The sequence below is a fragment of the Scyliorhinus canicula genome, chromosome 7, assembly GCF_902713615.1.
Source record: "Scyliorhinus canicula chromosome 7, sScyCan1.1, whole genome shotgun sequence".
In the NCBI taxonomy this organism is placed as follows: Eukaryota; Metazoa; Chordata; class Chondrichthyes; order Carcharhiniformes; family Scyliorhinidae; genus Scyliorhinus; species Scyliorhinus canicula.
In genome coordinates, this window is record NC_052152.1 from 2,089,193 (window position 1) to 2,161,281 (window position 72,089).

Sequence of the window (72,089 nt, forward strand, 5' to 3'; positions counted from 1 at the left end):
CTCTACTCCCTGTACACACACAACTGCGTGGCTAAACTTGGTTCCAACTCCATCTATAAGTTTGCTGACGATACGACCATAGTGGGCCGGATCTCGAATAACGATGAGTCCGAATACAGGAGGGAGATAGAGAACCTGGTGGAGTGGTGTAACTACAACAATCTCTCCCTCAATGCCAGCAAAACTGAAGGGCTGGTCATCGACTCCAGGAAGCAAAGTACTGTACACACCCCTGTCAGCATCAACGGGCCCGAGGCGGAGATGGTTAGCAGTTTCAAATTCCTAGGGGTGCACATCACCAAAAATCTGTCCTGGTCCACTCACGTCGACGCTATCACCAAGAAAGCACAACAGCGCCTATACTTCCTCAGGAAACTAAGGAAATTTGGCATGTCCACATTAACCCTTACCAACTTTTACAGATGCACTATAGAAAGCATCCTATTGGGCTGCATCACAGCCTGGTATGGCAAACTGCTCGGCCCAGGACCGCAAGGAACTTCAGAGTTGTGGAACATCGCCCAGTCCATCACACGAACCTGCCTCCCATCCATTGACTCCATCTACACCTTCCGCTGCCTGGGGAGAAGCAGGCAGCATAATCAAGGATCCCTCCCACCCCGGCTTACTCACTCTTCCAACTTCCTCCATCGGGCAGGAGATACAAAAGCCTGAGAACACGGACTGAACCAAACTCAAAAACAGCTTCTTCCCCACTGTCACCAGACTCTTAACGACCCTCTTATGGACTGCCTCATTAACACTACACCCCTGTATGCTTCACCCGATGCCGTGTTTATGTAGTTACATTGTGGTACCTTGTGTTGTCCACTATTTATTTATTTTCTCTTCTTTTCTTTACGTGATCTGTTGAGCTGCTCGCAGAAAAATACTTTTTTGCTGTACCATTGGTACATCGAACATAGAACAGTAAAGCACAGAACACGTGACAATGAACAAAACCTAATCCAATCCACCTAACCTGCACATCTTTGGACTGTGAGAGGAAACCGGAGCACCCGGAAGAAACCCACACAGACACGGGGAGAACGTGCAGCCTCCACACAGACAGTGACCCAAGCCGGGAATCTAACCACGGTCTCTGGAGCTGTGAAGCAACAGTGCTAACCACTGTGCTATCGTGCTGCTCACTCGAACCAGTTTCCATCATTTTGAGCTGACCTGTGCCTCTGTTTAATTTTCATTTGTCCCCACCCTAACCTGCTTTTTGGGAGATTCCCACTCCCTTTTATTCTTCCACAGGATGTGGGCATCATTGGTTAGGCCAGCATTTATTGCCCGTCCACAATTCCCCTTGAGAAAGTTGGTGGTAAGTGGCCTTCTTGAAACCACTACAGTCCCATGGGCAGGCACGGTAGCACAAGTGGCTAGCTCGTGGCTTCACAGCTCCAGGGTCCCAGGTTCGATTCCGGCTGGGTCACTGTCTGTGTGGAGTCTGCACGTTCTCCCCGTGTCTGCGTGGGTTTCCTCCGGGTGCTCCGTTGCCCCCGGGCCTGGCCGTGCCCCCGGGCCTGGCCGTTGCCCCCGGGCCTGGCCGTTGCCCCCGGGCCTGGCCGTTGCCCCCGGGCCTGGCCGTTGCCCACGGCCTGGCCGTTGGGCCCTGGCCGTTGCCCTGGGCCTGGCCATTGGATCTGACCGTTTCCCCTGGCCCTGGCCGTTGCCCCCGGGCCTGGCCGTTGCCCTGGGCCTGGCCATTGGATCTGGCCATTGCCCTGGGCCTGGCCGTTGCCCCCGGGCCTGGCCGTGGATCTGGCCGTTGCCCCCGGGCCTGGCCGTTGCCCACGGGGCCTGGCCGTTGCCCCCGGGCCTGGCCGTGCCCCCGGGCCTGGCCGTTGCCCCAGGGCCTGGCCGTTGCCCCCGGGTCCTGGCCGTGCCCCCGGGCCTGGCCGTTGCACCCGGGCCTGGCCGTTGCCCCCAGGCCTGGCCGTTGGCCTGGCGTTGCCCCCGGGCCTGGCCATTGGATCTGGCCGTTTGCCCCCGGGCCTGGCCGTTGCCCCCGGGCCTGGCCGTTGCCCCCGGGCCTGGCCGTTGCCCCCGGGGCCTGGCCGTTGCCACCGGGCCTGGCCGTTGCCCCCGGGCCTGGCCGTTGCCCCCGGGCCTGGCCGTTGGGCCTGGCCTGGCCGTTGCCCCCAGACCTGGCCGTTGCCCTGGGCCTGGCCATTGGATCTGGCCGTTTCCCCGGGCCTGGCCGTTGCCCCCGGGCCTGGCCGTTGCCCCCGGGCCTGGCCGTTGCCCCCGGAGCCTGGCCGTTGGGCCCGGGCCTGGCCGTTGCCCCCGGGCCTGGCCGTTGCCCCCGGGCCTGGCCGTTGCCCCCGGGCCTGGCCGTTGCCCCCGGGCCTGGCCGTTGCCCCGGGCCTGGCCGTTGCCCCGGGCCTGGCCGTTGCCCCGGGCCTGGCCGTTGCCCCAGGGCCTGGCCGTTGCCCCCGGGCCTGGCCGTTGCCCGGGCCTGGCCGTTTGCCCCCGGGCCTGGCCGTTGCCCTGGGCCTGGCCGTTGGATCTGGCAGTTGGGCCTGGCTGTTGCCCCGGGCCTGGCCGTTGCCCCGGGCCTGGTGTCCTTTGTGTGAAGCAAGTTTTTTGACCTTATTCCTCAATATCTCTAATTTTAAGGTCTGCCCCTTGGACTCCTTCATCAGGTAAATAGTTTCTCTCTAACTACGCTCCATCTCCTTTAATCATCTTAACCTATGTATTAGATTATCCATTAATCTTTTAAACTCGAGGGAAGGTACACCTGTTTATGCAACCGTCTTCATAAATCTTGCCTCGCATTTGGCCCCTGGTTAGCTTCCGTGGGATGCTGTGGTTGGGATTTTCTGTCAGTTTCACTAAAGGTAGTTTTTGGTTATATATAACCAGAGTTAACAACTTAGTCTGTCTATTAATCTATTGCTGTTTCCTCTCCACAAAAGAAGGTTGTGGACTAACCCAAGATCTTTAAAATGAAGGAAAGGTTTGAGAGATGATGTTTCTTCTTGTGGGGATAGCAAAACTCAGTCTTAATGTATGATATTTGATGAATCCAGTTAGGAATATGCAGAGGTAGCTGGTGTTTGACACTCCAAACCACAAGGAGTAATTGAGGTAAATAACTTGGATATTTTTACGGTGAAGTTCGATCAATATGAAAGGCATAAAGAATATGTTGATCGAGTTGAGGGTGGGAGGAGCCTCACCTGGAGCATAAACACTGGCACAGACGGGTTTCTGTGCTGTAACTTCAGAGTCATTTGATCTTTGGTGCCCCAGTATCTTCGAAATGAGATTGGCAATGTTGGGAGAACTGTGTGTGATGGTGGACTTTACAGAGAATGAAACGGCCACTCAGTCCGATTGGTTTGTTTATTCTCCCAAAGGACCTCTCTCACCCTAGCAGCAGAAGCTTCAATTCCTTTCTCCCTCAGTACTTCTCCAGCTTCCAGTGCACTGTTCCTCAATCAGGGGCCAGTTCCACATTCTCCCCACTCCCTGGGTAAAGACATTTCTCCCGAATTCCCTATTGGATTTATTAGTCTTTTATTTATGTCCCCTATTTTTGGACTCCACACAGTGGAAGTATTTCTCTACATATAACCGCGAATATCTCGAACACACTGTAAAACATTCCAGTGCCTCTTGCTAGTTTATTTAGAGCCGTTCAGATCTCCCATGATTACTATTCCATGTCTTTAACCTGTCACAGTGAGTGGGCCTGCAGATTCCTCATTGTTATTGTGATCAATCTCTACTTAACCTTGTCTCATCCCATCTAGATTCTGTTTCTATATAAATGTCCCCTTTTCAAAACTTCTGTCTAGTTGGGTGAGCTGTGGGACCTTTGCACTCTGTAACAAATAATCTATTAGAACTGTAAATGGAATCAGTGGCTTGTTTCCTGCCTCTTCTGATCTTGGCTGGACTGGACTCGGTATTAAACAGCACTGTAATACAATGCTTATGGTTTATGTAAAGGAGTCAGTTACATCAGTATGAATATGGGGCGGCACGGTAGCACAGTGGTTAGCACTGTTGCTTCACAGCGCCAGGGACCCAGTTTCGATTCCCGGCTTGGGTCACTGCCTGTGCAGGGTCTGCACGTTCTACCCGTGTCTTCGTGGGTTTCCTCCAGGTCCAATTCCTCCCACAAGTCCCAAAAAAGACGTGCTTCTTCAGTGAATTGGACATTCTGAATTCTCCTTGTGTTCCCGAACAGGCGCCACAATGTGGCCACGAGAGGATTTTCACAGTAACTTCATTCAAGTGTAATGCAAGCCTGCTTGAGACACTAATAAAGATTATTAAATACCTGCTGCCCAGATCCCTTTCACAGCACTCCACAAATAGCAGCATCCTTTGCAGAATTAACAATTATGGAAAGTATCACTGGCCCTGGGCACAGACACACGCCTGCATTCCTATTTGTACAGTGAGAATTGACTGACTGTGAACTTCAGGACTCTGCTTGATGACTCCCATCATCAACTGGGTATGTGGAGATAGATATGTGACCTGCCTGCTCTGGCGGTGGTTTGTTGTCAGCGGAATGGTTGTAAGAATTAGGAGCAGGAGTCATCCATTCGGCCCCTCGAGCCTGCTCAGCCATTCAATTAGATCATGGCTGATCTGATTGTAACCTCGACTTCCCCTTCCTCCAGGGGCCCCCAGATCTCTTGTAGAGCAAAACTGTGCCTAACTCAGCCTTGCGTATATTCAATGCCCAGCCTCCACTGCTCTCCCGGGAAGAGAATTGCAAAGATTAATATTCCTCCTCATCTTCATAAATGGGGATGCCTTATTTTAAACTGTCTCCCGGGTTCCAGTCTCTCCCACAAGGAGAATCATCCTGTCCGCGTCCACCCTGTCAAATCCCCCGAGGATCTTTCAATAAGATCACCTCTCATTCTTCTAAACTCCAGTAGATACAGGCCCAGCCTGTTCAACCTTTCCTCATCGGAAAACCCCTTCACCCCCGGAATAAATCGAGTGAATAATAAACCACCTCCTTCCACACTGACGTAGACCGTTAAACACTTTCAACTCCACACCAGCCTCTCTCCTTCCCTTTCTCTTCAGCCCCCCTGCCTCCTCCACCCTACCATGCCACCTTTCCTTTTCACCTCTCCTCAACTGAGTGTTCCCAGTGGCAGGAGGGATGATATCAGAGGATACAATTTTAAGATCGTTGGCAAAATACCTTGTGCTATGAGAATAGAGGATGGACTCAGTACCCCCACCTTCCTGTGAAATGATGTTACTACGTGCTGTCACGCAAGGGTTAAATTGATGGTTTGTTCTCTGTCTATTCCAGGACGGTTATTCTGAGCGAGGGGCCTTGTAAACGTTTCTGATTAAAACATGAGTATGATCGCCTACCTGAAGACTCAGTTCATCGTTCATCTTTTACTTGGATTTGTGTTTGTTGTGAGTGGCTTCTCATCAACTTCATCCAACTGTGCACCCTCCCCCATCTGGCCCCGTCAAACAAGAGGTTATATCGGCATCTCAACTGTCGGCTGGCTTTCTCTCTCTGGAGCCGTGAGTATTTTGCGTCTGCTCCCCTTCCTGCCCCAACTGCGCTCAACATACATTTAGAATTTATTGGGATTGGGCGATGCAGTCGTGTTCCAAGGTGTAAATCCATTCCTGTAAAAAAAAACCTGTTCATAGTTTGTTCAATTCCTGCCATGTTTCAATACCCGCCTAGGGGCAGCACGGTGGCACAGTGGTTAGCATTGCTGCCTAGGGCGCTGAGGTCCCAGGTTCGATCCCGGCCCTGGGTCACTGTCCGTGTGGAGTTTGCACATTCTCCCCGTGTCTGCGTGGGTTTCGCCCCCACAACCCAAAAGATGTGCAGGTTAGGTGAATTGGCCATGCTAAAATTGCCCCTTAATTGGAAAAAAAATAATTGGGTAATCTAAATTTATAAAAAAAAATGTTTCAATACCCTCGACAACCACCGCCAGCTTATCCATAATACAACACAAAATTGGTCTGCTTTGCGAAAAGGAAGCTACTCCTGAGTGGGCATGGTTATCACATGAAAACATTGCAAAGAGTTTGACTTTGTATCTAGCCTGATGCTAACCTTGAAGCTGTCCTGGGAGTGTTTGATGGGGACAGTGTAGAGGGAGCTTTACTCTGTATCTCACCCCGTGCTGTACCTGTCCTGGGAGTGTTTGATGGGGACAGTGTAGAGGGAGCTTTACTCTGTATCTAACCCCTTGCTGCACCTGTCCTGGGAGTGTTTGATGGGGGCAGTGTAGAGGGAGCTTTACTCTGTATCTAACCCAGTGCTGTACCTGCCTGGGAGTGTTTGATGGGGGCAGTGTAGAGGGAGCTTTACTCTGTATCTAACCCCGTGCTGTATCTGTCCTGGGAGTGTTGATGGGGACAGTGTAGAGGGAGCTTTACTCTGTATCTAACCCCGTGCTGTACCTGTTCTGGGAGTGTTTGATGGGGACAGTGTGAAGGGAGCTTTACTCTTGTATCTAACCCCTTGCTGTACCTGTCCTGGGAGTGTTTGATGTGGACAGGTCGAGGGAGCTTTACCTCTGTATCTAACCCCGTGCTGTACCTGTCCTGGGAGTGTTTGATGGGGACAGTGTAGAGGGAGCTTTACTCTGTATCTAACCCCGTGCTGTACCTGTCCTGGGAGTGTTTGATGGGGACAGTGTAATCGGAGCTCTACTCTGTATCTAACCCCGTGCTGAACCTGTCCTGGGAGTGTTTGATGGGACAGTGTAGAGGGAGATTTGTTTGGCCAGCTAGGTAGAATTCTACAGTATAGAAGAGGCCCTTCGACCCATCAAGCTGCAGCAATTTAAAAAAAGAACGACCCTAATCTACCTTCCACCTTCAGGGATCTGTGGACAAGCACCCCAAGACACCTCTTTCCTCTGAGCTTCCTAGTACCTGCCATTCATTGACGTCAATGTGGGTTTCGTCTGTTTGTGATACTGATTTGCTTGTTAATCTGGGGCCTCTTCCATCTCTGTCTCTCTAGAGCTGGTATTGCTGCTGGAGTGGTGGTCCGGCACAGAATGTACACTTTTCACTGACCAGGCCACGGTGGACAAGTTTGGCAAAGAGCATGTTATTGTTATTTTAAACCACAATTTTGAGATTGACTTCCTCTGCGGTTGGACCATGTGTGAGAGATACGGCATCCTGGGGGTCAGTAACACTCACCTTTTTTACCTCTTTCGCTTTCTTGCAAGCCCTGTAGCGTCTGTGTGTGTGTCTATGCGTGCGCCTGTGTGTGTATATTGTGTGTCTCGTGCGCGTCTTGTGTGTGTGTGTGTGTACACGCTCGTACCCTTGCGTGTTGTTTCACTTTAAGCATAATTAACTTCTTATTATTAACAGTGTTGTTAGTTTTTAAACAGTTATTAACAGTTTGTAATTAACAGGTGACAAGTACAACTGGTTAACGATCTAATCTCTAACTCTTACCCTATTTATCTTTGAAAGAAGAGAGACAGCTTCTTCCTTCAGGGGTTAGAAGTTTCTGCCTTCAGACAGTGGGCAGCACAGCAGAGAGAGAGAGCTGTTTCCCTCTGGGTTAGAAGTTCTTCTGCCTTCAGACAGTGGGCAGCGCAGCAGAGAGAGAGCTGTTTCTCTCTGGGGTTAGAAGTTTCTGCCTTCAGACAGTGGGCAGCACAGCAGAGAGAGAGCTGTTTCCCTCTGGGGTTAGAAGTTTCTGCCTTCAGACAGTGGGCAGCACAGCAGAGAGAGAGCTGTTTCCCTCTGGAGGCTTCTCCTGGGTTCTAACCGAAAAATCCCAGCTCACAGGAACCAATCACTGTCTGTTGCTGCGCAGAATACTGTCCCTGGTCAGTCCATTGGCCACCAGCCAACCAATCGAAACAAACCCCTCCAATCTCTCGGGTGCCATAAAATCTGGATTTTTTCTGCCCAAAATACCAAAACTTTATAGCAGTGTATATTTTAACACTAACCTTAAATTCGAGCAGAGGAAGTAAGGAGTTATGTCTCCATTAACGATCCATGGCCCAAAAACATTAAAGACGAAATAAAAGAAGTAGCAACTAAGGGAATCACAGGAAGGGCCCTTACAGTGTCTGTACACGCACGTGCCGATGTCTGTGTGTGTGCCTGTGTACAGTGCTGTTAGGGAGGGAGTTCCAGGATGTTGTCCCAACGACAGTGAAGGAGCGGCGATATATTCCAAGTCAGGGTGGTGAGTGACTTGGAGGGGAACCTCCAGGTGGTGGAGTTTCCATGTATCTCCTGCCCTTCTAGAAGGTAGTGATGATGGGTTTGGAAGGTATTGTCTGCGGAGCCTTGGTGAGTTCCTGCAGTGTATCTTGTGTAGTGTGGTGCCAATCAAGCGGGTGGCTTTGCTTCGGATGGTGTCGAGCTTCTTGAGTGTTGTTGGAGCTTAGCCTATTCAGGCAAGTGGAGAGTATTCCATCACATCCCTGACTTGTGCCTTGATGGTGGGCAGACTTTGGGGAGTCTGGAGGTGAGTTACTCACCGCAGGATTTCTAGCCTCTGACCCGCTCTTCTAGCCACAGTATTTATAGCTGGTCTTGCTGCATTTGGACATGGACGGCTTCACTATCTGAGGAGTCGCGAATGGTGCTGAACATTGTGCAGTCATCAGCAAACATCCCCACTTCTCGCTATATAATGGAGGAAGGTGATTGATGAAGCAGCTGAAGATTGGTTGGGCCTAGGACAACTCCCATGGTGTCGAAGGCACATTTGAAACCCTCTGTTTCCAGAGGGTACTGCAGAGACTGAGTGCGTTGTTAGCACCAGGAATGACATTTTAATTTGGATATGTTTCCTTTAAACTTTTGTCCTTGTTGCAGTGACCATGGGGGCTGTCAGTTTGTTAATTAATTTATTTTATTGGTTTGTTGCATACCACTAGGGGATAGCTGGGATATGGAATGTGGGTGAGGACTGTTACACTAGACTAAGTCAATATACTTTCAGTCATTTTGACTTCAACCGCCAGCTACAATCCTGTTGGGCGGAGGGGAGGGGCAGATTTCCCAGTGTCCCGGCTGTCGGTATTGCCTGGCTGTATCGATGCATTATTCACTTCCCTGCTGTTTACAGAGCTCCAAAGTGTTGGCAAAGAAGGAACTGCTGTACGTGCCTCTGATTGGGTGGACGTGGTATTTCCTGGAGATTGTCTTTTGTAAACGACGTTGGGATGTGGACAGAGACACGGTTGTGAATGGACTGAAGGCACTGCGAGACTACCCAGAGTACATGTGGGTGAGTACACAACTTGGAACAATGCCCAATGGGGAACTGCTTTGACCTGACAAACACCAGTACAGAGGATAATCTGAGACAGCATGGAACCAACTAGTCACAGAGTCCTCATTGCATTGGGAGCAGCAGTGTAGAGGGAGCTTTTACTCTGTATCTAACCCCGTGCTGTATCTGTCCTGGGAGTGTTTTATGGGGACAGTGTAGAGGGAGCTTTGCTCTGTATCTAACCCTGTGCTGTACCTGTCCTGGGAGTGTTTGATGGGGTCAGTGTAGAGGGAGCTTTACTCTGTATCTAACCCCGTGCTGTATCTGCCCTGGGAGTGTGTGATGGGAAGAGTGTAGAGGGAGCTTTACTCTGTATCTAACCCTGTGCTGTATCTGTCCTGGGAGTGTTTGATGGGGACAGTGTAGAGGGAGCTTTACTCTATCTAACCCCGTGCTGCACCTGTCCTGGGAGTGTTTGATGGGGACAGTGTAGAGGGAGCTTTACTCTGTATCTAACCCCTTGCTGTACCTGTCCTGGGGAGTGTTTGATGGGGACAGTGTACAGGGAGCTTTACTCTGTATCTAACCCCGTGCTGTACCTGTCCTGGGAGTGTTTGATGGGGACAGTGTAGAGGGAGCTTTACTCTGTATCTAACCCCGTGCTGTACCTGTCCTGGGAGTGTTTGATGGGGACAGTGTACAGGGAGCTTTACTCTGTATCTAACCCCGTTCTGTACCTGTCCTGGGAGGGTTTGATGGGGAGAGGGTAGAGGGAGATTTGTTGTGACCAGCGAGGTAGAATTCTACAGTATAGAAGAGGCCCCTTCGACCCATCAAGCTTGCAGCAATTTAAAAAAAGAACGACCCTAATCTACCTTCCACCTTCAGTGATCTGTGGACAAGCACCCCCAAGACACCTCTTTCCTCTGAGCTTCCTAGTACCTGCCATTCATTGAGGTCAATGTGGGTTTAGGTCTGTTTGTGCTGCAGATGTGCTTGTTAATCTGGGCCTCTTCCCTCTCTGTCTCTCTAGAGCTGGTATTGCTGCTGGAGTGGTGGTCCGGCACAGAATGTGCACTTTTCACTGTTTGATGGGGACAGTGCAGTTGGAGCTTTACTTTGTATCTAACACCTCTTTGTTGAGCCATCTAGTCGGTCTCCTCCTTCCCCCACTTAGGTTCTTTACTTCAAGTGCCCAACCAGTTTCCTGAAATTGTTAATTGTCTCCGCTTCCACTGCCCCTGTTTTTTTTGTTCTCCATGCCTTTATTTATGAAGCCAAGAACCCACATACTTTGTGAACCACTCTCTCGACATCTGCTGCCTTGTGTACAGAAACATAATTTTCCCAACACTGTGGGATACGGTGAAGCAGCCTTGTTTTTTTGGGGGGGGGGGGGGTGGGGCGCTGTTTGTGTCTTGCTAAATCAAATTCAAGACAGTCAGACTGCAACGTTTAAATCACCCAAAGAGAGTGGTGTAAAAGCAGGCATTTGAAGGGATGAGCAAAGCTAAGATGGGATACACGTAAATACAACATGGATGGAAATTTGCATTAGGAGATCAAGCAGGTTTTGTATTTATTTTTGGCATTTTAAAGAAAAATAAAAGGAAGGTTAAAACTAGCAAAGCTATTCAGTTTATTTTAACTGAAAGTAATAGCCATAAAAAACAACATGAAAGATTTTTATATTCTAGGAAAGGTAACTTACAAAGCAGATTGAGAAGAAAGTTGTATTAGAATCTTTACCTCTGACCCTTGTAATAAATTGCAAATTGTTTTGACAGCTTGCCCAGGTTTCCCTTTGGGATTTGGGTCAGCCCAGAAATTCCCACCTGTCATATCGTATCACTGGGCACATGCACGCCCAGGTCTCTCTGTCCCTCCACACTATTCGGACTTTTGCCCTGAAGTCCATATTGCCCTCTGATCATCCTTCTGCCAAAATTCGCCACCTCACACTTCCCGATATTAATTTCCATTTTTTATTTGTCTGCGCAATCTGTCGACATATCCATGTCCTGTTTCAGCTGATTTCTATCTTCCCCACTATTTGACCACTTGCCCCAAATTTGCTTTTATTGGCAAAAGCAAACCCACGTGCGCGGGCAGACAAATACAAGGCAGAACAACATAATGTCTGTAATAAATGGGAACAAAATCCAAAACCAAAGATCTAATAAGTTAGACCACATTAGGAGTGGAGTGTACAATGTCAGGTTCACTGTTCAGGAAGGACATGAAACCCATAGACTGAGATGCTGACATTGTGATCGTGTCGCAATTGGCAATACAAAGACCCAGGCCCTGGCACATAGATTCAGATTGTACCACAGCAACTGGGCTCATTTAAATGTAATAAATCTGGAATTGAAAGCCATAAATGTATCATCAATTGTCATAACAATCCACGTCAGTGAGACCCTACCCCAGTGAGAGGTCAGTGTGTGTGGGACCCGTACCCCAGTGAGAGTCAGTGTGTGTGGGACCCGTACCCCAGTGAGAGTCAGTGTGTGTGGGACCCGTATTCCTGTGAGAGTCGGTGTGTGTGGGACCCGTATTCCTGTGAGAGTCAGTGTGTGTGGGACCCGTATTCCTGTGAGAGTCGGTATGTGTGGGAACCCGTACCCCAGTGAGAGTCAGTGTGTGTGGGACCCGTACCCCAGTGAGAGTCAGTGTGTGTGGGACCCGTACCCCAGTGAGAGTCAGTGTGTGTGGGGCCCGTACCCCAGTGAGAGTCAGTGTGTGTGGGACCAGCACCCCAGTGAGAGCCAGTGTGTGTGGGACCCGTACCCCAGTGAGAGTCAGTGTGTGTGGGACCCGTACCCCAGTGAGAGTCAGTGTGTGTGGGACCCGTACCCCAGTGAGAGTCAGTTGTGTGTGGGACCCTTACCCCAGTGAGAGTCAGTGTGTGTGGAACCCGTACCCAGTGAGAGTCAGTGGTGTGGGAACCGTACCCACAGTGAGAGTCAGTGTGTGTGTGGGACCCGTACCCCAGTGAGAGTCAGTGTGTGTGGGACCCGTACCCCAGTGAGAGTCAGTGTGTGTGGACCCGTACCCCAGTGAGAGTCAGTGTGTGTGGGACCTGTACCCCAGTGAGAGTCTGTGTGTGTGTGTGTGGGACCCATACCCCAGTGAGAGTCCGTGTGTGTGTGTGTGTGTGGGACCCGTACCCCAGTGAGAGTCAGTGTGTGTGGGACCCGTACCCCAGTGAGAGTCGTGTGTGTGGGACCCATACCCCAGTGAGAGTCAGTGTGTGTGTGTGGGACCCGTACCCCAGTGAGAGTCAGTGTGTGTGGGACCCGTACCCCAATGAGAGTCCGTGTGTGTGTGTGGGGACCCGTACCACAGCGAGAGTCCGTGTGTGTGTGGGGACCCGTACCCCAGTGAGAGTCCGTGTGTGTGGGACCCGTACCCCAGTGAGAGTCAGCGTGAGTGGGACCCGTACCCCAGTGAGAGTGTGTGTGTGTGGGACCCGTACCCCAGTGAGAGTCGGTTGTGAACAGACCCTTTATCTGTGACACTTTCTATTTTAGTTCCTGTTGTACTGTGAAGGCACACGGTTTACGGAGAAGAAGCACCGTATTAGCATGGAAGTTGCTGAATCAAAGGGTTTACCGAAGTTAAAACATCACCTGTTACCGAGGACCAAAGGATTTACCACCACAATTGAATACCTCCGGGGAAACAGGTGAGCTGGGCCACACAGCGATGCAACTTGTTAGCCCGCATTAGATTATTTATTTGTATTGCTGATTTTGCGTGTTGTGGGGTCTAAACCATCCTAGCCCCTGATGCCATGGCCCAACATGCTTACCCCCATCCTCAGTCCCACCACCTTTAGTCAGATGAACCACCTGCCTTTATTGAGCCTCCTTCAAGCTTGGAAACACACACGAGTCTACTGATTCCACACACCTTCATCCAGCAGATTAAAATGCTGAGGTCCATGAGCAGTTCCCTGCGGAATCGCTTGTTGCAGCCCATCAGTCAGGGAATATTGCTTTTGTTACATTCTCGGATTCCCAGTTCCGGACGCTGGTCATAATGATGTCTCGAGACAGATGTTAACTGACAAATGGGAAAAGTCACACTACTTTTGGTTTAAAGTAGAACTGGGGTTTTTAACTTGGGCTCATTGAGAAGTTTGGCATTGGGCCTTGCACATACCCAGCGGGCACCTTGCTTACGTCCCCAGAGACTCTGCTACCCCAAAGCAGACCTGAACCGCAGCAGCCAAACTTGCCTTTCACTTCAACTCTCAGTCCAACAAATGCTATCAGCATCCTGGACCAGAAACTGAACCAGCCAAGTCCTATTAATACTGTGGCTACCAGAGCAGGTCAGAGGCTGGGAATCCTGTGGGGAGTAACTCAGCTCCTGATTTCCCAAAGCCTGTCCACCATCTACAAGGCACAATTCTTTGAAGATGTAACCAGTACAGTTGACAAGGGGGATCCAGCCAATGTGGTATATTTGGACTTTCAGAAGGCGTTTGGCAAAGTCCCGCAGTTTATTGTGCAAAATTAAAAGCGCATGGGATTGGGGGAAATGTATTGAGGTGGATAGAAAAACTGGTTGGCAGAGAGGAAACAAAGAGAAGGGATTAATGGGTCCTTTTCAAATTGGCAGGCAGTAACTAGTGGGGTACCACAGGGATCCGGTGCTGGGACCCCAGCTATTCACAATATATATTAATGATTGGATGAGGGAACAAAATGTAACATCTCAAGTTTGCAGATGATACCAAATTAGGTGGGAGGGTGACTGTGACGAGGATGCAGGGATCCTACAGCAAGATCTGGGCAGGTTGGGCAAGTGGGCAAACCAATGGCAGATGCAGTATAATTTGGATAAGTGTGAGGTTATTCACTTTGGAAGCAAAAACAGGAAGGCAGATTACTACCTGAATGGTTGTAAATTGGGAGAGGGGAGTGTGCAGCGGGACCTGGGTGTCCTTGTACACCAGTCGCTGAAGGTAAGCATGCAGGTACAGCAGGCGGTAAAGAAGGCTAATGGGATGTTGGCCTTCATTGCGAGAGGTTTCAAGTATAGAAGCAGGGATGTGTTGCTGCAATTGTACAGGGCCTTGGTGAGGCCACACCTGGAGTACTGTGTGCAGTTTTGGTCTCCTTCTCTGAGGAAGGATGTTCTTGCTCTCGAGGGAGTACAGCGAAGGTTTACCAGACTGATTCCAGGGATGGCGGAACTGTCATATGAGGAGAGATTGACTAGGTTGGGATTATTGAAATGAAAATGAAATTAGAGTATAGAGAAATACAGCATAGAACAGGCCCTTCGGCCCACTATGTTGTGCCTAACTTTTGTCCTAGGTTAATCATAGATTATCATAGAATTTTGGACACTAAAGGCAATTTATCATGGCCAATCCACCCAACCTGCACATCTTTGGACTGTGGGAGGAAACCGGAGCACCCGGAGGAAACCCACGCACACACGGGGAGGATGTACGGACTCCGCACAGACAGTGACCCAAGCGGGAATCGAACCTGGGACCCTGGAGCTGTGAAGCGATTGTGCTAACCACAATGCTACCGTGCTGCCCTTAAGAACAATTAATTTACACTCCATTATTCTACCCTAATCCATGTACCTATCCAATAGCTGCTTGAAGGTCCCCTAACGTTTCCGACTCAACTACTTGCACAGGCAGTGCATTCCATGCCCCACTACTCTCTGGGTAAAGAACCTACCTCTGACATCCCCTCTATATCTTCCACCATTCACCTTAAATTTATGCCCCCTTGTAATGGTTTTTTCCACCCGGGGAAAAAGTCTCTGACTGTCTACTTTATCTATTCCCCTGATCATCTTATAAACCTCTATCAAGTCGCCCCTCATCCTTCTGCTTGACTATCCCTTATCAAGCAGTGTCTATCCAGATGCTCAGAAATCCTACCCCTCAATACCCTTTCCATTACTTTGCCTACCACCAAAGTAAGACTAACTGGCCTGTAATTCCCAGGGTTATCCGTATTCCCATTTTGAACTGGGGCACGATATTCACCACTCTCCAATCCCCTGGTACCACCCCTGTTGACAGTGAGGACGAAAAGATCATTGCCAACGGCTCTGCAATTTCATTTCTTGCTTCCCATAGAATCCTTGGATATATCCCGTCAGGCCCGGGGGGCTTGTCTATCCTCAAGTTTTTCAAACGCCCAACACATCTTCCTTCTTAACAAGTATCTCCTCGAGCTTACCAGTCTGTTTCACACTGTCCTCTCAAACAATATGGCCCTCTCATTTGTAAATACTGAAGAAAAGTACTCGTTCAAGACCTCTCCTATCTCTTCAGACTCATACACAATCTCCCGCTACTGTCCTTGATCAGACCTACCCTCGCTCTAGTCATTCTCATATTTCTCACATAATGAAATGAAATGAAAATTGCTTATTGTCACAAGTAGGCTTCAATGAGGTTACTGTGAAAAGCCCCAAGTTGCCACATCCCCAGGTTACTGTTCGGGGAGGCTGGTACGGGAATCGAACCGTGCTGCTGGCCTGCTTTGAAAGCCAGCTATTTAGCCTTGTGCTAAACCAGTCCCTGGATTGTTCTCGTGGAGTTCAGAAGAATGAGGGGGGATCTCATGGAGACTTATAAAATTCTAACAGGACTAGACAGGGTAGATGCAGGGAAGATGTTACCAATGATCGGTGTGTCCAGAACCAGGAGTCAATGAGGACTCGGAGTAAACCATTTCGGACAGAGATAAGGAGACATTCTTCAGCCAAAGAGTGGGAGTCTGTGGAATTCATTACCACAGGAAGTAGTTGATGCTCAAACTTTGAATATATTCAAGAGGCGGCTGGATATAGCACTTGGGGAGAATGTGGATCAAAGGCTATGGGGAGAACAGGAGGGGTAGGGTATTGAGTTGGATGATCAGCCATGATCGTGATGAATGGCGGAGCAGGCTCGAAGGGCCAAAAGGCCTCCGGCTCCTATCTTCCAAGTATATATCGATGTAAGTCAGCAGTATGATGAAATAATGTCCACTTGCCTGATGAGGCAACTCTAATAACACTCAAGAAGCTCAACACTATCCAGACAAAGCAAGCCCGCTTGATTGCTCCCCCTTCCACAAACATTCAAACCTGCACCACCGACACATAGTGGCAGCCGTGTGTACCATCTACAAGTTGGCAGGACACCGCCAAGGCTCCTTCCAGCCCATTACCATTTGGAAGGACAGGAGCAGCAGATACCTGGGAACCCCACCCCCTGGAGGTTCCCCTCCAAGTCACTCACCACCCTGACTTGGAAATATATCGCCGCTCCTTCACTGTCACTGGGTCAAAATCCTGGAACTTTGTTCCTAACAGCACTGTGGGTGTACCTACAGCTCGGGGACTGCAGCAGTTCAAGAAGGAAGCTCACCACCACCACCTGGTGGCACAGCGGTTTGCACTGCTGCCGGACAGCTCCAGGGTCCAGGGTTCGATTCCCGGCTTGAGTCACTGTCTGCGCGGAGTACGCACATTCCCCCCGTGTCTGTGCGGGTTTCCTCCGGGTGCACCGGTTTTCTCCCACGGTCAAAAGATGTGCAGGTTAGGAGGATTGGCTTCCTTGTGGAGTTTGCACATTCTCCCCGTGTTTGCGTGGGTTTCGCCCCCACAACCCAAAGATGTGCAGGTTAGGTGGGTTGGCCACGCTAAATTGGCCCTTTGTTGGAAAAAAATAATTGGGTACTTTAAAAATTTTTTTAAAAGGTTAGGAGGATTGGCCATGATAAATTGCCCTTAGTGTCCAAAAGGTTGGGCTGGGTTACGGGGGTAGGGTGAAGGTGTGCTCTTGAGTAGAGTGCTCTTTCCAAGGGCCAGTGCAGACTCAATGGGCCGAATGGCCTCCTTCTGCACTTATCACCACCTCAATTATGTGGGTAATAAATGCAGGCCCAGCCAGCGAAGCCAACATCCCCTGATGAAATTGTGAAAACATTTCCTCGGCCATCAGCGTCCGAAGGCCAGGGACCCGGGACGGAGCTGTCCTGCCGAGTGCTGTAACGTTTTGTTGCCCCATGAAACCCATTCTCACATCATTGCTTTGTATTCCAGTTACTGCTGTGTATGACGTGACGTTAAACTTCCGAGACAACAAGAACCCAACGCTACTGGGTATACTGCACGGCAAGCGGTACCACGCAGATATGTGTGTCAGGTGAGAAACCAGGCGGTGAGTGACCACACACATCATTCCGCCAAAACCTCGCTCACTGACATTCCTTAACACAGTCCTGCACGTGATTGGCCAGAGGGAGTGGGGAGTTCTTTGCTACCCAGTTAAATGTTTGTTCAGGAAGTCGCTGGCTGAAGGTGCAGTGGAGGCACATTCAATAATAATAAGGGGAATTGGGAAAATACTTGAAGCAACAAAAATGTGCAGGGAGTTGTGGGAAAGAGCTGTCTGATAAAGAGTCATATTGGAGACAACAGTGTACATGCATGTATCGTTAAGGGGAGGGGGGGGGGGGCAGTTTGTGTCCCAGAGTGTGCGTCTCAGTGTGGGGGGGAGGGTGAACCAGAGTGTGTGTCTCTGTAAGGGGGGGGGGGGTGTGGTACCAGAGTGTGTGTCTCTGTAGGGGGGGGGGGGGGGTGTACCAGAGTGTGTGCCTCTGTAGGGGGGGGGGTGTACCAGAGTGTGTGCCTCTGTAGGGGGGGGGGGGGGGTACCAGAATGTGTGTCTCTGTCGGAAGGAGAGAGTGGGGAGGGTACCAGATTTGTCGGTATGATTCTCTGATAATTGGGGTTCTGATTCTCTGATAATGGGGCTATGATTCTCCGATAATGGGGCTCTGATTCTCTGATAATGGGGCTCTGATTCTCTGATAATGGGGCTATGATTCTCTGATAATGGGGCTCTGATTCTCTGATAACGAGGCTCTGATTCTCTGATAATGGGGCTATGATTCACTGATAATGGGGCTATGATTCTCTGATAATGGGGCTATGTCCCCACGCCCGCCAGAAATTGGGCGGCAATCACCGACCTCCGTGGAGATATTCCGGTGATTCTCCGTTTTGATGGGCCTTCAGGGCCCCGGATTAGTCCTCGCAGCGTAATTCAGCGTGAAGGCTCAGTGAATCTTGCCCTGTGTCTCTGCAAGGGGGGGGGGGAAGGCTCGGTGAATCTGCCCTGTGTCTCTGCAGGGGGGGGGGGGAAGGCTCAGTGAATCTTGCCCTGTGTCTCTGCAAAGGGGGGGGGGGGGGGGGGGGGGAAGGCTCGGTGAATCTTGCCCTGTGTCTCTGCAAGGGAGGGGGGGGGGGGAGGCTCGGTGAATCTTGCCCTGTGTCTCTGCAAAGGGGGGGGGGGGGGGGGGGGGGGAGGCTCGGTGAATCTTGCCCTGTGTCTCTGCAAGGGGGGGGGGGGGGGGGGAAGGCTCGGTGAATCTTGCCCTGTGTCTCTGCAAGGGAGGGGGGGGGGGAGGCTCGGTGAATCTTGCCCTGTGTCTCTGCAGGGGGGGGGGGGGGGAAGGCTCGGTGAATCTTGCCCTGTGTCTCTGCAAGGGGGGTGGGGGGGGGAGAAGGCTCGGTGAATCTTGCCCTGTGTCTCTGCAAGGGGGGGGGGGGGGGGGGGGGGAGGCTCGGTGAATCTTGCCCTGTGTCTCTGCAGGGGGGGGGGGGAAGGCTCCGGTGAATCTTGCCCTGTGTCTCTGCAGGGGGGGGGGGGGGGGGGGGGGGGAGGCTCGGTTGAATCTTGCCCTGTGTCTCTGCAGGGGGGGGGGGGAAGGTCGGGAATCTTGCCCTGTGTCTCTGCAAGGGGGGGGGGGGGGGGAGGCTCGGTGAATTCTGCCTGTGTCTCTGCAAGGGGGGGGTTGTACTGTTGTGTGTGTTTCTGTAGGGGGGGGGGGGTGGTGTACCTGTGTGTGTTTCTGTAGGGGGGGGTGTACCTGTGTGTGTGTTTCTGTAGTGGGTCTTTGACCGTGTTTGTAGAGGGGAGTGAGGGAGTGTGTGACCACCTGGTGGACCACAGTTCAAATGCACAATGAATTACTTTCAACCTTGAGAAGGTCGGTCAGACCAAATTCTGGGCAGCTTACAGATATTGTGGTTTCTTTGCAGGAGGTTCCCTGTGGAGATATCCTGAAGATTTGAGAAGGAATGTTCAGCTTGGCTTCATAGACTGTACCAAGAAAAGGTAATGACAGATTTTGGGCTTGTTTTCCCCTGGTCCACGGTGCTCAGACGAGGTGAAGGTCATGCTGGGATGTGACCGAGGCATTAGTGAGGATGGATTTTTATCATCTCCGTTCCTCTCACTGGCTCTATGGGGTTCACTCACACTAATCTCACGCTGTCTATGTTCACTGCTTCTTGGTTTATGTTGGATAATTTTTTTTGAAATTCATTTATGGGATGTGGGCATCGTTGGTTAGGCCAGCATTTGTTGCCCATCCTAATTACCCTTGAGAAGATGGTGGTGAGCGCCTCTTGAACCGCTGCAGTCCCTTGGGTGTAGGTACACCCACTGTGCTGTTAGGGAGGGCGTTCCAGGATTATGACCCAGTGACATTGAAGGAATGGCCGATATATTTCCAAGTCAGGGTGGTGAGTGACTTGGAGGGGAACCTCCAGGTGGTGGGGTTCCCAGGTATCTGCTCTTGTCTTCAGATGGTAGTGGTTGCGGATTGAAAGTGGCTGCCTCAGAACCTTGGTGAGGTTATGGCAGTGCATCTTGTAGATGGTACACACGGCTGTTACTGTTCTCAGTGGTGGAGGGATTGAATGTTTGTGGAAGAGGGAGCAATCAAGCGGGCTGCTTTCATCTGGATGGTGTTTGAGCTTGAGCCAGTCTCCGTTCAACCTGAGTTCAGCCCTCGCCCTGTCTCCCAGTCCCCCCTTCACCTCTTGACCGGCCCGACCTGTACCACTAGTGTTCATGCCTCTATAATCCTCAGTCCCCTTTTCAATGCCGAATCATAGAATCCTGCTGTGCAGAAGGAGACTGTTCAGCCCACGAGTTTGCTCCGACCCTTTGAAAGAGCACCGTACCTAGGCCCACTCCCTCACCCTATCCCCATAACCCTGCAATCGTACCTATGATTTGGGCACCCAGGGGCAGTTTACCATGGCCAATCCACCTGACCTGTACATCTTTGGGTTATTGTGTTTGAATCAGTGTGTATGGGGTGAAGGGGTCTGAGCTGACATTGTTTCCACCTGGGACCTCCTAGACACTGAGGATGTTGTTGTTCTGGTGCTTTTCCCCATCTCCCACACAGAAACTTTGCCTCAACGTTGTTGTTTTAGTTCCCATTTTCACTGTTGTTTGTTGATTTGAGACAGTCACATGATATTCTTTCCTAAATTATTGTCTGCTTTACATCTCTTGGAGATGTGATTTCCCTGCACCGTATAAAATCGGATTAGTACTGGGAGGGGTCTTGCTCTGATTACCTTTTACACAACGAGTGGTTGGGTCTGGACTGCACGGCCTGGAAGTGTGGTGGAGGCAGGTTCAATCGAGGCATTAAAGAGGGCATTAGATAATTATCTGAATAGAATCAATGTGCAGGGGTATAGAGAAAAGGCAGGGGACTGGCACTGAGTGACGATGCTGGTTTAGAGTGTCGGTACAGACACGATGGGCCGCAAGGCCTCCTGTGCACTGTAACAAGTCTGTGATAGTGTGACATCCAGAGCTGTACACAACACTCCAACTGAGATCTAACTAGTGTCTTGTATAGTTTCAGTACAATCTTATTGCTCTTAATAAAGCCCTGGATACTATCTCCTGTGCTGCTCTCACCACCTTCAATGATCTATCTAGCCCCCTCTGCTCTTTCACCCTTTTTTAAATTTTCATTTTGTTTTATATTGTCTGTATGCTTTTCCTACCAGAATGCATCACCTCACACTTCTCCCCTGAACTTCATCTGCCACCTGCCTGCCCACTCCACCAACTTGTCTCTGTCCTTTTGAAGTTCTACACTCTCCTCTTCACAGTTTACAATAATTCCAAATTTTGAATCTTCTGTAAATTCTGAAATTCTCCGCTGCACACCAAGATCTAGATTATTAATATATATCCGGAATAGCAAGGGTCCCAATACTGACCCTTGGGAACATCACTACAAACTTTCCTCCAGCCTGAAAACTATCCATTGATCCTTACTCTGCTTCCTATTATTTGGCCAATTTTGTAGCCATGTTGCTGTTGTCCCTTTTATTCCAGGAGCTGTAATGTTTCTCACAAGTCTGTGTGTGGCACTGTATCAAATGCCTTCTGAAGTCCATGTACCCCACATTCCAACACAGTGGCTTGCACTGTTGCTTATAGCAACAGGGACCCAGGTTCAATTCTTGGCCTGGGTCACTGAATGTGCGGAGTCTGCACGTCTGCATGTGCTTCATCCGGTTGCTCCGGTTTCCTCCCACAAGTCCTGAAAGACGTGCTTGTTAGGTGAATGGGACATTCTGAATTCTCCCTCCCTGTACCCGAACAGGCGACAGAGTGTGGTGACTAGGGGATTTTCACAGTGACTTCCGTGACCCAAGCGGGAATCGAACCTGGGACCCTGGTGCTGTGAAACAACCGTGTGAATCACTGTGCTGCTGTCTATCGCCACAATATCTTATTTCCACAACACAATCTGCACTTGTAACTCCCCCATCTTATTTACTTTGCTTTGTGCATTCATTTACATGCACAGTAACCTGATTTGGATGTCGTTACTTTCTCCCTTACTCTGGCTTCACCTATTAACCTATTCTGTATACTAATTTGGCCGGTCCAGTATTTAGTGCATCTTGCTATTCCTCTCTAATATTTCCTCTCCGTTCCCACCCCCTGCCGAGTTAGCTTAAAGGCCCCCCTGACCGAACTAACAGAGCCCCAAGGTATTCCGTCACACCCCTGTTTGGGTGCAACCTGTCCGGTTTGAACGAGTTTCATCTCTCCCCAGAGCCAGCCCTGTGTCCCAGGATTCTGCCCTCCCCCTTCACCATCTTTCCAGCCACACATTATCCTTATCCCCTATTTCTGTCCACACTTTCCCGTTACACTGGGAGCAACCCGCAGACAATTACAGGTGAGGTCCTTCTTGCTAATTTTCTGCCTTACTCCCTAAATTCTATTTGCAGGACATCTTCCCCCTCCCTATCTATGTAAATGTGGACCACGACCTCTGGCTGTCCACCCCCTCCCAGAAGAATGTCATGTTGCTCTGTGACATCCTTGACCCTGGCACCAGGGAGGCAACATACCATCTGGTGTCGTCTCTATGGCCATGGAAATGCCCGTCTGCCCCCTAACTGATGAATCCCCTGTCACTATTGCTTTTCCTCCTTCCTCCCCTCCTGTACAGCTGGGCTACTGATGGTACCACAAACCTGACTCTGACTGCCCTCATCAGCTTGCACAATGGAAAACCCATTTCTGAGTGGGACCCCAGTGGACTCCTGCACTACCTGCCTAGTTTTGTGGACTGCCTGGTGGTCACCATTCCCTCTCTGCCTCGCAGGTCCTTAAGCAGTGGTGTGACCACCTCTCTGAACGTGCTATCCACATAGCTCTCAGCCTCGTGGATGTGCCACAGTGTCCCCAGCCTCCACGCGAGCTCCATAACCCGGAGCTCCAGTTTCTGCAGTCGGCAGCACTTCCTGCACATGTGGTTGTCAAGAACACCGGCAGCGTCCATGACTTTGCAAATATTCACAAAGATGTGCAGGCTAGCTGGTTTGGTCAAGCTAAAATTGCTCCTTAGTGTGCAAAGTTATGGTTAGGTGGGGTTGCAGGGATAGGGCGGGGAGTGGGCCTAGGTAGGGTGTTCTCACAGAGGGTTGGTGCAGACTTGATGGGCCAAATGGCCGGCACTGTAGAGATTCTGTGGATTACAGGAAAGGCATTCCACTCTACTGAGCTGCCCTGCCATGTCTTGACGTTTTCCCTTGTATAACTCTATTCTGTTTGTATTACCTTACAATGTAGGCCCTAACTTTCCTGTTTCTCAGACACTAGTTTTCTCAACTGCCCCTTACACTCTGCACTTCCCGGGCAGAAAGGTATGAACGGGATTGTATTTTTCTCCATTTCTGCAGGACGCACTCCAGGAGCAATACGTTAAGGAGGGCACCTTCCCCGGGCAAGCTATCCAACCTCGTCGCCGGCCGTGGGCTTTCCTCAACTGGCTGTTCTGGGTGATTGTGCTCCTGACGCCACTCTTCAGCTTTGTTTTTGGCGTGTTTGTCAGTGGTTCCCAATCCTCATCTGTTCATTCCTGCTGTTCGTCGGAGCAGGTAACTTTTAAATAAAGATAAGTAATGTTAGAAATACTCAGTTGTTTGGACACATCAATGGAGAGACAAACTGTGTTGAAGTTTAAGGTCAACCATGTCTTTCTCCACGGATGCTGTCGGACCTGCTGAGTATCTGCAGCATATCAGAGTATATTTCAGACTCCCAGCAGCTGCAGTATTTTGCTCAATAAGTTTAAACTACTCGTGTCCCCTGTCGGTGTTACTGAGCCCGAGAGGTCTCCAGAACTGACCATGGGAGGGAACCTGTCTCACAATGACTATCCTAGGGATGCTATGGATTAGAAATGTTATTGACAAGGACAATTCCAATGTGAAAATAACCAGCTGGGAGAGGGTTAATTTCAGTGTGTCGAAAAGGAATTGGACAACATGATTCGAATCCACGATTGGCTGAGAAAACAGTAAACGAGAGCCCTTCAAAGAGGAGATCGTTTGAGGACCGACAAGACACCAGAGGAAAACAAGACATCCAAAGCTCAAACTCCCTGGGTCACAAAAAATATTGAGGTTAAAAAGAAATAGGAAAAGATGATCATGTACTAAATGATCTGTTGAGCTGCTCGCAGAAAAGTACTTTTCACTGTACCTCGGTACACGTGACAATAAACAAATCCAATCTAAGACAGTGATAAATGCTGCACTCAGTTCAACAAAGAAGCAAAGGACAGCAGAGTGCTGCAAGAGGAAAAAACGCACCAAAAGGCTGAACAGATTAGCAGGTAACATAAAGGAAACCCAAAGTCTTTTTACAAATGGTAACGGGATAGTCAGAGGAGGGACCAGTTAGAGACTAAAGACATTCTTCCTGTAAAAGCAGGGGCATTGCTGAGGTATTGAATACTTTGCATCTTTACCAAAGGAGAGGATTCCATTCATGTCAGTAAAGGAGGCGGCAATCGAGAAACCAGTGAGGATAAAGATACTAAAGAGGAGGTATTTGTTCTACACTCCAGGGTGTACACTCCATTCTGAAATATTCCAGGTTGGCAATGTTCAAAATAGAAAAGCTACCCGGTTCAGATGGAATTGATCCGATATTACCGAGGGATGTATAAGTGGAACTTGCAGAAGCTGTGGCTACAATCTTCCTTGGATACAGGTGGGTCCCAGAGACCATATTACAAACCCAGACCCTGGCGAGAATACGGGACAGAAACCCCAATATTTTATTTTGTAAGACTGTGTGGAAAGAATACTTCTCTCCAGGATTAATTGCATGAAGAAATGGGGATTGGTATTTTAAAACAAAACTTTATTATGAACACACTATTTAAGCCTTTAATCTCGCACCCATCAGACATAGGAATTGGGCCATTCAGCCCATCGAGTCTGCTCCTCCATTCAATCATGGCTGATTTGTTTCTCATCCCCATTCTCCTGCCTTCTCACCGTATATAGCTTACAATGAGCCCTTCAACCATAGTGCTAAATGCAATAAATACAATACCTTTAAGTACTACCTATATTACCAAATCAGCAAGAAAGAAAAAAAACATACAGCTCCCAGTCCTTCCCATATCCCAGTGGTACTTAAAATAATTAATAATTTAATAATCGCTTATTGTCACAAGTAGGCTTCAATGAAGTTACTGTGAAAAGCCCCTAGTCGCCACATTCTGGCGCCTGTTCAGGGAGGCCGGTGCCGGAACTTGCTTTCCGGAACAGATTTGTTTACTGTTTGAAACCCTGCAGGCTCTGGTTGGATGTCTTCAAAAAGCTGTTTCAACTGATTTGTTTCAGCTTCCCCCTTGTCCTCTGATTAGTCTGCACTGCTGGCACAGTGACACAGTGGTTAGCACTTCTGCCTCACAGCAGTGCCAGGGATCTGGGTTCAATTCTGACCTTGGGTGACTGTGGAGTTTGCACGTTCTCCCCGTGTGTGCGTGGGTTTCCTCCCAGTTTCTTCCCACAGTCCAAAGATGTGCAGGTTAGGTGGATTGACTATGCTAAATTGCCACTAGCGGGGTTACGGGGGTAGGGTGGGGGTTGGACCTAGGTAGGGTGCTCATTCAGAGGGCCGGTGCAGACTTGATGGGCCAAATGGCCTCTTTCTGCACTGTGGATGAAATAGTATTCATCTTTTTTAACTATCCTACTGTGAGAGCAAAAGACCTTATTTGTGGCCAGATCAGAAATCAACTCAAAATGTCTGAATAACTTAGCTCCACCCAGCAATTACACCATTTCCCCAAACTGAAAACAAATCAACTCCCCAGGCTTGAAAATACGTGGGACTCTCCGAGTCAAACAAACCAAACCTTTAACATGTTCACTTGCGCCTCTGGCTCCTAAAAGCTTTCTGATCTTGCAAAACAAGTTTCTTTTAAAAACATGACTGCTGCATTTGTCACAACTGGAACATTTTAAATGTTATATCCCTGTTCAAGAAAAAAAAAGTGGAGAACTAAGATAACCACAGTTCAGTCAGCCTAATTTGGAATTGAGGAAACTTTCAATCCATGTCAAAATTAATTGCCACTTCCAAAGATATGTTGATAAATAACAAGTCAGCACAGATTTGTTAAAGACAAATCACGTTTGAAATGAAATGAAATGAAATGAAAATCACTTATTGTCACGAGTAGGCTTCAAATGAAGTTCCTGTGAAAAGCCCCTAGTCACCATTCCAGCGCCTGTTCGGGGAGGCTGGTACGGGAATCGAACCATGCTGCTGGCCTGCCTTGGTCTGCTTTATAAGCCAGTGATTTAGCCCTGTGCTAAACCAGCCCCAATTAGAACATTGAACGTGGTACAGTACAGAACAGGCCCTTCGGCCCTCGATGTTGTGCCAAGCCTTGTCCGAAACCAAGATCAAGCTATCCCACTCGCTGTCATTCTGGTGTGCTCCATGTGCCTATCCAATAACCGCTTGAAAGTTCCTAATGTGTCCGACTCCACTATTACAGCAGGCAATCCATTCCACACCCTAACCACTCTCTGAGTAAAGAACCTACCTCGGACATCCCTCCTATATCTCCCACCCTGAACCTTATAGTTATGCCCCCTTGTAACAGCTACATCCACCCGAATAAATAGTCTCTGAACGTCCACTCTATCTGAAATGAAATGAAAATTGCTTATTGTCACAAGTTGGCTTCAAATTAAGTTACTGTGACAAGCCCCTAGTCGCCACATTCCGGCGCCTGTTCGGGGAGGCCGGTACGGGAATTGAACCGTGCTGCTGGCCTGCATTGGTCTGCTTTCAAAGCCAGCGATTTAGCCCTATGCTAAACATCCCTTATCACTGTCTGTGCGGAGTCTGCACATTCTCCCCGTGTCTACGTGGGTTTCGTCCGGGTGCTCCGGTTTCCTCCCACAGTCCGAAGACGTGCAGGTTATGTGGATTGGACATGCTAAATTGCCCTTAGTGACCAAAAAGGTTAGGAGGGGTTACTGGGTTAAGGGGACAAGGTGGATGTGAGGGCTTAAGTGGGTCGGTGCAGACTCGATGGGCCGAATGGCCTTCTGCACTGTATGTTCTATGTTATCATCCCCCTCATCATCTTATAAACCTCTATTACGACGCCTCTCATCCTCCTCCGCTCCAAAGAGAAAATCCCTCGCTCCCTCAACCTTTCCTCATAAGACCTACCCTCCAAACCAGGCAGCATCCTGGTAAATCTCCTTTGCACCCTTTCCAATGCTTCCTTCAATACAGTGACCAGAACTGCACACAATATTCCAAGTGTGGTCCCACCAGGGTCATGTACAGTTGCAGCATAACCCCGCGGCTCTTAAACTCAAGCCCCCTGTTAATAAACGCTAACACACTATAGGCCTTCTTCACTGCTCTATCCACTTGAGTGGCAACCTTCTGAGATCTGTGGACATGAACCCCGAGATCTCTCTGTTCCTCCACATTCCTCAAAACCCTGCCATTGACTCTGTAATCCGCATTCAAATTTGTCCTACCAAAATGAATCACCTCGCACTTATCAGGGTTAAACACCATCTGCCATTTTTCGGCCCAGCTCTGCATCCTATCAATGTCTCTTTTCAGCCTACAACAGCCTTCCACATCATCCACTACTCCACCAATCTTGGTGTCATCAGCAAATTTACTGACCCACCCTTCAGCCCCCCTCCTCCAAGTCATTGATAAAAATCACAAACAGCAGAGGACCCAGAACTGATCCCTGTGGTACACCGCTGGTAACTGGTCTCCAGTCTGAAAATTTTCCATCCACCACCACCCTCTGTCTTCTATGTGATAGCCAGTTACTTATCCAATTGGCCAAATGTCCCTCTATCCCACACCTCCTTACTTTCTTCATGAGCCGACCATGGGGAACCTTATCAAACGCCTTACTAAATTCATGTATACAACATCAACTGCTGTACCTTCATCTACACACTTAGTTACCTCCTCAAAGAATTCAATCAAATTTGTGAGGCAAGACTTACCCTTCACGAATCCGTGTTGACTATCCCGGATTAAGCTGCATCTTTCCAAATGGTCATAAATCCTATCCTTCAGGACCTTTTCCATTAACTTACCGACCACCGAAGTAAGACTAACCTGTTTATAATTATCAGGGTCATTCCTATTCCCTTTCTTGAACAGAGAACAACATTCGCCACTCTCCAGTCCTCTAGCACTATCCCCATGGACAGTGAGGACCCAAAGATCAAAGCTAAAGGCTCTGCAATCTCATCCCTTGCCTCCCAAAGAATCCTTGGATATATCCCATCTGGCCCAGGGGACTTGTCGACCCTAAGGATTTTCAAAATTGCTAATACATCCTTCCTCAGAACATCTACCTCCTCCAGCCTAGCCGCCTGTATCACACTCTCATCCTCAAAACATGGCCCCTCTACTTGGTGAACACTGAAGTAGTTCTCTTCTGACTCCGTGCACAAGTTCCCACTACTGTCCTTGACCGGCCCTAACCTCACCCTGGTCATTCTTTTATTTCTCACATTAGAGTAAAAAGCCTTGGAGTTTTCCTTGATCCGACCCGCCATGGACTTCTCATGCCCCCTCCTAGCTCTCCTAAGCCCCCTTTTTTTTTAGTTCATTCCTTGATACCTTGTAACCCTCAAGCGACCCAACTGAACCTTGTTTTCTCATCCTTACATACTCTTCCTTTTTCCTCTTGACAAGACATTCAAACTCTTCTGTGAACCATGGTTCCCTCACACGGCCATTTCCTCCCTGCCTGACAGGGACATACCTATCAAGGACACGCAGTATTTGTTCCTTGAACAAGCTCCACTTTTCATTTGTGCCCTTCGCTGACAGTTTCTGTTCCCATCTTATGCTCCCTAATTCTTGCCTAATCGCATCATAATTACCCCTCTCCCAATTATAAACCTTGCCCTGCCGTATGGCCCTATCCCTCTCCATTGCAATAGTGAAAGACACCGAATTGTGGTCACTATCTCCAAAGTGCTCTCCCTCAAACAAATCTAACACTTGCCCCGGTTCATTACCCAGAACCAAATCCAATGTGGCCCTCCCTCTTGTCGGCCTATCCACATATTGTGTCAGGAAACCCTCCTGCAAACACTGTACAAAAATTGCCCCATCCGAACTGTTTGACCTATAGATGTTCCAATCAATATTTGGAAAGTTAAAGTCACCCATGACAACTACCCTGAGACCTCCACACCTATCCATAACCTGTTTTGCAATTTCTTCCTCCACATCTCTATTGAAAATGAAAATCACTTATTGTCACGAGTAGGCTTCAATGAAGTTCCTGTGAAAAGCCCCTAGTCGCCACCTTCCGGCGCCTGTTCAGGAGGCTGGTACGGGAATTGAACCGTGCTGCTGGCCTGCCTTGGTCTGCTTTAAAAGCCAGCGATTTAGTCCAGTGTGCTAAACCAGCCCCATCTCATTTACTATTTGGCGGTCTATAGAAAACTCCTAAAACGTGACCGCTCCTTTCTTATTTCTAACTTCGGCCATATTACCTCAGTCGGCAGATCCCCTTCGAACTGCCTTTCTGCAGCCGTTAAACTATCCTTAATTAACAATGCTACTCCTCCACCTCTTTTACCACCTTCCCTACCCTTACTGAAACATCTATACCCCGGAACTTCCAACAACCATTCCTGTCCCTGTTCTAACCATGTCGCCGTAATGGCCACATCGTAGTCCCAAGTACCAATCCACGCTCCAAGTTCACCTACCTTATTCCGGATGCTCCTTGCATTGAAGTAGACACACTTCAACCCCCTTCCTGTCTGCCGGTACACTCCTGCGACCTTGATACCCTCCTCAGTACCTCACTACTCTCAACACTGGCTTCTGGACTACAGATCTTTTCCCCAGCCCCCTGACAAATTAGTTTAAACCCCTCCGAAGAGCCGTAGCAAATTTCCCTCCCAGGATATTGGTGCCCCTCTGGTTCAGGTGCAAACAGTCCTGTCTGTACAGGGCCCACCTTCCCCAGAATGTGCTCCAATTATCCACGTACCTGAAACCCTCCCTCCTACACCATCCCTGCAGCCATGTGTTTATCTGCACTCTCCCTGTTCCTCACCTCACTAGCATGTGGCACCAGCAACAAACCAGAGATGACAACATGGTCTGTCCTGGCTCTCGGCTTCCACCCTAGCTCCCTAAATTCTTGTTTTAAATCTCCGTCCCTTCTCTTACCTATGTCGTTGGTACCGATGTGCACCACGACTTGTGACTGTTCCCCCCCCCTTAAGGATTCTGGAAACATGGTCAGAGACGTCACGGACCCTGGCACCCGGGAGGCAACATACCATCCGTGAGTCTCTTTCGCTGCCACAGAACCATCTATCTGTCCCTCTAACTATCAAGTCCCCAATAACTATTGCTCTCCTGCTCTCCCTCCTTCCCTTCTGAGCCACAGGGACGGACTCGGTGCTGGAGATCCGGTCACCGTGGCTTACCCCTGGTAGGTCGCCCCCCTCAACAGTATCCAAAGCGGTATACTTGTTACTGAGGGAACGATCACAGAGGATCCCTGCACTGACTGCTTCCTCCCAACCCCTCTCACCGTCACCCATCCATCTTGATTCTTCGGAGTAACTACATCTCTGAAGGTTCTATCTATGACCACCTCTGCCTCCCAAATGACCTGAAGTTCCTCCAGCTCCAGTTCCCTAACGTGGTTTCTGAGGAGCTGGAGATGACTAACTTGATTAAATTCTTTGAAGTAGGGCAGCACGGTGGCACAGTGGTTAGCACTGCTGCCTCACGGCGCTGAGGTCCCAGGTTCGATCCTGACTCTGGGCCCCTGTCCGTGTGGAGTTTGCCCATTCTCCCCGTGTCTGCGTGGGTTTCGCCCCACAACCCAAATATGTGCAGGATAGGTGGATTGGCCATGCTAAATTGCCCCTTAATTGAAAAAAATTAATTGGGTACTCTAAATTTATTTTTTTTAATTCTTTGAAGTAGCAATGAGGTTAACGAATGCTTTTACAATCTATATCAATGACTTGATTGAAGGGACTGAAGGGGATGGCTAAAAGCTACATTTGCTGATGGTGCAAATATAGGTAGGAAAGTAAATTATGAAGAGGACGTAGAGTCGACAAAATGATTTAGATTAAGTCGGGTCAACAATTTTGCAGATGGAGCATAATGTGGGAAAATGTGAACTTGTTCACTGGCAGAAGAATAAAAAAACAACATATTATTAAAATGGAGAGATAGCGGAACTCTGTTACAGAGGGATCTGGATGTCCTAGTACATGGATCACAAAACATTAGTATTCAAGTACAGTAAGTGATTTGGATGGCAAATGGTGTGTTGGTGTTTATTGCAAGAGGAATGGGATATAATTTAGTGACCCTGCTGGGTTACTGTCTGTGCGGAGTCTGCACGTCCTCCCCGTGTGCGCGTGGGTTTCCTCCGGGTGCTCCGGTTTCCTCCCACAGTCCAATGATGTGCGGGTTAGGTGGATTGGCCATGCTAAATTGCCCGTAGTGTCCTAAAAGTAAGGTTAAGGGGGGGTTGTTGGGGGTATAGGGGGATACGTGGGTTTGAGTAGGGTGATCATGGCTCGGCACAACATTGAGGGCCGAAGGGCCTGTTCTGTGCTGTACTGTTCTATGTTCTGTGTTCTATAAATGCATCTGTACATGGCTTTAGTGCGACCACATCTGGAGTACTGCATACAATTCTGGTCTCCTTATTTAGAAAATATATAATTGTGTTAGAAGCAGTTCAGAGAAGGTTCACTTGACTAATTCTGGGACAAGGACAGGTTGAATAGGTTGAGCCTGAATCCCTGGAATGAAGAGCTTGTCATATGAGCAACGGTTGAGGACTCTAGGTCTGTACTCATTGGAGTTTAGAAGGATGAGGGGAGGGCAGCGCAGTGGTTAGCACTGCTGCCTCACGCGCCGAGGTCCCAGGTTCGATCCCAGCTCTGGTTTCACCCCCACAACCCAACGACGTGCAGGGTAGGTGGATTGGCCACGCTAAATTGCCCCTTAATTGGACAAAATGAATTGGGTACACTAAATTTTTAAAAAAAGAAGGATGAGGGGGTTCTTATTGAAACTTACAGTGGAAGGATGCGAGGCCCCCAAGCGTGGAGACCTGGATCAGTGACATGGCGGGATTTATAAAATTGTAAACGGTCAATTTGCCCTGAGAGGATCAATACAAGGGTTCTATAACCGATGGCAGCCTTTTCTGGACTTCCTGGCTCAGAGATAGGTAACTTGGTCAATAGCAGCAGCAACCCGGGGGGGGGGGGGGGGGTTGCATTATTGTAGTGTTATTCTGTAACTTTATAGTGTGTTAATTTGCGTTGTTGTTAAAATGCTGGGTTGTTCATGGGGATGGGGGCGAATGTATATGATTGTTAATATTATTGTTATTTTCGGTATTTTACTAAGGTGTGTCAATGTTGTATAAAACAAAGATTTTCAATAAAAATTATTTTTTAAAAAATAAAAAATTGTGGAGATGCCGGCGTTGGACTGGGGTGGGCACAGTAAGAAGTCTTACAACAACACCAGGTTAAAGTCCAACAGGTTTGTTTGGAATCACTAGCTTTCAGAGCACTGCTCCTTCCTCAGGATGACATTGACAGAGGGGGGAATTTGGCAATGGTAATGCCATTGGATAAGGGAGCGATGGTTCAATTCTGCCCGATCGAATATTGTCATTGCCTGGCAGATATCATGTGAATTAAGTGGGGCTGGTAATGTAGTGGGCCTGTCTCGAGGCTCGGACTAGTGCTGCAGAGAAATGAGTTCAAATCCCACCATAACAGCTGGGGAAATTAAAATTCAACTAATTAATTAATCGGAAATAAAATATGAGCCTCAGTTTTAATCATGGAAACTACTGGATTGTCAAAAAACTAATGTCCTTTGGGGATGGAAATCTGCCCTCCTTGCCTGGTCTGGCCTACATGTGACTCCAGACCGAGTATGTGTGTGTGGTTGGATGTTACTGGCTGCTGAAAGGGCTGTAGTTGTAGGTGACACTCCACTAGCTGTTTGAGGGCAATTAAAGATGGGCAATAAATGATGACTTTGTGATGCTGACAACTGGAGCCTGGATTTTGTCCAGGTCTTGTTGCATTTAGACATGGACTGCTTCATTATCTGAGCAGTCGTGACAATCGGCATCAAATATCTTCACTTTTGACCTTATGATGGAAGGGAGGTCATTGATGAAGCAGCTGAAGATGGTTGGGCCGAGACACTACCCTGAGGAACTCCTGCAGTGATGTCCTGGAGCTGAGATGATTGACCTCCAACCACCACAACTATCTTCCTTCGTGCCGGGTATGACTCCAGCCCCCTGATTCCCATTGAATCCTTGATGCCATATTCAGTCAAGTCCTGCTTGATGTCAAGGACAATCAGTTTCACCTCACCTCTGAAGGTCAGAAACCAATGAGGATGATGGGAACACACTTGAAGAAGGCAATGGGCAGATTGGTGAACAGATAGACCATTGCAAATTCAATTTGTAGTAAAATGTGAGGTGTAACAGGCATGGTGTAAAAAAAACCAGCAAGTTATGGTTATGGAAACACTGGAGAAGCAGGAGTAAGAGGAGATTTGATGGCGGTATTTAAATTAACCTCTGGTTTACGGAGAAATTAAAGAGAAACTGTTTCCAATGGCTGGAGAGATGAAGAAGTCATTTTCTTTACAGTTATTATTGTGACCTGGGGGAGGCTGCTCTCAAATGGTGTTGCCAGCGGATTCTGTCCTATCCTTGATGTGCATTTCAGGGGAGAAATTTGCAGTGCGATGGGGGAAGAGCAGGGGAATTGCCTCTTCCTGTGCTCTTTGGGGTCTTTATGCCTTGTGGGAGGACGGGGTGGGGTCTGCAATGAATCGCGAGCTGATTCACGGGTGCGTTCTGCCTGGTTAATACAGATGATTCTGACCTTTTAGCATTTAATATTGAACTTGGGGATTGTTAATTCTGAATGTTTTTTTTAGCATGCCTCCCTCCATCCCGTTTTAACCGTTTACTTTCCCTGTTTCCACAGCATCGTTCTGTGTGCGGCGGCTCATCGGAGTGACAGAGATTGGAAAAGGGTCCAGTTATGGAAACCAGGAATTTAAGAAGAGGATGTAGAAGTATTAATGGAAAGACTTCCGAGCTGCTTATCGAAAACAATTTATGAATTTTTAGGAATGTTTTGCTCTTCTCTACTGATGGCAACTAACAGCGACCAGAGACAATAATTGGCTACTCCATAATCAACCTATCAATGGCCAGCTGTGCTGGCCCCCCCCCCCCCACTGACCACACTGACCCCCCCCACCCCCACTGACCACACTATCTCCCCGCCCCACTGACCACACTGACCCCCCCCCACCCCCCTGACCACACTATCCCCCCCCCCACCCACTGACACCCCCACTGACCACACTATCCCCCCCCCCACACACTGACCCCCCCACCCCCAGCCCCACTGACCACACTATCCCCCCACCCCCACCCACACTGACCACACTATCCCCCCACCCACACTGACCCCCCCAGCCCCACTGACCACACTTTCTCCCCCCCCCACCCCGCCCCACTGACCACACTGACCCCCCCACTGACCACACTATCCCCCCACCCCCACTGACCACCCAACCCCCCCCCACCCCCACTGACCACCCAAACCCCCCCCACCCCCACTGACCACACTGACCCCCCCCCCCACCCCCACTGACCACACTATCCCCCCCACCCCCACTGACCACACTATCCCCCCACCCCCACTGACCACACTATCCCCCCCCCAGCCCCACTGACCACACTATCCCCCCCCACCCCCACTGACCACACTATCCCCCCACCCCCACTGACCACACTGACCCCCCCCACCTCCACTGACCACACTATCCCCCCCACCCCCACTGACCACACTACCCCCCCCACCCCCACTGACCACACTATCCCCCCCACCCCCACTGACCACACTGACCCCCCCCACCCCCACTGAAAACCCACACTATCCCCCCCACCCCCACTGACCACACTATCCCCCCCCCCCCAGCCCACTGACCACACTATCCCCCCCCAGCCCCACTGACCACACTATCCCCCCCACCCCCTGACCCCTCCCCCCCACCCACCCTGACCCCCCCCCCCACGACCCACACTGACCCCCCACCCCCCTGACCACACTATCCCCCCCCACCACACTGACCCACCCCCACTGACCACACTATCCCCCCCCCCCCCCCACTGACCACACTTCCCCCCCCCCACTGCACACTATCCCCCCCCCCCACCCCACTGACCACACTTTCCCCCCCCCCCCCATGACCACACTGACCCCCCACCCCCACTGACCACACTATCCCCCCCCACTGACCACACTGACCCCACCCCCACTGACCACACTACCCCCCCACCCCCACTGACCACACTATCCCCCCCCCCCCCACTGACCACACTATCCCCCCCCCCCCCCCCACTGACCACACTGACCCCCCCACCCCCACTGACCACACTATCCCTATCCCCCCCACCCCCACTGACCACACTATCCCCCCCCCCCTGACACCACTATCCCCCCCACCCCACTGACCACACTATCCCCCCACCCCCACTGACCACACTGACCCCCCCACCCCCTGACCCCCCACCCCCTACCGTCCACACTATCCCCCCCCCCCACTGACCACACTGACCCCCCCCCCCACTGACCCCCACTACCGTCCACACTATCCCCCCACCCCACTGCCACACTATCCCCCCCCCCCACTGCCACACATATCCCCCCACCCACACTGATCCCCCCCCCCCCACACTGACCACACTATCTCCCCACCCCCACCCCACTGACCACACTGACCCCCCCCACCCCCACCATTCACAGTGACCCACCGTCCACGTTGACCACCTCGGTTCTGAGATCTGACTAATGTTGTTTGACAGGCGGCTGAGACTCCAGCTGTCCATTCTGATTATGTTATGCTCTGTACGGACGATCCCGTAACGCGTCCACACTCCGTCCTTACAGTACCAGCGATTGCCACTGTATTAACCCTTCACTAATGGTCAATGACACTGGCAACCATGGACGTAGTGCAGTGTTATTGGCTGTTTAATGACTGAATTTAAACTTAAGAATAGCTGAATGCCAGTTGGCAATTTACAATAGTAACTCTCTGTCTCTGCGGACCTCTCGGAGCGATCGGCACCCATTCCTACCCCCTGCCCAGCCCAGTCTCACACCCCTATCCTCTATGATCTCCTCCCTCCGCCTGCCCTCCAATGTGTTCTTCCCTCCTTTTAAATCTCTCTATCTATCCCCTCCTCCCGCTCCCAGATCCATCCGGAACTCCCTTCCAGAGCTCATCTGATTCTCATTGAATTTTATCAAATCATGTAGCTGAGATTCTGACGGTCATTTCAGGTGAGGGTGGGAGAAAGAGTCCTTTCTGGATCTCTGACGCAATCTGCTTATTCTTTTGATGTTCAATGTCAACTTGCCCAGAGCCAGACCCCAAACTGTTAAAACAGGACCGGAAGTTGCCAAGTCTCTTTGAGCTATGAATAGCAGATATTGGTTCATCATTTAATTGGTATGTGCACAGGAAGAGGTCACAGTGAGAACGTGCTCAATATCTCCCTCTACAGTTTGAGGAGGGACTGGGGGATGGGGTTCTGTTTTGTGCTGTGTAACAGATAGTTTGCCCCCCCACCCCGGCTGATGAGCTGTGTGCTGTGCTGTGTAACAGACCCCCACTATCCACGCTCATCCCCCAGTCTGAGGGCTCTGTGTAGGGGTGATAAACCCACCCCCTGTCTGACGGCTCTGTGCTGTGCTGTGTGATGGAACTTCCAGTCTAGGATCCAGACCTGGCACTGATATGAAGCACTGAGTGCAGCTTTCCGACCTGTTAGACTGTAGCAGCCCTGGATTGATTGGGTTTGAAAGATGGTTGCTGTCTTTCTTTCTCTTTCCCCCCCCCAATTAATCATCCCAAAGTTTCCAGTGTTTGGCTTCTGAGTCCCAACAGCAATGTGACTTCATCTCCAGTTCTGACTGGAGCTGGCCAACATTCCATATGATGAGCACGCTATTGTTGACACAGCTGGGAGCAGGGGAAATCTGTCCCGATGATTCAGCAGAAATTCCAAGTCAGCGTTTGAGATTCCAATTTGTATTTCCAACATGAAATGGAACTTCACATGTTGAGTGATAGTAGGATTGTGGGGAACAGTTGAACTGAACAGTGAGGTATTCCGTGGAGCCAGTAACAAATGGCAGTTTGGTGTTCATTTTTTTAATCTTTGGAAAAATCAATTTTGGGGTCTTTGGGCACCCTCTGGTTTTAATTCCATACCAATACCTCCCTTCCAATCCGAATATTAAATGTTAGAAATCTCCGTCTGCCATGGGTTTAGAACACAATCGAGTTCTGTTTCTTAATCTCCTCAAGGATTGAAAGTCGCTGTCCTTTTATACAGTGAAGTCGAACACAATCCAGGCAGAGAAAGAGCCTCTGTGTCTGCATTGTGTACTTGTCCCTGTTTCTGTGTTACATGTTTATTTTCCTGATAGGTGGTCTACATTTCAAACTCTTAATCCTTTTGGATTTGGAGCTCAGAATTTAAATGAAGCATTTGAAAATGGCTGGAACTCTGTTGGAATGAGAGATGCCTATGTTTGTGTTGATCACTTCTACCTTCCCCTGAGGCTCATGTTGTGATTGGAATTCTGATAGTTGTTGCTGAGTTTACATATAAAACTATTTATGATTACTAGCTCCCTTTGAAAAGTTCACTCCGTGATTGTAGCCCACAGCACCAGTTATATTCACAAAGCGTATTCCGTCCTGACACAGGGAGAGCTCAGGTCGCTTTGCCCATAGCTTGCCCCCCCCCCCCCCAAATCAATGGGGTTGTCTGTCTCGAGTATACACCACACAATTGTGGAATGCACGATTTGAAACAACCCACAGGCTTGGTGCAAAAAATAAATGAGAAAATACACCAGAATTCAACCTGGAAGCCAGGACATAATCTCACCTGGGGTGGGTTGTAGTAATTTTAAACAAGCTCTGTTGGAGATTTGGTGGGATGAAACGTGCAGGTTCAAGGAGGGGTGTAGGAGTAACCTGTGGAGTGAAGTGAACATTGAGCTCAGAGAACTGAGAATGTAGAACTCTGAGCTGTGGTCAGAGCCTGTGATGTGACCACTTTGCTTCATTGGCCTACAAGCTGCTTGTGGCAGCCGACAACATTTGGTTGACTTTTGTCCAGTTTCCCCACTTTTTATCCTGAAGGCAGCGCAAAATAATGTCATAGGACAGGGTCATCATTTTGGCTTTATTAATCGAGGAATATGTATGCACTGAGTGACAGCTATCTGATGTCCAGCCATTTTGTCCTTCTGTCAAACAGTCACTGGCACCGAGAATCCCATGTGACATTCTCATCAGAACACCAAATCTACCACAATGCACAGCGATTTCACCTTGACTAACAACTGTATACACACAGGGCAAAGGAAATGGGAGTGGAAAGAATTCAGAGACTGTGGAACATAGTGGAGTTTTACACTGTATCTAACCCCGTGCTGTGCCTGTCCTGGGAGTGTTTGATGGGGACAGTGTAGAGGGAGCTTTACTCTGTATCTAACCCCGTGCTGTACCTGTCCTGGGAGTGTTTGATGGGGACAGTGTAGAGGGAGCTTTACTCTGTATCTAACCCAGTGGTGTACCTGTCCTGGGAGTGGTTGATGGGGACAGATGTAAGGGAGCTTTACTCTGTATCTAACCCCGTGCTGTACCTGTCCTGGGAGTGTTTGATGGGGATAGAGTAGAGGGAGCTTTACTCTGTATCTAACCCCGTGCTGTACCTGTCCTGGGAGTGTTTGATGGGGACAGTGTAGAGGCTTTACTCTGTATCTAACCCCGTGCTGTACCTGTCCTGGGATGTTTGATGGGGACAGTGTAGAGGGAGCTTTACTCTGTATCTAACCCCGTGCTGTACCTGTCCTGGGAGTGTTTGATGGGGACTGTGTAGAGCGAGCTTTACTCTGTATCTAATCCCATGCTGTACCTGTCCTGGGAGTGTTTGATGGGAAGAGTGTAGAGGGAGCTTTCCTCTGTATCTAACCCTGTGCTGTAATTGTCCAGGGAGTGTTTGATGGGGACAGTGTAGAGGGAGCTTTACTCTGTATCTAACCCCGTGCTGTACCTGTCCTGGGAGGGTTTGATGGGGACAGTGTAGAGGGGCTTTACTCTGTATCTAACCCCGTGCTGTACCTGTCCTGGGAGGGTTTGATGGGGACAGTGTAGAGGGAGCTTTACTCTGTATCTAACCCCGTGCTGTACCTGTCCTGGGAGTGTTTGATGGGGACAGTGTAGAGGGAGCTTTACTCTGTATCTAACCCCGTGCTGTACCTGTCCAGGGAGTGTTTGATGGGGACAGTGTAGAGAGAGCTTTACTCTGTATCTAACCCTGTGCTGTACCTGTCCTGGGAGTGTTTGATGGGGACAGTGTAGAGGGAGCTTTACTCTGTATCTAACCCCATGCTGTACCTGTCCTGGGAGTGTTTGATGGGGACAGTGTAGAGGGAGCTTTACTCTGTATCTAACCCCGTGCTGTACCTGTCCTGGGAGTGTTTGATGGGGACAGTGTAGAGAGAGCTTTACTCTGTATCTAACCCCGTGCTGTGCCTGTCCTGGGAGTGTTTGATGGTGACAGTGTAGGGAGCTTTACTCTGTATCTAACCCCGTGCTGTACCTGTCCTGGGAGTGTGTGATGGGGACAGTGTAGAGGAGCTTTACTCTGTATCTAACCCCGTGCTGTACCTGTCCTGGGTGTGTTTTGATACTGGTTATGGAGAGACTGGTCCCACACTAATTCCCCATCCGGGACATGTGGAATATTCACTTCCAAAAAGAGCGACTTCTGTGGTTATTGTAAAAGAAACGTAGAAGTGTGGTAGGTATTTCCACGCACAATCTGGACTCTATCCAAAACTCCTTACCCCACAACGGGATAGCCATGCACGGGGACAATGAAGTCAGAATCTTCGATAGAATCACTCGATATAAATGAACTGATCTGTACAGACAGTGCCCCTGGGTTAAATAACCTCCGAAATGCAGGAAGCAGCCTGATACGCAAGATGTGGGCTGCTTATTGCCTTTCACCACAGACATGGCAGTCTCTATCTTTGAATGCTTGTGTCTGTTTTTCTCTGTGTTAGTGCTGAATGGCAGTACCGTGGTCTGGGGATAGACCGACCATAAGTGTAAATGGCGTGTCGTCACACTGGAGCCATGATGTTTGTGTTATTGGAGTTTAGTGTTGATCAATAAGTCTACTCCATACTGTGATTGGAATTGGACATGGACCCTGTCTGTCTTCCTGCCATTTTGGTTTGGTCCTGAGTACCTGTTTCTCTCCGTTTTGCATGTTCTGCTAAATGTCTACAAGGACTTTCAGGGATAAAACATTTGAACTGGATGAATCATGGCCCAGCTTCACAGGACTGGGCTGAGAGCTGTTATAATCTTGCATTTCAGAATAAACAAGTAAACAATTCCATTGTGCCAGTCTTGGATTTGCTGCTGTTGTCACGAAGATTTCATCTCCACGATTTGAGGGCATTTAGTAGAAATAACCTAAATAAATTCCATCCTCCCTCACCACCCCCTCCTCTCTGTCTCTGGGAGAGGTGACCTGAAACTTGCTTCAAGGCGTCGGTTTTAACGATGGGTTTAGAAATGGAGTCAGGGGATTCCAGAGTAGGTCCATGCAACTTCCAGCAAAGTTATTCACAAATTGAACCGGAAAGTTGCCAGTGTCATTCTACTATTTAAGACGGATCTGAGGGATAAGTTACAAAATTATAGGCCAAAATTCAGAACTTGAAAACTTTATACAAATCAAATATGCACAGCCCTTGCATTGAATAGCCAGTGAAGGCTGGAGACCATCCTTTCCCCAGGCGACCAAGACCATCTTCTTTCATAGTGATAGAATTCCCTTTGAAGATGCTCCGGTATTTTCCAGGATCCACTGGAATGCGACACTTCACCAGCTGTGAGAAGGGGAGGGGACAGCCATTGTGTTCTTGGTAAATGTCAGCTGATTTGGAGCCAGCATGAATTCCTAAAGGGCTGATTCAAAACAATTACATTAATTGAGGAAATGAAAATCGCTTATTGTCACGAGTAGGCTTCAATTAAGTTACTGTGAAAAGCCCCTAGTCGCCACATTCTGGCGCCTGTTTCGGGGAGGCCGGTACAGGAATCGAACCGTGCTGGCCTGCTCGGTCTGCTTTAAAAGCCAGCGATTTAGCCCAGTGAGCTAAACCAGCCAATGTGTTTATTGATTTCCAGAAGATTTTCAATAATCTTCCACTGAATAAAAATGAAATGCAAGGATTTGGAAAGAATCCTAATGGCTTGTACAAGGAGTTATATCAGAGGATAGAGGACGGAGAATGGATATGCGGGCATGGTGCAGAAGGATAATGGATATGCGGCATGGTGCAGACGGATATGGATATGCGGGCATGGTGCAGGCGGATAATGGATCGGGCATGGTGCAGGCGGAGAATGGATATGCGGGCATGGTGCAGGCGGAGAATGGATATGCGGGCATGGTGCAGACGGAGAATGGATATGCGGGCATGGTGCAGGCGGAGAATGGATATGCGGGCATGGTGCAGACGGAGAATGGATATGCGGGCATGGTGCAGGCGGAGAATGGATATGCGGGCATGGTGCAGACGGAGAATGGATATGCGGGCATGGTGCAGGCGGAGAATGGATATGCGGGCATGGTGCAGGCGGATAATGGATATGCGGGCATGGTGCAGACGGAGAATGGATATGCGGGCATGGTGCAGGCGAGAATGGATATCGGGCATGGTGCAGGCGGAGAATGGATATGCGGGCATGGTGCAGAAGGAGAATGGATATGCGGGCATGGTGCAGACGGGAATGGATATGCGGGCATGTGCAGGCGGATATGGATATGCGGGCATGGTGCAGACGGATAATGATATGCGGCATGGTGCAGGCGGATAATGGATATGCGGGCATGGTGCAGGCGGATAATGGATATGCGGGCATGGTGCAGGCGAGATGGATATGCGGCATGGTGCGGAGAATGGATATGCGGGCATGGTGCAACCTGGTCTGGGGTCTCAGCTTTACACAATGTGATTTGATGAAGGTATATCGAAGCTTGCCGATGACACTAAGTAAATCATAAGGTGGAACTGAAACTTCCAAAAGGGATATTGATGGATTAAAGTGAAGAGGCAAGACCTGAGGTCAGTGAAATCTGAGGTTATCCACTTTGGACCCAAGGAAACCAGATCAGAATCTTTTCTAAATGCTGAGAACTGCGGAGGACCAGAGAGATTCACGGCTCCACATACAGAAAATAAAAACCAACATCCTGTTAACCTCTTTACTTTGAGGAAGCTGCAAGTTATGTCAGGGTACATATAAAGCTTTGGCTGCATCATGTTTAGAGCATCTTCATATGGAGCAAGGCACTGCCCCTTGACGATATACTGGCCCTGGAGGGTGAGAGGTGCAGATCCACTGGAATGATACTGGGGCTGAAAGGGTTAAATTGGGGATGGGTTGCATTGGACTCCACTTGTATTCCAGTTAAAGGCTGATTTAATTGAAGTGTTTGAAGATGAAAGAATTTAATAGGTGAAGAGAGAAAAACTTGAATCTGGTTGGAGATTCCAGAACAACACAGCACATCATCTTAAATCACAGGCAGGCAGCTCAGCGAAATGCCAGGAAGTACTTGCACAAGGGGGCAGGAAATGTCTTTGTCTCCTGTGCCCCCCCAACTGTTGGTGAAGGTATTGGGGGTTGCGATGCCAATGTGGTTAGGTGGAGTTAAGATTTAGATAAGTCAAGGTTTCATTGGTAGAACAGGCTCGAGCAGGGCAGCACGGTGGCACAGTGGTCAGCATTGCTGCCTCATGGCGCTGAGGACCTGGGTTCGAATCCCCGCCCTGGGTCACTGTCCGTGAGGAGTTTGCACATTCTCCCAGTGTCTGCGTGGGTTTCACCCCTACAACCCAAAAAAGATGGGCAGGATAGGTGGATTGGCCACGCTACATTGCCCCTTAATTGGAAAATTATAATTGGGTACTCTTTTTAAAAAAAAAAAAAAAAAAAAAATTTTTTAAAGAATAGGCTCAAGCAGATGATACCCTTTTTTATGCAGATGGGGGCTAGTGTTGTGAGTTTGTCTGATTGGATGGTTGCTCCCTGAGAGTGTGACCTGGTTCCGTGTTTCGAGTGTTGCAAAACCCTATTTGGTTCACTAATGCTCTTTAGGGAAGGGAATCTGCCGTCCTTACATAAGAACTAGGAGCAGGAGTAGGCCATCTGGCCCCTCGAGCCTGCTCCACCATTCAATGAGATCATGGCTGATCTTTTGTGGACTCAGCTCCAATTTCCGGCCCGAACACCATAACCCTTAATCCCTTTATTCTTCAAAAACGATCTATCTTTACCTTAAAAACATTTAATGAAGGAGCCTCAATTGCTTCACTGGGCAAGGAATTCCATAGATTCACAAACCTTTGGGTGAAGAAGTTCTTCCTAAACTCAGTCCTAAATCTACTTCCCCTTATTTTGAGGCTATGCCCCCTAGTTCTGCTGTCACCCCCAGTGGAAACACCTGCCCGCATCTATCCTATCTATTCCCTTCATAATTTTAAATGTTTCTATAAGATCCCCCCATCCTTCTAAATTCCAACGAGTACAGTCCCAGTCTACTCAAACTCTCCTCATAATCCAACCCCTTCAGCTCTGGGATTAACCTAGTGAATCTCCTCTGCACACTCTCCAGTGCCAGTATGTCCTTTCTCAAGTAAGGAGACCAAAACTGAACACACTACTCCAGGTGTGGCCTCACTAACACTTTATACAATTGCAGCATAACCTCCCTAGTCTTAAACTCCATCCCTCTAGCAATGAAGGACAAAATTCCATTTGCCTTCTTAATCACCTGTAAACCAACTTTCTGTGACTCGTGCACTAGCACAACCAGTCTCTCTGCACAGCGCATGCTTTAATATTTTATCATTTAAATAATCCCGTTGTTATTCCTACCAAAATGGATAACCTCACATTTGTCAACATTGTATTCCTCTGCCAGACCCTAGCCCATTCACTTAACCTAGCCAAATCCCTCTGCAGACTTCCAGTATCCTCTGCACTTTTCGCTTTACCATTCATCTTAGTGTCATCTGCAAACTTGGACACATTGCCCTTGGTCCCCAACTCCAAATCATCTATGTAAATTGTGAACAATTGTGGGCCCAACACGGATCCCTGAGGACACCACTAGCTACTGATTGCCAACCAGAGAAACACCCATTAATCCCCACTCTTTGCTTTCTATTAATTAACCAATCCTCTATCCATGCTACTACTTTACCTTTAATGCCATGCATCTTTATCTTCTGCAGCAACCTTTTGTGTGGCACCTTGTCAAAGGCTTTCTGGAAATCCAGATATACCACATCCATTGGCTCCCCGTTATCTACTGCACTGGTTGTCCTCAAAAATTTACACTAAATTAGTTAGGCACGACCTGCCCTTTATGAACCCATGCTGCGTCTGTCCAATGGACAATTTCTATCCAGATGCCTCGCAATTTCTTCCTTGATGATAGATTCCAGCATCTTCCCTACTACCGAAGTTAAGCTCACTGGCCTATAATTTCCTGCTCTCTGCGTACCTCCTTTTTTAAACCGTGATGTCACGTTTGCTAATTTCCAATCCACCGGGACCACCCCAGAGTCTAGTGAATTTCGGTAAATTATCACTAGTGCATCTGCAATTTCCCTAGCCATCTCTTTTAGCACTCTGGGATGCATTCCACCAGGGCCAGGAACTTGTCTACCTTTAGCCCCATTAGCTTGCCCATCACTACCTCCTTAGTGATAACAATCCTCTCAAGGTCCTCACCTGTCATAGCCTCATTTCTATCAGTCGCTGGCATGTTATTTGTGTCTTCCACTGTGAAGACCGACCCCAAAAAACCTGTTCAGTTCCTCAGCCATTTCCTCATCTCCCTTATTAAAACTCCCTTCTCATCCTCTAAAGGACCAATATTTACCTTCGCCACTCTTTTTCGTTTTATATTTGTAAAAACTTTTGCTGTCTGCTTTTATATTCTGAGCAAGTTTACACTCATACTCTATCTTACTCCTCTTTATAGCTTTTTTAGTAGCTTTCTGTTGCCCCCTAAAGATTTCCCAGTCCTCTAGTCTCCCACCAATCTTTGCCACTTTATATGCTTTTTCCTTCAATTTGATACTCTCCTTTATTTCCTTAGATATCCACGGTCGATTTTCCCTCTTTCTACTGTCCTTCCTTTTGTTGGTATAAACCTTTGCTGAGCACTGTGAAAAATCGCTTGGAAGGTTCTCCACTGTTCCTCACTGTTCCACCATAAAATCTTTGCTCCCATCCTTAGCTAGTTCTTCTCTCATCCCATTGTAATCTCCTTTGTTTAAACACAAAACACTAGTATTTATTTTACTTTCTCACCCTCCATCTTTATTTTAAATGCCACCATATTGTGATCGCTCCTTCCGAGAGGATCCCTAACTATGAGTCATGAATCAATCCTGTCTCATTACACAGGACAAGATCTAGGACCGCTTGTTCCCTCGTAGGTTCCATTACATACTGTTCTAGGAAACTATCGCGGATACATTCTATAAACTCCTCCTCAAGGTTGCCTTGACCGACCTGGTTAAACCAATCAACATGTAGATTAAAATCCCCAATGATAACTGCGTACCATTTCTACATGCATCAGTTATTTCTTTGTTTATTCCTGCCCCACCATAACGTTACTATTTGGTGGCCGATAGACTACTCCTATCAGTAACTTTTTCGCCTTACTATTCCTGATTTCCACCCAATGGATTCAACCTTATCCTCCATAGCACCGATGTCATCCCTTACTATTGCCCGGATGTCTCCTTAAATAACAGAGCAACACCACCTCCCTTACCATCCACTCTGTCCTTCCGAATATTGATAACCCTCAGATATTTAACTCCCAGTCGTGACCATCCTTTAACCATGTTTCAGTAATGGCCACCTAAATCATAGTCATTCACGATGAGTTGTGCCATTAACTCATTACTTTATTCCGAATACTATGAGCATTCAGGTAAAGTACACTTTATATTGGTTTTTTTTTACCTCTGTTTTGAATCTTAACATCTCCAGTTTTTATTCCTTTTAGTATTACTGAGCCTATTCACTGAGCTCCCCTCAGTCACTGTACCTTGTACTGTCGCCCTTTTAGATTTTTGACTATGTCTTCTCTGCCTTGCATTTTTCCCCTTCCTTTTGCTTCTGTCTCTGTTTTACTACCTTCCACTTCCTGCATCGGTTTCCCATCCCCCTGCCACATTAGTGTAAACCCTCCCCAACAGCTCTAGCAAACACCCCCCCCCCCCCCCCCCCCCCCAGGACATCGGTTCCAGTCCTGCCCAGGTGCAGACCGTCCGGTTTGTACTGGTCCCACCTCCCCCAGAACCGATCCCAATGCCCCAGGAATTTGAATCCCTCCCTCTTGCACCATCTCTCGAGCCATGCATTCATCCTATCTATCCTGACATTCCTACTCTGACTAGCTCGTGGCACTGGTAGCAATCCTGAGATTACTACCTTTGAGGTCCTACTTTTTAGTTTAACTCCTAACCTCCCTGAATTCCGCTTGTAGGACCTCATCCCGTTTTTACCTATATCGTTGGTGCCTATGTGCACCATGACAGCTAGCTGTTCATCCTTTCTCTCCCCCCCCCCCCCCCCCCCCCCCCCCCCCAGAATGTCCTGCAGCCGCTTCAAGACATCCTTGACCCTTGCACCAGGGAGGCAACGTTACCATCCTGGAGTCTCAATTGCGTCCACAGAACCGCCTGTCTATTCCCCTGCCGATCGAGTCCCCTATCACTATAGCCCTGCCATTTTTATTACTGCCCTGCTGTGCAGTAGAGCCAGCCATGGTGCCATGCACCTTGCTGCTGCCTTCCCCTGGTGAGCCATCTCCCCCAACAGTATCCAAAGCGGTATATCTGTTTTGCAGGGTGATGACCGCAGGGGACACCTGCACTGCCTTCCTACTCTTGCTCTGTCTTTTGGTCACCCATTTGCTATCTCCCTCAGTAACCTTCACCTGCGGTGTGACCAACTCGCTAAACGTGCTATCCACGACCTCCTCAGCATCGCGGATGCTCCAAAGTGAGTCCATCCGCAGCTCCAGAGCTGTCAAGCGGTCTAACAGGAGCTGCAACTGAACACACTTCTTGCACGTGAAAGAGCCAGGGACAGTGGACATGTCCCTGAGCTCCCACATCGTACATGAGGAGCATGACACCTGTCTGGAATCTCCTGCCATGTCTTAAACCTTAGGTAAACTTATACAACTACAATTTAAAAATAAAAATAAATAAATTAGACAATGAAAAGAAAAACTACTTACCAGTCACTTACCAGGGTTAAAAAGCACCTCCAAAAAAGCACCTTCTCACTCTGCACTGAATTACCTCACTGCACCAAATTACCAAGTTGCAATTCCAACTCTGGATGTGTCTCCTTGAAAAGCGCTAGTTTACTGAGTGCGCTTTCTGTCTGTCTTTTATGCAGACCTCAGCTAACCGATGACTCAAAAAAACCCTAAACTTCAAAGAGAAGAATACAATGTGCCCTTTGTGCCCTGAAACAGGCCTCAGGTGACTGACAGATAACTGCCTCTCAGCAATTAGGGTGGGGGAAGCTTCAACCAATCAGACACTAAGGTACACACTGCACTTTTAACTGAAAAACAGCAGAATTAGATTTTCCACTTACCTTTCCTGATTACCTCACTGCACCAAATTACCAAGTTGCAATTCCCACTCTGGATGTGCTTCACTCCGGATGTGTCTCCTTGAAAAGCGCAAGCTTTGGTCTGGTCTACATGGGACTCCAGACCGATAGCAACGTGGTTGACTCTCAACTGCCATTTGAACTGGCCGAGCGAGACACTCAGCTCAAGGGCAATTACCAATGGGCAATAAAGGCTGGTCCAGTGATGCCCACAAGGGATAGGTTGGAGGCAGAGGCTTCTGTAGGGTGCTCCTTCCAAGGGCCGGTGCAGACTTGATGGACCGGCTGGCATCCTTCTGCACTGTAAATTCTATGATGCCAGGAAAAAATAAATATGCTCTCTGCCAAGGATTGATAATACGGGGAGGTGGAACATCAGTGAGTATTCAGTTTTATTGGAACAATTGACCCAGGGTGAATAGTCGCTTGTGAAATGATCATCCTGAAGTTGCACAAGCCGATTTTTGTGTACGATTTGTAATGGTCCCTGGAGACCATTTATACACATTCAGGAACTGTGTCCCAGTGAGCGTCAGCACCTTCAGGAACTGTGTCCCAGTGAGAGTCAGCACCTTCAGGCACTGTACCCCAGTGAGAGTCAGCACCTTCAGGAACTGTACCCCAGTGAGAGTCAGCACCTTCAGGAACTGTCCCCCAGTGAGAGTCAGCACCTTCAGGAACTGTGTCCCAGTGAGAGTCAGCACCTTCAGGAACTGTGTCCCAGTGAGAGTCAGCACCTTCAGGAACTGTGTCCCAGTGCGAGTCAGCACCTTCAGGAACTGTGTCCCAGTGAGAGTCAGCACCTTCAGGAACTGTGTCCCAGTGAGAGTCAGCACCTTCAGGGACTGTGTCCCAGTGAGAGTCAGCACCTTCAGGAACTGTCGCCCAGTGAGAGTCAGCACCTTCAGGAACTGTCGCCCAGTGAGAGTCAGCACCTTCAGGAACTGTGTCCCAGTGAGAGTCAGCACCTTCAGGAACTGTATCCCAGGGAGAGTCAGCACCTTCAGGAATTGTGTCCCAGTGAGAGTCAGCACCTTCAGGACGTGTGTCCCAGTGAGAGTCAGCACCTTCAGGACCTGTGTCCCAGTGAGAGTCAGCACCTTCAGGAACTGTGTCCCAGTGAGAGTCAGCACCTTCAGGAACTGTACCCCAGTGAGAGTCAGTACCTTCAGGAACTGTCCCCCAGTGAGAGTCAGTACCTTCAGGAACTGTCCCCCAGTGAGAGTCAGCACCTTCAGGAACTGTGTCCCAGTGAGAGTCAGCACCTTCAGGGACTGTGTCCCAGTGAGAGTCAGTACCTTCAGGAACTGTCCCCCAGTGAGAGTCAGTACCTTCAGGAACTGTCCCCCAGTTAGAGTCAGCACCTTCAGGAACTGTGTCCCAGTGAGAGTCAGCACCTTCAGGGACTGTGTCCCAGTGAGAGTCAGCACCTTCAGGAACTGTGTCCCAGTGAGAGTCAGCACCTTCAGGAACTGTGTCCCAGTGAGAGTCAGCACCTTCAGGAACTGTGTCCCAGTGAGAGTCAGCACCTTCAGGGACTGTGTCCCAGTGAGAGTCAGCACCTTCAGGTACTGTGTCCCAGTGAGAGTCAGCACCTTCAGGAACTGTGTCCCAGTGAGAGTCAGCACCTTCAGGAACTGTGTCCCAGTGAGAGTCAGCACCTTCAGGAACTGTGTCCCAGTGAGAGTCAGCACCTTCAGGAACTGTGTCCCAGTGAGAGTCAGCACCTTCAGGAACTGTGTCCCAGTGAGAGTCTGCACCTTCAGGAACTGTGTCCCAGTGAGAGTCAGCAACTTCAGGAACTGTGTCCAGTGAGAGTCAGCACCTTCAGGATATGTGTCCCAGTGAGAGTCAGCACCTTCAGGAACTGTGTCCCAGTGAGAGTCAGCAACTTCAGGAACTGTGTCCCAGTGAGAGTCAGCACCTTCAGGATATGTGTCCCAGTGAGAGTCAGCACCTTCAGGAACTGTGTCTCAGTGAGAGTCAGCACCTTCAGGAACTGTATCCCAGTGAGAGTCAGCACCTTCAGGAACTGTCCCCCAGTGAGAGTCAGCACCTTCAGGAACTGTGTCCCAGTGAGAGTCAGCACCTTCAGGAACTGTCCCCCAGTGAGAGACAGCACCTTCAGGAACTGTCTCCCAGTGAGAACATAGAACATTACAGCGCAGTACGGGCCCTTCGGCCCTCGATGTTGCGCCGACCTGTGAAATCATCTGAAGCCTATCTGACCTACACTATTCCATTTTCATCCATATGTCTATCCAGTGACCACTTAAATGCCCTTAAATTTGGCGAGTCTACTACTGTTGCAGGCAGGGCGTTCCACACCCCTACTACTCTCTGAGTAAAGAAACTGCCTCTGACATCTGTCCTATATCTACCACCCTATGTCCCCTCGTGTTGGTCATCACCATCCGAGGAAAATGACTCTCACTGTCCACCCTATCTAACCCTCTGACTATCTTATATGTCTCTATTAAGTCACCTCTCAGCCTTCTCCTCTAACAAAAACAACCTCAAGTCCCTGAGCCTTTCCTCGTAAGACCTTCCCTCCATACCAGGCAACATCCTAGTAAATCTCCTCTGAACTCTTTCCAAAGCTTCCACATCCTTCCTATAATGTGGTGACCAGAACTGCACGCAGTACTCCAGGTGCGGCCGCACCAGAGTTTTGTACAGCTGCAGCATGACCTCGTGGCTCCGAAACTCAATCCCCCTACTGATAAAGGCTAGCACACCATATGCCTTCTTAACAGCCCTATTAACCTGGGTGGCAACTTTCAGGGATTTATGTACCTGGATGCCGAGATCTCTCTGTTCATCTACACTGCCAAGAATCTTGCCATTAGCCCAGTACTCTGCATTCCTGTTACTCCTTCCAAAGTGAACCACCTCACACTTTTCCGCATTAAACTCCATCTGCCACCTCTCAGCCCAGCTCTGCAGCTTATCTATGTCCCTCTGTAACCTCTAACATCCTTCAGCACTATCCACAACTCCACCGACCTTCGTGTCATCTGCAAATTTACTAACCCATCCTTCTACACCCTCTTCCAGGTCATTTATAAAAATGACAAACAGCAGTGGCCCCAAAACAGATCCTTGCGGTACACCACTAGTAACTGAACTCCAGGATGAACATTTGCCATCAACCACTACCCTCTGTCTTCTTTCAGCTAGCCAATTACTGATCCAAACCGCTAAATCACCTTCAATCCCATACGTCCGTATTTTCTGCAATAGTCTACCATGGGGAACCTTATCAAACGCCTTACTGAAATCCATATACACCACATCAACCGCTTTACCCTCATCCACCTGTTTGGTCACCTTCTCAAAAAATTCGATAAGGTTTGTGAGGCATGACCTACCCTTCACAAAACCGTGTTGAGTATCGCTAATCAACTTGTTCTTTTCAAGATGATTATACATCCTAACTCTTCTAACCTTTTCCAACATTTTACCCACAACCGAAGTAAGGCTCACAGGTCGATAATTACCAGGGTTGTCTCTACTCCCCTTCTTGAACAAGGGGACAACATTTGCTATCCTCCAGTCTTCCGGCACTATTCCTGTCGACAAAGACGACATAAAGATCAAGGACAAAGGCTCTGAAATCTCCTCCCTGGCTTCCCAGAGAATCCTAGGATAAATCCCAGCAGGCCCAGGGGACTTACCTATTTTTACACTTTCCAAAATTGCTAACACCACCTCCTTGTGAACCTCAATCCCATCTAGCCTGGTCGACTATACCTGAGTATTCTCCTCAACAACATTGTCTTTCTCCAGTGTAAACACTGACGAAAAATATCCATTTAACGCTTCCCCTATCTCCTCTGATTCCACACACAACTTTCCACTACTATCCTTGATTGGCCCTAATCTTACTCGAGTCATTCTTTTGTTCCTGATATACCTATAGAAAGCCTTCGGGTTTTCCTTGATCCTATCCGCCAACGACCTTTCATGTCCCCTCCTCGCTCTTCTTAACTCTCCCTTTAGGTCCTTCCTGGCTAACTTGTAACTCTCAAGTGCCCTAACTGAGCCTTCATGTCTCATCCTAACATAAGCTTTCTTCTTCCTCTTGACAAGTGCTTCAACTTCCTTAGTAAACCACGGTTCCCTTGCTCAACAACTTCCTCCCTGCCTGACAGGTACATACTTATCAAGGACACGCAGTAGCTGTTCCTTGAAAAAGCTCCACATGTGTCCCTGTGAGAGTCAGCACCTTGAGGAACTGTGTCCCAGTGAGAGTCAGCACCTTGAGGAACTGTGTCCCAGTGAGAGTCAGCACCTTCAGGAACTGTGTCCCAGTGAGAGTCAGCACCTTCAGGAACTGTATCCCAGGGAGAGTCAGCACCTTCAGGAACTGTCCCCCAGTGAGAGTCAGCACCTTCAGGATCTGTGTCCCAGTGAGAGTCAGTACCTTCAGGAACTGTGTCCCAGTGAGAGTCAGCACCTTCAGGAACTGTGTCCCAGTGAGAGTCAGCACCTTCAGGAACTGTGTCCCAGTGAGAGTCAGCACCTTCAGGATCTGTGTCCCAGTGAGAGTCAGCATCTTCAGGAACTGTGTCCCAGTGAGAGTCAGCACCTTCAGGATCTGTGTCCCAGTGAGAGTCAGCACCTTCAGGAACTGTCCCCCAGTGAGAGTCAATACCTTCAGGAACTGCCCGAGAAAAGGAATTAATTGTGGTTGGTGTATTGTGAGGGTATGAGTGTATATAGTTGTATAAGTGATTGTATATGATGGTGTATGTGAATGTATGTGGTTGAGTCTGAGTGTATTGTATGTGAGTGTATATGAGGGTGTCTGAGGGTATGTGGTTACAGATGAGGGTGTATATGGGTCTGTGGGCCAAGGGCTGTGGATAAATTCGGGTTGTCGTTGATGTTGGTTTGTGGGATTTGCGATTTGCTCCTTCAGTTACTGGCTGCCATTTACAGTGGAAGAGAGAAGCTGCATGAAGTGGTTTATTTATGCATGAGACAACACTGAAGATGCAGATTCCACACCTTACTGCCCTGCCCCATGTTGGTTCTTGCTGCTCAGAGTCATTTGTTGCAGCCGTTCACTTGTTCTCAAACTCAAGTCGAGCTGTTGTTCCTCAGCAGAATGTCCAAGACACCGGCAGATACCAACATTGTCAAGTTAGCTCGGAGCTTCGGGTCAGGGGCTTCCAGTACTCTGCAAAGAAAATTGGAATAAGGAATTGATTGAATCACCGTGGCTTTGTTGATGTGGAGACTCTCTTGGTCACAGGGGTTCCCTATTTTGGTTGATCTCATTTTTCTTTCTTGTTACTTTAGAACATAGAACATAGAACGATACAGCGCAGTACAGGCCCTTCGGCCCTCGATGTTGCACCGACATGGAAAAAAAAAACTAAAGGCCATCTAACCTACACTATGCCCTTATCATCCATATGCTTATCCAATAAATTTTTAAATGCCCTCAATGTTGGCGAGTTCACTACTGTTGCAGGTAGGGCATTCCACGGCCTCACCACTCTTTGCGTAAAAAACCCACCTCTGACCTCTGTCCTATATCTATTACCCCTCAATTTAAGGCTATGTCCCCTCGTGCTAGCCACCTCCATCCGCGGGAGAAGGCTCTCGCTGTCCACCCTATCTAACCCTCTGATCATTTTGTATGCCTCTATTAAGTCACCTCTTAACCTTCTTCTCTCTAACGAAAACAACCTCAAGTCCATCAGCCTTTCCTCATAAGATTTTCCCTCCATACCAGGCAACATCCTGGTAAATCTCCTCTGCACCCGTTCCAAAGCTTCCACGTCCTTCCTATAATGAGGCGACCAGAACTGTACGCAATACTCCAAATGCGGCCGTACCAGAGTTTGGTACAGCTGCATCATGACCTCATGGCTCCGGAACTCAATCCCTCTACCAATAAAGGCCAACACACCATAGGCCTTCTTCACAACCCTATCAACCTGGGTGGCAACTTTCAGGGATCTATGTACATGGACACCGAGATCCCTCTGCTCATCCACACTACCAAGAATTTTACCATTAGCCAAATATTCCGCATTCCTGTTATTCTTTCCAAAGTGAATCACCTCACACTTCTCCACATTAAACTCCATTTGCCACCTCTCAGCCCAGCTCTGCAGCTTATCTATGTCCCTCTGTAACCTGCAACATCCTTCCGCACTGTCTACAACTCCACCGACTTTAGTGTCGTCTGCAAATTTACTCACCCATCCTTCTGCGCCCTCCTCTAGGTCATTTATAAAAATGACAAACAGCAACGGCCCCAGAACAGATCCTTGTGGTACGCCACTCGTAACTGAACTCCATTCTGAACATTTCCCATCAACTACCACTCTCTGTCTTCTTTCAACTAGCCAATTTCTGATCCACATCTCTAAATCACCCTCAATCCCCAGCCTCCGTATTTTCTGCAATAGCCGACCGTGGGGAACCTTATCAAACGCTTTACTGAAATCCATATACACCACATCAACTGCTCTACCCTCGTCTACCTGTTCAGTCACCTTCTCAAAGAACTCGATAAGGTTTCTTCCTCTTCACTTTTAGGATGTGGAAAAGATGATCCACTGCTGCCTGCACAATGCCCCCCCCCCCCCCCCCCCCCCCCCCCCCCCCCCCCCCCCTATTCCCATTTCTATCGCCTCTGGAAACAGGACCTTAGCACAGCCTCAAGCAGACACGTAACCGCGCTCTCAAAATCACTTCCCAATTCCCATATCTAACACTGATTCAATGGACAGGAGCTGACTTGGTCTTCGATTCTCTTTGGGCAGTTTTGCAGCTCAGAACAAAACCGTTTCTATATTAGAGTTCACAAATCTGTATCCAAAGAGTCGGTGTGTGTGGGACCTGCACCCCAGTGAGAGTCAGTGTGTGGGACCCGTACCCAGTGAGAGTCAGTGTGTGGGACCCGTACCCCAGTGAGAGTCAGTGTGTGTGGGGGACCCGTACCCCAGTGAGAGTCAGTGTGTGTGGGGACCCGTACCCCAGTGCGAGTCAGTGTGTGTGGGACCTGTACCCCAGTGAGAGTCAGTGTGTGGGGGACCCGTACCCCAGTGAGATTCAGTGTGTGTGGGACCCGTACCCCAGTGAGAGTCAGTGTGTGTGGGAACCCGTACCCCAGTGAGAGTCATGTGTGTGGGACCCGTACCCCAGTGAGAGTCAGTGTGTGTGGGACCCATACCCCAGTGAGAGTCAGTGTGTGTGGGTCCCGTACCCCAGTGAGAGTCAGTGTGGGTGGGACCCGTACCCCAGTGAGAGTCAGTGGTGTGGGACCCCGTACCCCAGTGAGAGTCAGTGTATGAGGGACCCGTACCCCAGTGAGAGGTCAGTGGTGTGAGACCCGTACCCAGTGAGAGTCAGTGTGTGTGAGACCCGTACCCCAGTGAGAGTCAGTGTGTGGTGGGACCCATACCCCAGTGAGAGTCAGTGTGTGTGGATCCGTACCCCAGTTGAGAGTCGGTGTGTGTGGGACCCGTACCCAGTGAGAGTCAGTGTGTGTGAGACCCGTACCCCAGTGAGAGTCAGTGTGTGTGGGACCCGTACCCCAGTGAGAGTCAGTGTGTGTGGGACCCGTACCCCAGTGCGAGTCAGTGTGTGTGGGACCTGTACCCCAGTGAGAGTCAGTGTGGGACCCGTACCCCAGTGAAGTCAATGTGTGTGGGACCCATACCCCAGTGAGAGTCAGTGTGTGTTGTAGACCCTACCCAGTGAGAGTCAGTGTGTGTGGGACCCGTACCCCGTGAGAGTCAGTGTGTGTGGGACCCGTACCCAGTGAGAGTCAGTGCGTGTGGGACACGTACACCCAGTGAGAGTCATGTGTGTGGGACCCGTACCCCAGTGAGAGTCAGTGTGTGTGGGACCCGTACCCCAGTGAGAGTCAGTGTGTGTGGGACCCGTACCCCAGTGAGAGTCAGTGTGTGTGGGACCCGTACCCCAGTGAGAGTCAGTGTGTGTGGGACCCTACCCCAGTGAGAGTCAGTGTGTGTGGGACCCTTACCCCAGTGTGTGTGGGACCCGTACCCCAGTGAGAGTCAGTGTGTGTGGGACCCGTACCCCGGTGAGAGTCAGTGTGTTGGGACCCGTACCCCAGTGAGAGTCAGTGTGTCTGGGACCCGTACCCCAGTGAGAGTCAGTGTGTGTGTAGGACCCGTACCCCAGTGAGAGTCAGTGTGTGTGGGACCCGTACCCCAGTGAGAGTCAGTGTGTGGTGGGACCCGTACCCCAATGAGAGTCAGTGTGTGTGGGACCCGTACCTCAGTGAGAGTCAGTTGTGTGGGATCCATACCCCAGTGAGAGTCAGTGTGTCTGGGACCCGTACCCCAGTGAGAGTCAGTGTGTGTGTAGGACCCGTACCCAGTGCGAGTCAGTGTGTGTGGGACCCGTACCCCAGTGAGAGTCAGTGTGTGTGGGACCCGTACCCCAGTGAGAGTCAGTGTGTGTGGGACCCGTACCCCAGTGAGAGTCAGTGTGTGTGGGGCCCGTACCCCAGTGAGAGTCAGTGTGTCTGGGACCCTTACCCCAGTGAGAGTGCAGATGAGGGAGACAAATTGAAATATAAAGTTGATTACCTCTGTGCCTGAACAGGATCTTTACCTCATATTGTCTCAGTGTCTCTCGGAACTGTGGGTCATTGATTATCAAGTTTATTCAGGATGTTGTGAAATTCTGTTTAACTTCTCCTCACTCTCTGGGCTCAGACCAAGTGATTGAACAAAGCTGTTTGTTGGCTTGTTGCCGTGTGTCTGAAGATGTTGTCCTAGAAGATCAAAAACCTGACGTGAGATTAGTGAAACATCCCGGGAACAGTGTTAAATTCAGCCCCCTGAAATATTGCCAGGTTGCCTGGCTCCAATATCATAGCGTCATTTACCACACACACACAGGCCCTTTGTCCCATCGATGCAAATGATCTTTTTCACTCTGAAAGGTAGCACCTCTGACAGTGCAGCACTCTCTAAATACCCCAGCCAGCACCTCTCTAAATACCCAGCCAGCACCTCTCTAAATACCCCAGCCAGCACCTCTGGCAGTGCAGAACTCTCTAAATACCCCAGCCAGCACCTCTGACAGTGCAGCACTCTCTAATACCCCAGCCAGCACCTCTGGCAGTGCAGAACTCTCTAAATACCCCAGCCAGCACCTCTGGCAGTGCAGAACTCTCTAAATACCCCAGCCAGCACCTCTGACAGTGCAGCACTCTCTAACTACCCCAGCCAGCACCTCTGACAGTGCAGCACTCTCTAACTACCCAGCCAGCACCTCTGACAGTGCAGCACTCTCTAAATACCCCAGCCAGCAGCACTCTCTAAATACCCCAGGCAGCTATCAGTTTGATTTGAATGCTCAAAAGGTTCAGTCAGACTTCAGCCCGAACCACCGGATTCAGAGGCATCTGCATTACCTCAACCGATAGTCAACTTGGAGGGTTTATAATTACTGTCCTTCACTCTGGTACTGATCGCACTGGCCTATACTGTCAGCCTCTATCTCAAACTATTGTCTTGGATCCAAAAGCTGTGAGGGTCTCACTATCTGCCAGTCTGTGGGGAAGTGATCAACACATTCTTCCCCAGAGAGAGAGGCACATGAATGCTCACCTATAAACTCCAGCACATCTTTGATGAAGATCAGTTCCTCATCACTTTCTTCGAAATGCTGCAAAAATCCCTCCGGATCCTCATGAAACCATTTCATGGTTTGAACAAAGCGCAGGTCTCGCACCTGCCGGTGTAAGCGGGGGTGTCCGTTAATCGCAGTCTCCACATCTGGATGTCCCCAATCTAAAGGTGAATGCAGATCACAGAACATTGCTGGTTGAGAAACTGGTGGGATTTTGCTGATATAAGAATATTTCCTCGACCACTGAACAGAATCATTGGGTCCCTGAGTTGACACCATGGGGTTGGAACCAGATTTACCTTCTGTCATTGACTGGCCCACTCCCAATACCCCATGAGCCTGGGTGGGAGCAGTGATCAGGACCTGACCTGAAAGACATTGCTACTGATTCCATCCTCAGACACAGGGACTGGGGGTTGGGGACAGGGACCTGTGGGCAGAGGGGTGGCACAGTGGGTTAGCCCTGCAGCCTCTCGGCACCGAGGTCCCAGGGTGGCACAGTGGCACAGTGGGTTGCCCTGCAGCCTCTCCGGCACCGAGGTCCCAGGGCAGCACGGTGGGCGCAGTGGGTTAGCCCTGCAGCCTCTCGGCACGAGGTCCCAGGGTGGCACAGTGGGTTAGCCCTGCTGCCTCACGGCACCGAGGTCCCGGGCGGCACGGTGGGTTAGCCCTGCAGGCCTCGCGGCACCGAGTCCCAGGGCGGCACAGTGGGTTAGCCCTGCTGCCTCACGGCACCGAGGTCCCAGGGCAGCACGGTGGCCAGTGGGTTAGCCCGGCTGCCTCACGGCACCGAGGTCCCAGGCGGTACAGTGGGTTAGCCCTGCTGCTTCACGGCACCGAGGTCCCAGGGCAGCACGGTGGCACAGTGGGTTAGCCCTGCTGCTTCACGGCACCGAGGTCCCAGGGCGGTACAGTGGCACAGTGGGTTAGCCCTGCAGCCTCTCGGCACCGAGGTCCCAGGGCGGCACGGTGGCGCAGTGGGTTAGCCCTGCAGCCTCTCGGCCACCGACCGGTCCCAGGGGTGGCACAGTGGGTTAGCCCTGCAGCCTCTCGGCACCGAGGTCCCAGGCGGCACGGTGGCACAGTGGGTTAGCCCTGCTGCCTCACGACGCTGAGGTCCCAGGTTCGATCCCGGCTCTGGGTCACTGTTCCGTGTGGAGTTTGCACATTCTCCCCGTGTTGGGTGGGTTTCGCCCCCACAACCCAAAGATGTGCAGGTTAGGTGGATTGGCCACGCTAAATTACCCCTTAATTGGGAAAAATTAATTGGGTACTCTAAATTTTTTTTAAAGAATTTCAACATTAACTGAGCTGAGACAGGCCATATTCCACCCCACTAACACAACACTGGAAACTCCTCCTCTCATACTCGAGTGGCCCATTCTCCCCCCCGCTCGCTCCCCATGATTCCCTGTCACCCCTCTGCCCACAGGTCCCTATCCCAGTTCCTGTGATTGACGATGGAATCAGTAGCAATGTCTTTCAGCTCTGCATTTATCCAGCCCAGTGAGGAACAATACTTGATTTCATTTTGGGAAATGAAGAGTTTGGAAGATTTAGGAAATAATGACCTTATTATGACGAATGTCAGGGGTGAGGGAAACTGGAGGAGGCTCGGGAAGATTTGAAGGGAGCTGTGTGAAATGACCTAGATAGATAACAGGCCGGATAACAAACAGAAATTGGCAACATCTTGGGTTCCATGTGGGCCAAGGAGAGAGACGAAAACAGGGCTGGACAGAAATATGGGTAAGTGAAAAGTGAAGGAAGACTACATACCAATCAACTAATCTGATCCACGTATTCTCTCAGGTTATGCTGCATTTTGAAACGTTCTTGCATTTTAGTTTAACTTTGCTCCTGTTTTCCCTCATCGCTCTGCTTTGACATTCTGCTCTGAGCTGCCGCCTTATTCCATTCTGGATTCTCCTTCAGATCCTGCTTTTGCAGAGAAGGTGATTCCCCCTGCGTCTGGCAGGACCCAGTGCTCAGGCTATTGATGGGTCCTCGTTCTTCCTAGGCCCTGGTTTCCCTGGTAACGGGCCACCTCATTGGTATCTGAAGACAGATGAATGTTCTTCCCCAAAAGAAATCCCTTCTTCAGTCCACCAATATTTCTTTTTGGGATCGTGTGCTGTAGATTACGCTCGCAGCTCCTGAGTAAGAAACCCTTCTGTAGACACAGAAAACATCTGGACTCCCTCCCTCTCCGACATTCCCATCGTGATGTTTCCGGCTTTCCTCCTCTCACACTCTCTCCTTTCCTGAGGGAATCAGAACACTTGTTCAATTTAATGCAGGCCATCCTTAAATATCTGCATTCTAGGTGTAAATTGGGCTGAATAGTGGGTGCTTTGACCTGTCAGTTTGTGGTTGTGGGTTTGGAGTACTTGGAAAGTTTCTATATATGGGGGGAAGGAGGGATCAGGGTATTGAATTTGATCATAATTAATGGAGCAACAGGCTCGAAGGGCCAAATGGCCTCCTCCAGCTTCTATTTCTATGTAAAGCTGATTGATCTGGCACCTGCCCATTCTCCCTCCCCCTCCCATGTACACCAGGTATCTCTGTTCTGGCCTCTGGCGCCGGAAGAGAGTCATTGACTCGGGTTTGTTGCTGCTTTCTGCCAAGAATGATCCACTGGGAGTTTCACACTATCCAGTGGAACCAGGAAGAGAACAAGAAGCAACACAGGGTTACAGGTGTGGAAGCGCAGTTACCCACAGAGGAATATCACTCATTTCCGAGTTTGTGGATAGGCTGGAAAATCCACCTGACTGCCAGGAACTAAAATGTAAGGAGTGGGATAGGTACAGTGTCCGCTTACTTAAAAAAAATTATTTTAAATAATTTAGAGTACCCAATATTTTTTTTTTCAATTAAGGGGCAATTTAGCATGGCCAATTCCACCTACCCTGAACATCTTTGGGTTGTGGGAGTGAAACCCACACAGACACGGAGAGAATGTGCAAACTCCACACGGACAGTGACCAGGGTTGGGATTCGAACCCGGCTCCTTAGCGCCGTAGGCAGCAATGCTAACCACTGTGCAAGTGCCCACCCTCTGTTTTTTTTAAATTTAGAGTACCCAATTAAGTTTTTTCCAATTCAGGGGCAATTTAGCGTGGCCAATCCACCTACACTGCACATCTTTGGATTGTGGGGGTGAAACCCACGCAAACACAGGGAAATTGTGCAAACTCCACACGGACAGTGACTCAGAACCGGGATTGAACCTGGGACCTCAGCGCCGTGAGGCAGCAGGGCTAACCCACTGCGCCACTGTCTGCCCCCTCACTGTCGGCTTTTAATATTTATTCACAGGGCGTGAGCATATATAGAACATAGAAACATTACAGCGCAATACAGGCCCTTCGGCCCTCGATGTTGCGCCGACCTGTGAAACCCTCTAAAGCCCATCTACACTATTCCCTTATCGTCCATATGTCTATCCAATGACCATTTGAATGCGTTTAGTGTTGGCGAGTCCACTACTGTTGCAGGCAGGGCATTCCACGCCCTTACTACTCTCTGAGTAAAGAACCTACCTCTGACATCTGTCCTATATCTATCTCCCCTCAATTTAAAGCTATGTCCCCTCGTGCTGGACATCACCATCCGAGGAAAAAGGCTCTCAATGTCCACCCTATCTAATCCTCCGATCATCTTGTATGCCTCAATTAAGTCACCTCTTAACCTTCTTCTCGCTAACGAAACAGCCTCAAGTCCTTCAGCCTTTCCTCGTATGATCTTCCCTCCATACCGGGCAACATCCTTGTAAATCTCCTCTGTACCCTTTCCAAAGCTTCCACATCCTTCCTATAATGCGGCGACCAGAACTGCACGCAATACTCCAAATGCGGCCGCACCAGAGTTTTGTACAACTGCAACATGACCTCATGCTCCGGAACTCAATCCCTCTACCAATAAAGGCCAACACACCATAGGCCTTCTTCACAACCCTCTCAACCTGGGTGGCAACTTTCAGGGATCCATGGACATGGACACCGAGATCTCTCTGCTCGTCCACACTACCAAGAATCTTACCATTAGCCCAGTACTCTGTCTTCCTGTTATTCCTTCCAAAATGAATCACCTCACACTTTTCTGCATTAAACTCCATTTGCCACCTGTCAGCCCAGCTCTGCAGCTTATCTATGTCTCTCGATAACCTGCAACATCCTTCTGCCCTGTCCACAAATCCACCGACTTTTGTGTCATCTGCAAATTACTCACCCATCCTTCTACGCCCTCCTCCAGGTCATTTATAAAAATGAAAAACAGCAGCGGCCCCAAAACAGATCCTTGTGGTACACCACTAGTAACTGGACACCAGTCAGAACATTTCCCATCAACCGCCACCCTTTGTCTTCTATCAGCTAGCCAATTACTGATCCAAACTGCTAAATCACCCTGAATCCCATGTCTCTGTATTTTCTGCAATAGCCTACCGTGGGGAACCTTATCAAACGCTTTACTGAAATCCATATACACCACATCAATTGCTTTACCCTCATCCACCTGTTTGGTCACCTTCTCGAAGAACTCAATGAGGTTTGTGAGGCACGACCTACCCTTCACAAAACCATGTTGACTATCCCTAATCAAATTATTCCTTTCCAGATGATTATACATCCTATCTCTTATAAACCTTTCCAAGACTTTTCCCACAACAGAAGTAGGCTCACTGGCCTATAGTTACCAGGGTTGTCTCTACTCCCCTTCTTGAACAAGGGGACAACATTTGCTACCCTCCAGTCTTCCGGCACTATTCCTGTAGACAAAGATGAATGAAATGAAATGAAATGAAAATCGCTTATTGTCACGAGTAGGCTTCAATGAAGTTACTGTGAAAAGCCCCTAGTCACCACATTCCGGCGCCTGTGCGGGGAGGTTGGTACGGGAATCGAACCGTGCTGCTGGCCTGCTTGGTCTGTTTTAAAAGCCAGCGATTTAGCCCAGTGAGCTAAACCAGCCCCGATGACTTAAAGATCAAAGCCAAAGGCTCAGCAATCTCCTCCCTAGCTTCCCAGAGAATCCTAGGATAAATTCGATCCGGCCCAGGGGACTTATCTATTTTCACACTTTCCAGAATCACTAACACTTCCTCCTTATGAACCTCAATCCCGTCTAGTCCAGTAGTCTGTATCTCAGTATTCTCCTCGACAACATTGTCTTTTTCCTGTGTGAATACAGATGAAAAAAACTCATTTAGCACCTCTCCTATCTCCTCGGACTCCACGCACAACTTCCATTACTGTCCTTGACTGGCCCTACTCTTACCTTAGTCATTCTTTTATTCCTGACATATTTATACAAAGCTTTAGGGTTATCCTTGATCCTACCTGCCAGAGACTTCTCATGTCCCCTCCTGGCTCTTCTTAGCTCTCTCTTTAGAGCCTTCCTAGCTAACTTGTAACTCTCAAGCGCCCTAACTGAACCTTCATGTCTCATCTTTACATAAGCCTACTTCCTCTTGACAAGTGTTTAAACTGCTTTAGTAACCCATGGTTCCCTCGCTCGACCACTTCCTCCCTGCCTAAAAAGGTACATACTTATCAAGGACACGCAGTAGCTGTTCCTTGAACAAGCTCCACATTTCCATTGTGCCCATCCCCTGCAGTTTCCTTCCCCATCCGATGCAGCCTAAGTCTTGCCTCATTGCATCATAATTGCCTTTCCCCCAGCTATAACTCTTGCCCTGCAGTTTATACCTATCCCTTTCCATCACTAAAGTAAACGTAATCGAATTGTGGTCACTATCACCAAAATGCTCACCTACCTCCAAATCTAACACCTGTCCTGGTTCATTACACCCAGTACCAAATCCAATACGGCCTCGCCTCTTGTTGGCCTATCTACATAATGCATCAGGAAACCCTCCTGCACACATTGGACAAAAACGGACCCATCTAAAGTACTCGAACTATAGTATTTCCAGTCAATATTTGGAAAGTTAAAGTCCCCCATAACAACTACCCTGTTACTTTCGCTCCTATCCAGAATCATCTTTGCAATCCTTTCCTCTACATCTCTGGAACTTTTCGGAGGCCTATAGAAAAGCCCTAACAGGGTGACCTCTCCTTTCCTGTTTCTTAACTCAGCCCATACTACCTCAGTATTCGAGTCCTCATCAAATGTCCTCTCAGATACCGTAATACTGTCCTTGACTAACAATGCCACCCCTCCCACTGTTTTACCACCTTCCCTGAGCTCACTGAAATATCTAAACCCCGGCACCTGCAACAATCATTCCTCGCCCCTGCTCTATCCATGTCTCCGAAATGGCCACAACATCGAAGTCCCAGGTACCAACCCATGCTGCCAAGCTCACCCAACCCTAATTGCTTTTCAGAAGGTGGTGGTGAATTTCCTTCTTAAACCACTACAGTCCCTGAAGTGTAGGTGCAATCCACTGTGCTGTTAGGGAGGGAGGTCTTGGATGTTGCCCCAGCGACAGTGAACGAATGAAGAAATATTTCCCAGTCAGGATGGTGAGTGATTTGGAGGGGAACCTCCAGGTGGTGGGGTTCCCAGGTATCTGCTGCTCTTGTCCTTCTAGATGGGAGTGGCCGTGGGTTTGGAAGGTGCTGCCTAAGGAACATTGGTGAGTTCCTGCAGTGCATCTTATAGATGGTACACACGGCTGCCATTGCTCGTCAGTGATGGAGGGTTTGAATGTTTGTGGAAGGTTTGTGGGGGATTCAGCGATGGTAATGACATTGAGCCTCACGGGGCGATGGCTAGATTCTCTCTTATTGGAGATGGTCATTGCCTGGCACTTGTCAATCCACCTAACCTGCACATCTTTGGGTTGTGGGGGTGAGACCCACTGGATATTGTCCAGGTCTTGCTGCATTGGACACGGACTGCTTCATTATCTGAGGAGTCGCGGATGGTGCTGAACATTGTGCAGTCATCCGCAAACATCCCCCCTTCTGACCTTATGATGGAAGGATGAGGGGCAGCATGGTGGCGTAGTGGTTAGCACTGCTGCCTCATGACACCGACGTCCCAGGTTTGATCCTGGCTCTGGGTCACTGTCCGTGTGGAGTTTGCACAGTCCTCCCCGTGTCTGTGTGGGTTTTACCCCCACAACCCAAAGATGTGCAGGGTAGGTGGATCGGCCACGCTAAATTGCCCCTTAATTGGAAAAAATGAATTGGGTACTCAAAATTTATTTTTTTAAAAGAAGAAAAAATGATGGAGCTGCTGAAGATGGTTGGGCCGAGGACACTATGAAATGAAAATGGCTTATTGTCACGAGTAGGCTTCAATGAAGTTACTGTGAAAAGCCCCTAGTCGCCACATTCCAGCGCTACCCTGAGGAATTCTTAAACAATGTCCTTGGACTGCGATGTTCTGTTCAAAGAAAATTACAGCACAGGGTGATCATTGCTCGGCACAACATCGAGGGCCGAAGGGCCTGTTCTGTGCTGTACTGTTCTATGTTCTAGGAACAGGCCCTTCGGCCCTCCAAGCCTGTGCCGACCAAGGTGCCCGTCTAAACTAAAATCTTCTACACTTCCGGGGTCCGTATCCCTCTATCCCCATCCTATTCATGTATTTGTCAAGATGCCCCTTAAATGTCACTATCGTCCCGGCTTCCACCACCTCCTCCGGCAGCGAGTTCCAGGCACCCACTACCCTCTGTGTAAAAACACTTGCCTCGTACATCTCCTCTAAACCTTGCCCCTCGCACCTTAAATCTATGCCCCCAGTAATTGACCCCTCTACCTTGGGAAAAAGTCTCTGACTATCCACTCTGTCTATGCCCCTCATAATTTTGTAGACCTCTATCAGGTCGCCCCTCAACCTCCGTCGTTCCAGTGAGAACAAACCGAGTTTATTCAACCGCTCCTCATAACTAATGCCCTTTATACAAGACAACACCCTGGAAATCTCTTCTGCACCCTCTCTAAAGCCTCCACATCCTTCTGGTAGTGTGGCGACCAGAATTGAACACTATACTCCAAGTGTGGCCTAACTAAGGTTCTGTACAGCTCCAACATGACTTGCCAATTCTTATACTCAATGCCCCGGCCAATGAAGGTAAGCATGGCGTATGCCTTCCTGACTACCTTCTCCACCTGTGTTGCCCCTTTCAGTGACCTGTGGACCTGTACACCTAGATCTCTCTGACTGTCAATACTCTTGCCTACCATTCACTGTATATTCCCTACCTGTATTAGACCTTCCAAAATGCATTACCTCACATTTGTCCGGATTAAACTCCATCTGCCATCTCTCAGCCCACGTCTCCAAGCGATCTAAATCCTGCTGCAATCCTCTGACAGTCCTCATCGCTATCCGCAATTCCACCAACCTTTGTGTCGTCCGCAAACTTACTAATCAGACCAGTTACATTTTTCTCCAAATCACTTATATATATACGAACAGCAATGGTCCCAGCACTGATCCCTACGGAACACCACTAGTCACAGCTCTCCAATCAGAAAAGCACCCTTCCATTGCTACTCTCTGCTTTCTATGACCTAGCCAGTTCTGTATCCATCTTGCCAGCTCACCTCTGGTCCTGTGTGACTTCACCTTTTGTACCAGTCTGTCATGAGGGAGCTTGTGAAGTCCATATAGACAACATCCACTGCCCTACTTGCATCAATCATCTTTGTGACCTCCTCGAAAAACTCTATCAAGTTAGTGAGACACGACCGCCCTGTCACAAAACCATGCTGCCTCTCGCTAATACGTCCACTTGCTTCCAAATGGGAGTAGATCCTGCCTCGAAGAATTCTCTCCAGTAATTTCCCTACCACTGACGTAAAGCTCACCGGCCTATAGTTCCCTGGATTACCCTTGCTACCCTTCTTAAACAAAGGAACAACATTGGCTGTTCTCCAGTCCTCCGGGACATCACCTGAAGACAGTGAGGATCCAAAGATTTCTGTCAAGGCCTCAGCAATTTCACGCCAGCCTCCTTCAGTATTCTGGGGTAGATCCCATCCGGCCCTGGGGACTTATCCACCTTAATACACAGATGTGTAAATCATCCTGTATGCACTGAAGAATGGATCTCAAACTGGACTCGGCACAATACAGTTAGGATGGCTTCTACCATAACAGAAAATGTACGGATTATCTCTCGAGAGAAACTGACTTAACAATGATTTGTTAGAGGGAGTAAAACAAAATAAGATGAAGTTGACTAAGGAGATTGAAGGACTGGGCAAATCAAGATGGCGAGCAACCACATGATAGATTCAAGGGAATAGGAGGAGAATTTCAGGATACAATTTGGTTTTTAGAACAGATTAGAGAGAGGTTGTGAAGTGTTAAAGTAGGGATAGTATCATTAAGGGTAAAAAAACAGTCTCCGGGTTAGTTTACTGACTAATTTGTTGTATAATTTCTAAAATTAAGGCATCTTGGTGCTGGATTCCGCAACAGAAGTCTCAGTTAATCTGACTGATTTATACTAAAGGTTTTGTTCCTGGCCTGGATTTGCTTTGAGGACCTCTGCTGTGAAGGTTAATGTGATGTTTCAATCTTAATGTAAAAGAGGAAATATTTCCATCCAAACCTTTCAATTTTGACTGGGTAGAATTAGATTAATGTGGATAAAGTGAGGAATCAGTGTTGTACACATTCTTCCTTGCGGTGGGAACTGCAAGGTTTTGATAATCTTTTAATTTTTAGGATCTAAGATCTATGGATTTATTCTGTAACTGCAATTTAAAATTAAGTGGAGATGCCGGCGTTGGACTGGGCTGGGCATAGTAAGAAGTCTTACAACACCAGGTTAAAGTCCAACTAACGCTTCGAAAGCTAATGATTCAAAACAAACCTGTTGATTTATTAGCTTTCGTGTGGGCATGGGTTCAGATATGTTAACAAGAAAATGTGACAATTTATCCCATCTCTGCATCTGGAAGGAAATGTGCATTTGTTTGTGATGGAATGTAAACTTCTAGAGTTTATGACCCATAAAGTAAGGTTGTTGCAAAGGTGGCAAGACACAAGGTGATCTGTGATCTTTTGCCAATAGAAGGAGTGAATTTGGACCGTCTCCAAAAAAGGAAGCTGGAATGCCAGACTGGCGCATTGAGAAATCATCATCTTTGTTGCACAGTGTTACCATGGTTTCTGGGGTGTAATAATCTTTATTAGTGTCACAAGTAGGCTTGCATTAACACTGCAATGAAGTTACTGTGAAAATCCCCGAGTCGCCTGTTTGGGTACACAGAGGAAGAATTCAGAATGTCCAATTCACCTAACAGCACGTCTTTCGGGACTTGTGGGAGGAAACCGGAGCACCCGGAGGAAACCCACGCAGACACGGGGAGAACGTGCAGACTCCGCACAGACAGTGACCCAAGCCGGGAATTGAACTTGGGACCCTGGAGCTGTGAAGCAACAGTGCTAACCACTGTGCTACTGTGCTACCCTGTGTGACTCTTCTGGACACAGTTCAACATCACTTCAAAGACAGAGAAGAGAGACATTGGGCCCGATTCTCCCAAAGAATTTAAGTTAATTTGTGGTGGGTTGTTCAGGGAGTTTCCCGCCAGCTCTGTCGGCGAATTCTCCACCGCTATTCAATGACACTGAGTCACTTTATTGGGCCCTGGAGAGTTTCGCACCGATTTAGGCCACACTTAGACTTTTTTTAGCACTGGGGAGCTGAACTCCGAGATCAGGCCGCCATTTTGAAAGGTGCCCCGATCTCGAAGTGAGCTTGGAATGGAGGAAGGAAACGTAGGGAAATGGTTAAAGAAACAATTCAAAATGTTTAACACAAATTAATTTCATTGAAAAATAAAAACTCAGCAAGAAAATTCCATCCATGACTCGCTCAGTCTGGAATTAGTCTGGAACAGTCTGGAATCAGACCTGAATCAGACTGGGATCAGTCAGGGATCAATCTGGGATCAGACCAGGATCAGTCAGGAATCAATCTGGGATCAGACCAGGATCAGTCAGGAATCAATCTGGGATCAGACCAGGATCAGACTGGGATGCGACTGGAACCAATGGGGAATCAGTCTCTGATCAGCCTGGGATACATAGAAAATAGAAGCAGGAGGCCATTCGGCCCTCCTAGCCCACTCCGCCATTCATTATGATCATGTCTTTTTTTCAAAAATCATTTTATTAAGGCACCTATAATTTTACAATAATAACAGTAAACACTACAAATACAAACATAAACAAAGTGCAAAGACCACCTCCCTCCGTCACAAGTCCTACCTCCTCGAAACAATAATCTAACTCTCTCCCCCCACCCCCTCTGCTGACGGTTAGTTCTGTCCAAAGAAGTCGACAAACGGCTGCCACCTCCGGACGAACCCCAGCATTGACCCTCGCAGGGCAAACTTTATTTTCCCCAGTCTGAGAACCCTAGCCATGTCACTCAGCCAGATCTCTGAATTCAGGGGCTTCGAGTCCCTCCATGCTAACAATATCCATCTCCGGGCTAACAATATCCATCTCCGGGCTAACAATATCCATCTCCGGGCTACCAAGGAGGCAACGGCCAAGATGTCAGCCTCTCTCAACCCCTGTACTCCCGGATCTTCAGACACTCCGAAAATCGCCACCTCTGGACTCGGCATCACCCTTGTTTTTAACACCGTGGACATGACCTCTATAAAACCCTGCCAAAATGCCCTAAGCTTCAGACATGCCCAGAACATATGGACGTGGTTTGCTGCCACCCTCCACTACCTGTGGTGATATGCATCACTGTAAATACACAAGGGGTTAATGTAAATACACGTAGACTAGCTAGACACTAGAGGGAGCACCAGAGACATGACACACAGACATTCAACCAATAGGCCAGTAAGATAGGACACGACCAATGGGCATTCACGATACACACAGAGGTGACAATACCGGAGGGCATTACACCAACCCATATATAAGAACACAGCGCACATAATCTTCCTCTTTCCAGTGGAGACACTCAGTGAGTACAGACACAGGGTTAATTCAACACATCACACCCACCACCCTGTTTGTAGCAGACTGGTTCCTCAGTCTGAGTAGCTATAGCTCGATAAACAGTAGTGGCGAATCCAAGTAGGAGAATTGTGTTAAAGTTATCTCCAAGTCTGAACCTTCCTTTGTCAGAGTGCACATCAAGGAAGCAGCTTATGCTACGTCAGGAGCATAACTAAACATGGTACCAGAGAGTGACCTGTTTAAATCCATGTAGTTACAACTCAGCAAACAGTGACAACCAGCAACAGCAGCCAGGCAAGATGATGTTTGGGATTCTGGTTCCACAGCAGCTCAGGTACCAAGGGAATCTCAGTGAAAACTGGCGTTGGTTCAGGCAGAGATTCGAGATCTACCTGGTCGTGTCCGACCTAGATGGCTGGCGGATGAAGAGAAAATGAAGCTTATACTCACCATCGCGGGTCCAGAAGCAGCTGAAATCTTCCAGACCTTCAAATACTCAAAGGGGCAAAACGAGAGCGACTTCCAGGCCGTCCTGGGCAAATTCCAAGAATTCTGCGAGGGAGCTTCAAGGAATCTCAGCTGACTCCAGTGAACCTGCAATGATTCCAGACGGGGAGCATCGCCAAACCAAAGCTGATTCAAGGAAGCCGGACATGACTCCAGACGGGGAGCGCCGCGAACTCAGTGACGGCCGGTTAATGAAACAGCAGATCCCACAAAGCACGCTGACACGAGTAACTGTGTGAAGGACTCGTATTATCCACAGAGTGTGGTCCTTGAGCGCAGCAAACACGGCAACAAAACCATCCAACACAACAACAACATCAAAGACAACCGTGGGGCAGCACGGTAGCATGGTGGTTAGCATAAATGCTTCACAGCTCCAGGGTCCTAGGTTCGATTCCCGGCTTGGATCACTGTCTGTGCGGAGTCTACACGTTCTCCCCCGTGTGTGCGTGGGTTTCCTCTGGGTGCTCCGGTTCCTCCCACAGTCCAAAGATGTGCGGGTTAGGGTGGATTAGCCATGCTAAATTGCCCGTAGTGTCCTAAAAAGTAAGGTTAAGGGGGGGGGGTTGTTGGGTTACGGGTATAGGGTGGATACGTGGGTTTGAGTAGGGTGATCATGGCTCGGCACAACATCGAGGGCCGAAGGGCCCGTTCTGTGCTGTACTGGTCTATGTTCTATGATCTAACATCCAGCAGCGTACCAGAGGCAACAACGTCGACAGCAAGCATGACAAAACAACAACAATGGAACAACGACTGATACGACATGGTACAACTCTGCCCATGAGGTACACTGTTACTGCTCAGCTCAGTACAATGACAGACCATGGCAGGACGACACAGATTGCAAATGTTGCTACCACAAGCATCAGAAGAAAAAAAGACTCCAAATCAGACAACAAAGTGATTTGACCACTTCTTGGTTCCTGATGCACAGGGACACTGATGGCGTTCACAAGGACATGCCACCGTCAACATCACCAACTCACCAACCCAACAAGAAAGACACTCGACCATAATAATTAATAAATTTTGGACTCATGCATATGAGTTGGACTTATTGTTTAATGACTGTTGTCCATAACTTGTACATAGCATCACTTAGCTACCTGTTTTTGTTCAATTTTCTTTAACACTGTACAGAAAATCTGTAACACGAAAAAAGGGGGATGTGGTGATATGCATCACTGTAAATACGCAAGGTGTTAATGTAAAAACACATAGACTAGATAGACACTAGAGGGAGCACCAGAGACATGACACACAGACATTCAACCAATAGGTCAGTAAGATAGGACACGACCAATGGGCATTCACGATACACACAGAGGTGACACTACCACAGGAGGGCATTACACCAACCCATATATAAAGGACACAGCACACATGATCTTCCTCTTTCCAGTGGAGACACTCAGTGAGTACAAACACAGGGTTGATTTGAACCACATCATACCCGCCACGTGGATTGTAGCAGACAGGTTCGTCAGTCTGAGTAGCTGTAGCAGGATTAACGGGAGAGTCGAATGCAAGTTGGAGAATTGTTAACAGTTTAATAAACGTGTTAAAGCTATCTCCAAGTCTGAACCTTCCTTTGTCAAAGTGCACATCAAGGAAGCAGCTTATGCTACATTGAGAGCAAAACAAAACACTCCCCACTTCACGGCTATATTTGCCGCCCAGTGACAGTTGCTAAAGTTCAGCAGCGCCAACCCACCCTCCCCCGGGCCACGCTCCAGCAACACTTCCTTCACTCGCAGGGTTTTACCCGCCCACACAAAACCCCAAATCACCTTGTTTACTCGTTTAAAAAAGGCCCTTGGGATAAAGATGGAGAGGCACTGAAAAACAAACAGAAACCTCGGGAGGACCGTCATTTTCACAGTCTGTACTCTCTCTGCCAGGGACAGCGGGAGCATGTCCCACCTTCGAAACTCCTCCTTCATCGGTTCTACTATCCAGGTCAAATTTAGTTTATGTAACAGCCCCCAGTCCCGTGCCACCTGGATTCTCAAATACCGAAAGCTCCCTCCCACCACTCTGAATGGCAGCTCTCCCAATCTCCTCTCCTGCCCCCTTGCCTGGGTCACAAACATCTCGCTTTTCCCCATATTCAATTTACACCCCGAAAACTGGCCAAATTCCCCTAAAATCCTCATAATCTCTCCCACCCCCCCCAATGGGTCAGAAATATATGGCAGC

The 72,089-nt window shown here is 49.0% G+C and overlaps 1 protein-coding gene and 1 long non-coding RNA gene across 2 annotated transcripts; one reads left to right on the plus strand and one right to left on the minus strand.

The window, feature by feature from the left end:
* The first annotated feature begins 5,294 nt into the window (after positions 1-5,294).
* On the plus strand, positions 5,295-34,259 carry LOC119968708 (1-acyl-sn-glycerol-3-phosphate acyltransferase gamma-like). Its single transcript, XM_038801308.1, is given in 10 exon segments — positions 5,295-5,428; positions 5,431-5,532; positions 7,001-7,170; positions 9,089-9,250; positions 12,772-12,922; positions 17,312-17,417; positions 19,319-19,394; positions 23,297-23,450; positions 23,453-23,494; positions 33,962-34,259. Coding segments are annotated over 10 exon segments (1,128 nt in total). The 5' UTR covers positions 5,295-5,352; the 3' UTR covers positions 34,051-34,259.
* A 22,247-nt stretch (positions 34,260-56,506) lies between these two features.
* LOC119968712 lies at positions 56,507-59,321 on the minus strand. Its single transcript, XR_005461188.1, has 3 exons — positions 59,235-59,321; positions 57,434-57,616; positions 56,507-56,592 (listed from the first exon to the last, which is right to left on the minus strand). It is a non-coding gene; the product is annotated as an uncharacterized LOC119968712 (long non-coding RNA).
* Between the last annotated feature and the right edge of the window lie 12,768 nt (positions 59,322-72,089).